The following is a 50,888-nucleotide window of genomic DNA, read 5'->3' on the forward strand; positions in this document are numbered from 1 at the left end:
ATTTTTTTCTTAGTAATCATTTTGAAAAGTTCATTTTACACGTTACAAACAATAGAAAAAGATCATCTAAACCATAAACCAAAGTCAAATTGATTTAGTCTAAACCAAATTCATATATTCATAATTTCCATTCCTTAAATAAGTGTAGAAAAAATATATAGTTTCAAAATTACATGATTTTAAGTTTGTGTGGGAAGTTTATATAAATTTCAATACCTTATTTGAGCCAAGGGTAAGTTCTTTACTTTAAATTTTGCTATCTTTTGTATAATGATTCAAATTTCAAACTTTACAATTTTATATTATACTCTCTACGTTTCGAGTTAATTGTCGTTGTAGAAGAAAAAATATTGTTTCAAAATAAATGTCGTTTAGAGTTTCAATGTAAAATTTATTAATAAGATTCTTCACTTTATTTTTTTATTGGTTGAAATATGGTTAGGTATATAAGTACTTATGTTTTTTTTTATTTTGGAAATATATAAAATCACATGTTTTCTTAATATGTATGCATACACCTAGAACGACGATAAAAACAAAACAGATGAAGTATTTATTTAAATATTTTATTCTGCACAAGGCTGAATAATATCCTTTAAGCCAGGCGCTGACAAACACATAGCTCTTTTAATATTTGAAAGATTACTCATTTCTGATAGCTAATATTTGGTTAAAAAACTATTCTTTTGATTTTCATTGTCAAAGTACTATTAGAAAAAAATTACTTAAACAGAAGCACCGTGACAATGCTATACAGAAACATTGTGAGAATGATCAAATCATAAACTGGAAATTTGTTCATGTGAGAATGATCAAAACAAACAATACAAACATTACAATTCCAAAACCTGAAGATTCGAAAACATTACAATACAACAAAGATTTTCACTTGCTTACACATGAAACTGAACCATAAAACCGGAAGATCACGGAACCAGACATCGGTCTTATTCCATCACAAAAACATGATATAACAATTTACCTGATTTTGGCAGGGCGGAATTCAATTCCTTGAACGATCAAACCACTTTTCCAGTGAGGAGTGTTGGTCTTAATAATACTAAACGAAATATCATCACAACATGAATCATTGTAGAACTCACCAAGCTCGGCTTCCATCCACCCATCTTCCCTCGCCTCTGGTCTCGTTACATCTCTCGTTTCTGTCTCTCTCCTTCGACCACGACCACGACCGCGACGAGGAGGCCCAATAAAGTATATCAACTTTTGAGAAGGTTCTTGTCCAACCAATCCAACTCCAACGTCCACCGGCGAATCTCCCAAATTAGGACATCCGTTCTTTGTCTTGAACACGATGTAAACCGAGTAATGAGTTCTAGGAGATAGGTAACGAGTATGCATCCCGTCACCAATATCAAACCAACATACATTGAGTAGCTCTGCTATTTTTTCAAACCTGCATTGCAACATTTTTTCCCCCATCTTCATTAGTCATTATCATCAGAAAAATGAGTACAATCGAATTGCAACAAGAATAAAAGGATTTGCGTACCTAGATTCAGGAATTGAAATCCATCGCCAATATTGGGGACTAGTTCCCCATGTGATCGACGATTCCTTCAAAGATAACATGATACATCTTTTCCCACTCGCTTTCTCTAACCAGAAGCTCTATCATTGTGGGACCAAATAAAAGAAACTTGAAACATTCAGAAACCACACCAAATTAATCAACTCAGGAGGTTTAATCACATCCTTGTTCACATAATTCTCTAACATACTGAGAATGATGACCGTAAACATTTGTTAATTTGTTCACGTCTACGTCTTATCTATGGAAAAAAAAGCAACGTGTAATAGTGTTTATTTTCGTTTATAATATTTTTTTAAATCATTGTATTGGTTGTAAATTGTCTATTGTTGACAACAATTGTAACTTTGGATTCAGTTTACATGTTAAAAAAAAAGTCAACGGTTTCGATACACATATTACTCTCGACTATATCTAAAATCTGACTGAATCACAGATCCTTATTCTCATACCATTCTAACATCTAATTTTGAGCCCAAGGCAGATCATTATTCTCAGTTAATACCTTTTTGCCGTCCTCGATGAGAACAGGATCATCGCAGAGAGCGAAATAGAGCTCCTTCTTGGACAAGAAAACTCGCGAGTACTGTGGAATCAGAGAGGAATATTCCGAAGGAAGAAACTTCTCCCACACGGTATCGGATTTAACAGCCGACTCGAACGTTTTCGAAACAGAAGCAGAGACGCAAGCGTCTCGTGGACTCGTGAAGGAGATAATGGTGGAGATGCAATCCACCGGCAATGAATCGAACGGTGACGGCATCGTTGCATGCATCAAATCGCCTGCGTCTGGAATCTTGAAAGACAGATAGCCCTTAAGACTTTTTTTGTAATAAATAAATATATATAGACTTCTTGAGATCGTTCTAAAGTCGCTTCTGTGATGAAGTGGTGAAAGAAAGAATGATTTATAATGAAAAACAAAAGACTCGTGGTATCCGTGTCTTACATGTTTACGAAGCTTCCCTTCTTGCCGTGTGCATCGCAACACTACGCGTTTTCAATTAATTCATTACTAACTGTGGTTGTAAGCCCATGATCTAATAAATATTTCCCCACATGGTCGAATCACAAAATTAATGTCTACGAAATTATATGTGTAGCTGATTCAAATAATACACTTTCACCCTATAGAAACTTACACACATCTCGACCAGTTGGCTTGGCTCATGGGCCTAAGAGATGGGATGTCTCACATGATAGAGGGTATCCAACGAGACACTTCATCTAGAACTATCTGGACTTAAAATCTGGAATACCTGAATTATTAAAATAAATACACTCTCTTATTGAACTGGGTACACGTGAGAGTTACAAAAACATCAAAAGATAGAAAAATCAAAAACATTAATTACAATCAAATTAACAACCATTAAAACAGACTCTGTTACAATATGTTTTTGGTTTGATACATAAACATATAACACCGGACTCACTAGCTCAAACACGCTCATCCATGGACTGGTTCTTACTTCACCATACCTTTTTCACAGGCCGGAACTCAATGCCCTGAATGATGAAGCCAGGCGTCCAATAACTGTACTTGATTTCACTAATACGAAACCAGATTTCATCGCGATCATCCATGAACCCTCCATCGTTTAAGAATTCTCCAAACTTTGCCTCCACCCACCCATCTTCCCTCTTCTCTAGCTTCGTTAGCTCCAGCCTTTCCCACTTTGCACCTTCGGGAGTTTCATGTACAATTACTCCAACTCCAAAGCTTTTTTGGACATCTTGAATTTGATCCTTTGCCTTGTAGACTACGTAAGCCGAGTACTGAGTATCAGGAGAGAGGAGTTTTGGTTTCAGCACACCGTAGATCTTGAATGGAATCCCAGTTACAAGTTGTGGGACTTTTTCAAACCTTTATAACACATTGCATTCAACATTATCAGAACGAGTTAAAGTTTTCATGAATTTTTAACTCAAGACTAATTGATATTGGATGCATCCTTGTCCCTTATACTCTTTCCATTTAATAAAAGGTGACATTTTAACACTTTTTCTTATTACACAAATTGTCATATTAAAATTATAATACAACATTAATACGGATTGTATAAAAAAACTTTGATCCTGTAAATATATTTAATTATCTCAGATATTATTAGGTAAATAAATGTAATTATTGGATAACAAATTAATTTTAACAAATTTTTTTAATTTGTGTAAAAAGTGTCAAAATACTGTTTAAAATAAATGCTTCTAATCATCGCCGTTTGACCACTGGAGTTTATCATTATGAGATGATATTATTCCTAACACAAATCTTTAGAATTCAAGCAAAAAGGAGCTACCTAGAATCAGGATCTGAGATCAATCGCCAAAAGGTAGAGAATGTGAGATCAAGTTCCTTCCCAGATAACATTATAGTCCTCGTCCCTCTCGCTTTGTCTAAACATAAACTCTATGTTTTCCAAAAATAGAAAGCTTCATTAACAAGAAATCTATAATAGTAGAATAAACTTACAAACTCAAAATAATCAAAACATAATCAGGTATACCATTTTTCTATCTTCGATTAGAACATAGTCATCGCATCGAGCAGGAAAACGTTTCTTCATGGATGAGAAGATTGAATATTCCTGAGGAAGAAACTTCTCCCTTACGCTACCGGAAGTGACAGCCGACGCTGATCCAAAGGTTGTAGAAACCAAAGGGGCGAAGCAGAAGGCAAAGAACAATACATTCCTCTGGAAATACATAAAAAAAGTGGACAACTTGGAAATGATTCAGCGCCGTGACTTTTCTCCAGTGTTTGCCTGTACCGATAGTCTGCGTCAAGATCTGGATCAAGCTTGAGAATTGTTGTTCTGAGTATGAAGCACGGGGACGGCAATTCACTGCCGTCTCACGTACCAGATGCCCTTCCGGGACGGGGATGTGGTGGGGACGGCTTGGGGACGTTTCCGAAACGTTTCAGATAGAGCGGGGATGGCAAAGGTTTTTGGGGACGTGTAGCTAGGTTGTGGAAACGTTTCTGATGTAAATCCAGTATCGATTTTTACATTTATTATGTCATATTTTTGGAAAACAATTGAAAAACAAGGAAACACATCCTTATATAAAGGATTATGGTTACAAAGTTTTAAACTATCTTCTTTTAATCTTAAGCAAACCCTTATTATCTTTTATCTTTTTCATCAATTGTCATTTCTCTACGTCTATGGAAAACACAGAGTATTACAAACTCTGTTTTGCGTTTGCCAATTCTTACGTAAGTGTGTTGTTTAGTTTATATATACTTTTCACGTTCCATGCTTCTGAAGTTATGTACGAATTATGTTACATGTCTTTTATTTTGAGTTTTATGTTTATACATATTTTGTTTTGTCTATATACAATTTTCTAACCTTTTATTTTATATGAGAATTATGATTTGATTATATATATATATATATTTTTTTTTTTAATTGACGTACCCATGCCGTACCCGTATCCATAAATTTTAAGTTTAGCCGTTACCCGTCCCCGCCCCCGTTCCCGTATCTGTCCCCGTATCCGTCCCGGTGCAACATTTCTGACTTTTGCGCACTTCTCAAGTCTTAACTTTCAAAGTCGTCTGACCTGTTTGCCAAATTACCCCTTCTTTGAATCAGCGAGAGGAGTCCTTTGAAAATGTCTATTTCCAAAGTCGTCCGGATATTTTAAAGCAAAATCACTGATCTACATTTTATGAATTAGTAAAGTAGCCTAAAAGTAAACCCTTAAACCTTGTAAAACTAAAGCCTAATATAAAAGTCTAATATAAATTTTTTTTTGCTGAAATACTTCCTTACCCACCTTGTCTAATATGACAAAATTTCCCGGTAAATTGAACACCATGCCTCAAATTGTTTGCTCAGATACTTCTTCTCCCAACTTGTGGCTTCAGAACTTCCATGCACAATCAATCCAACTTGAAAGTTGTGTAAGATATGAAAGGGATCTCTTGTCTTGTTCACTACGAACACGAGTAATGAGTTCTTGAAGATAAGGGGATTTATATTATTAAACCATGGATCTTTAATGGACATTCAACAAGATGCTGCGGCACTTTCGTCTAGCCTTCACAACACATTGCATGAACCATCATCGGAAGGAGCCACCGTTAATGGGACTTCCACGTCCCTTTTGTCCCCCATGGGTTTTACCCTCCTGACGGCTGGTGCATTATGTTTTGAAGGCTCGAGAGATTATTTCCTGATCCTACAATCTCTACGTGATGTTTTTTGTGCTTTGTCTTCACTCACACTTGTCAAAAATTACTTTCCACAGATCACCCATCCTGAGACTTTCCCACCTCGATCACATGTAACTTTTAAATTCTTTATGGACAAGTCATTAAAAAGATAAGTGTACTTTGTTATAATCAAATCAATTCTTAAAAGCTTCTACACATACGCGTTCTCCAAGTATAACCAAATCTTAATACATATAAACGACCAAAAAGAAAACTTATCTCATGACATAACAAAAGTTCTATTTCTATAGGTTGATGCCTTTCGCCTTGAAAAACAGACTCAGCTTATCACAGGCCAGTGAACATGATGTTTATTCAGTAGATTGGGTGAACCATGAAAGTCTATATTAACAAACATGCTCATAAAGTCTCTCGAAGCAGCTTGCCACATCGCTCACTTGTCACTTGGAGGAGGCATTCTCAATGCTAAAGTAGTACAACATGAACCTAATCCTTTCAAAGTCCGGCTATGGCAGTGGGGACATTTGTAAAACTATACTACAACAGTTAATGGGCCAATTCATTCATTAGTCATTACTAACTCTTCCTTTGGAAGTCCATGATCTAATAAATGATTTCTCATAAAACGTTTAGAGTCTACGAAAATTGTGTAGCTGATTCAAAGAGCACATTTTCTCTTATTGAATTGGTTCGTGTGAGAATGAAAAAAACATCGACAAAAATCACAAAAATTAATTACAATTAAATAACCACTAAAACTGTTCCAACTTATTTCGGTTGATACATAATAAACATATAACACCGGACTCACTAGCTCAATTGCTCAAACACGTACGGTTGTACATGGTGTGGTTTTTACTTCACCAGAGTTTTTCCACAGGCCGGAACTCAATTCCTTGAATGATCAATCCACGCTTCCAATAAGGAGACGTAATGTCTATAATACTCAGTTCAATTTTTTCACAACCAAATTCATTGAATAAATCACCAATCTCTGCTTCTATCCAGCCATCTTGTCTCTCCTTTGATTTCTTTAGCTCCCTCCTTCCCCACAATTTTATCCTATCCGTAGACTCATCAAAGCATATGAATCGTTTAGTAGATTTTTCTCCCACGAAACCTATTCCAACTTGTATAGGCAAATCGCGGAAGCCATGACATCCAGTTCTTGTCTTGTACACTACGTAAGCCGAGTAATGAGTTCGTGGAGATAGGACTCGAGTATTCATCCAACCACGGATCTCGAAAGCACATACATCTAGAAGCTCCGGTACTTTTTTAAACCTTTCAACATTATTTACCATCATCATAATGCTAATTGTAACCATGCATGCCTTGTGTAGCAATCCATCTTAAACAAGAAAAAGGAGTATACCTAGCTTCGGGAATTGAGATCCATTGCCAATACTGAGGAGAGTTTCCCCATGTGATTGCGAGTTGCCTCGCAGATAACATGATACATCTCTTCCCACTCGCTTTCTCTAACCAGAAGCTCTATGTTTTATCATAAATTAGGTATGTTAATCAAAAAGTATTTGAAGGCCGGACTAATTGTAAAACTCATTAAAAAAACTAGACATACCTTTTGTCCATCTTCGATTAGAACAGGGTCATTGCACAAAGCTAGATAGAGCTCTTTCTTCAACGTGAAAACTTGCGACCCAAGAATTAGAGAAGAGTACTCCGGTGGAAGAAACTTCTCCCACACGCTATTGAACTCGGACGTTGACTTGAAGGTTTTAGAAACCGAAGCTGCAATGCACGCGTCCCGTGGACTTGTTAGAGATATTATGTTAGCGATGCAATCATCCGGTAGGTTATCAAATGGTGAAGACACTGAAACCCTCTCTTGTCCGATTTTACCGCCAGAACCAAAATCGAGTTTTTGCCCCATCGACGAACCAAAACACCAACAGAAGCTGAGAGATCCTAGGACTTATTACACTTCTGACTATTCGTGAAGTCGTCCTCTTATGTATCCGAAAATGCCCTTATTCTCATCAGTGGCACGCACGTCTTTCCTCGCAGCTCCATGTTTTACTGTTGGTCTTTGTTTTTGAAATTATAAAGTATAAACTAATGAGTATATATGTGGGTGGTTGATTTTTAAATTCAACTCTAAATTTGTGTTAGGTAGACAATTCATTAAATACAAAAAGGTGTTATTCGGTCAAATCCAATGTAACCCGGATCCGACGATTCCCGGGTTTGTGGATTTTAATAAATATATTTAATAAAAAATATAGATTTTAACATGTTCTTGAAGTTTTTTACTTAAAAATCCCAAGACGCAAAATTTTGAGTCCTTGTTATTTTGGAAAATTCATATTTAAATCAGGTAATTTATGCGTCTTATTAATTATTTCTATATGTTTTAAAAAACTAAACAAGTTAGAAACCTATAAATCTTGACAAAAGCACAACCTGAAATCATCAAACAATTCGTCCACCGCAAGAAACAAGTATTATTACACTACCGGCTTGTTGTAGGTCTGAATTCAATTCCTTGAATAATCAAACCACATTTCCAATAAGGAGACTTAATCTCAATAACACTCAGCTCAATTTCATTACAACCTTCTTCATTAAAGAATTCTCCAAGCTCTGCTTCCATCCACCCATCTTCCCTCTTCTTTGGTTTCATTACATCTCTCATTTCTCCCCTTTCTTTTTTAGCATCCTTATCCATATACCCATCAAAGTAGATGAGTTGTTTAGGAATTTCTTGTCCCACCAGTCCAACTCCCACTTCTACTGGCAAATCCGCCAAGCCAGGACATTTATTCACCGTCTTGAACACAATGTAAGCTGAGTAACGAGTTCCAAGAAATATGAGACGAGTATTCATTTTGCCACGAATCTCAAACCACCATACACTGAGAAGCTCTGCTACCTTTTCAAACCTGCGTATAACTTTTTCTGCTTTAAAAGTTAGATGAATGAAAGTGTCTAAAAGGTGATAATTTCGAATCCCGTTAATAGATGTATGCTCTCCTAAGGAAAATATAACATGGTTTGAACCTTATCATAATATATGATGTATGACTCTTGAGACCCAAAACTTGCTAATCACTAAAAAAATGAATGCAGATCTAAAAATGAAATAAAAAGAAGTTACCTAGATTCAGGAATAGAAATCCATTGCCAGTGTTGAGGACTGTTTCCCCATGTGATCGCTAATTCCTTCGCAGATACCATTACACACTTCTTCCCACTCGCTTTATCTAACCAAAAGCTCTTTGATTTTCAAAAACAAAGAAAAAAAACTCAAAACAATCAGAAAAAAAAATCAATAGAACACACATTATTGTTCCCATAATTATCTAACAGAAATCAATGAATATATAAAGTATAAACGGATATGATCAAATATGAGCATGTGTCAGGACAGATCATAAATGTATACATTATATACATTTTTGCCATCTTCGATTAAAAAATGATCGCAAAGAGCGAAATAGAGCTCCTTCGTTGAGAAAGCTCGCGGTTGTGGGATCATAGATGCATACCCTAGCGGTAGAAACTTCTCCCATATGCTATCCGACTGGACCGCGGATCCAAAGGTTTTCGAAACGGAAGCAACAACACACGCATCCCGAGGACTTGTAAAAGAGATTATGTTAGAGATACATTCCACTGGCAAGTCATCAAAAGGAGATGGCCCGGTCACAATATCCCCTCTGCCTTCAACTCTATATTCAACGCTGTTTTTTTGCCCCATACCCTGCGTTTGTATCAATCGTGTCTGCGTCCTAATAATGCTTGAGAGAGCCAGAGACTTGGTAATGCACTTATGACTCGCCTAAAGTCGGCTATACCGTTAAAGAAATAAAAAAACGACTTCTCTAAAGTCATCCCCAACCCTTTGCTTGTGGCAAAAGAAAATACAAAGGGGAAGAATGTATCTAACGTGGAGGGTACATGGATTATTAAAAAGTATAAGACATCCCACTATACATTAAAAGAGAAGTCACTTTAGTGATTTCTGCTGAGGTGGCACTCATATAGAGCTTCTCGGGAAAAACGTTATAATTCTATTGGCTGGTTTTTTTGAATTTTTCTTTTTCATTTATTTTAATCAATCGCTTATGTAGACAAGCCCAAAACTATTGTCGATTTCGTTAAGCCCATATATAGCTAGGGGATAATAATTATCGATTTAGTTTAGCCTTGGGTACCCGTTCGGGTTCAGGTTGGGTATTTCGGGTTTTTGGATATTTTAGTATAGAGGTGTAGAACCCGTTCGGGTATTTCTGTACTTCGGGACGGGTTCGGGTATTTTTAGTTCGGGTTCGATTATTTCGGATCTGGTTCGGATATTTAGATTTAAAAAAAAAATTAAAATTTTCATTTCTCAAGTTTCTTATATTTAAAAATATAACTTTCAGTTAACTAATTTTTTATTTTTAATAGATTGAATAGTTAATAGATTTGGACATAACATTTTAAAACTAAAAAGGCATTAATTTAGTTTTTTTTTTTAATTTCGGATGTAACTTTCGTTAATTTTTTAAATAAAAAACTTGACATGCATTTTAAGTGAGTAGCAAATCATTTTTTCGTAATTGTATGTATATCATATGAACTTAAAGTATGTGTAGTATCAATATAAATATTTTATATAAAATGAGAGATGTAAACTAAAAATATAAGGTTAATTATACATATGTTCGGTTATCTTCGGATATCCATTCGGGTTCGGGTATTATCCATTCGGGTTCGGGTATCCAATCTCTCCTTATTCAATACCCGTTCGGGTATTTTGCTACTTCGATTCGGATTTCAGTTCGGGTTTTTCGGATCGGGTTCTGGTGCCACTTCGGATATCGGGTAAAGTGTCCTCTCCTACTAATTAGGTTGTTTGTTTTTAATAACTTACCTTTCTAATATGGATTACTTGCGCAAGTTGAAATCATTAAATATGCAAATAACTTATTGACAAAATTTGTTTTTAATAACTTACCTTTCAAATATAGATTACTTGCGCAAGTTGAAATCATTAAATATGCAAATCACTTATTCACAATATGGATTACTTGCACAAGTTGAAATCATTAAATTTTATCGATTTAGTTTACCCTTGGGCAAGATTTAGAATTAAGACAAACTAGGTTAAGACCCGCGCCTTGCGCGGAATGAACATTATATATATAAATTATTTTATATATTATATGTTTATAACATATTATGAAATAATAAATATATATTGAATAATTAAAAAGTCATTATCTACTACTTATATAATTAAATTGGTGCGAACATATAAATAAATTTTATAAATCGAAAAAATATTTTTTCTATTTGATGTGATATATAATTAAATTTAAATGATAGTAACATATATATGGTGTATTTTAATATTAATATTTATTAGATGATGTTTTTTGCTCATATTTATTTTTTTATCATTTGTATATGTTATAGCAAAAAGTCTAAATTAGTGATAACAAAATTTTTACTGTGGGATTAATGGTTTAAGTAATTTATAATATTTTAATAAATTAAGCTGTCAATATTTTTTCAAAATTTTTATCAAAAAAATGTTCAAAGTAATTTCAAAATTAAGATATTTATGTATTTTTATATGGCATATAATTTAATTTAAAATGATACATATATTTATATGTCTTTTATTTTTGATACTTATTAAATGAGACTTTCAACTTATATTATTTTTTAATTATTTGTATCATGCCATAACAAAAGTTTTAAATCATAGATTGCAAAATTTGAATGTAAAACTTTTAACAGTTTTAGTAATTTATACTTTTTAAAAAAAATTCAAAATATAATATGTAAATAATTTTTTAAAATTTTTATTATATGGTTACTATGATTGTTTAATTTATTTTAATAGCTTAAAATTAAACAAATATAATTATAATACACACTTATTTTTATCAAATATTTATTATTCAAAATCATTAATTGTCATATATACTTTAGCCACATTAGGCAATTTCGTAATCTTATTTAAGGAAATAATGAAGCACATTAATAATGTATTTATTGTAGTTTAATAAAAAGCTTATTATATATTTGGATGGACCAACCTATTTCTCTAAGGATTCTAAGACTCATTCTAGTGATGACACGTGGCTACAAAAAATGTTACAATGCTTCTCAAATAATATATAGGGGATATTAAAAACTTTCCTTATTATTCAAACGGTAAACTTGTGCATGTTGATATCATATTTATTATATTGCTTACAAAATATTTTAATGTTTCTAATTAGGTTGTTTGTTTTTAATAACTTACCTTTCTAATATGGATTACTTGCGCAAGTTAAAATCATATCATATGCAAATCATTTTTTGACAATACACATTTAATATCTTTCTTTAAACGATTTTATTATTTATTATGCAAAATATTAAAATCATTAATATGAGAATAAATCGACTGTATATATATAGGAAATACCCAATGTCTTAAAATACAAACATTCTCTTTTCATTCTTTAAAGTATTATTCACAATCTCTCCTCTCATACTATTAAGGTATTACGACAATGCTGCTTGTGTGCTACGAAAAATGTGTTTAGACGCAAAGGCTCCTCTTCTTTAGAACCCTGAACTCAACTCTTTGTGTCTTGTCTCCAAAAAGCATGTCTGGTCTATCTTTTCCATGTGTTGAATACTGGTAACGACAATATGGTCTTCTTTTTTTATATGTAGACCAGGTCGTGAGAGTGATAGTGATCCAGAAAACCTTGATTGAACATGCTGAGAAGCTTTGCCAAGTTAAAGCAGTTCTTGAAGAGGTTCTTTAGTACTTTCTCTCTCTTTGTTGAATATTATCCGGGAAAGAATTACATAGTATCATTTAGTAATACTATTTTATATCATTTTTTTTGTTGAATATACTATCTTATAAGTAAGCTAGCTTTATGCATTTTTTATTTAATTCATGAGGTCATTTTCTCACAGCAGAGAACCTTTTGGAATGGCGCAGGGAGGAAATTTCTCAGGGATATACAGAAAAGTTCAACTGAAGCCGCTGAAGTGGGATGGTGAAGGCAAAGAATAAAGACCTGTAGAGGCCCTTATGATTCTTAAATACGGCGGTGTTCTAACTCACGCTGGTATAAAACAGGTGTTTACATATTCTACCATTTAATTTGTCATTGTTATATATATATACATATATATATATATATATATATATATATATATATATATATATATATGTTTTCCAAATATGGAAGAATTGTTTAACTTATCGACGTTTAACATCACTTGCCATATAATCTAATGAATATTACAAATAACAATTTATGGAAACTATTTTCGAAATTATTGAAAGACTAATAATGTTTTATTTATTACTTTTAATATTTATAACCTATAAAATAAAATGAACGAAATTTTATATAAGATAGTTATAATAGTTTTATCATCTACTTGATGAACTGTGTTTGAATATAATTATATAATAACTATTTTAAATATTACAAAATCCAAAAATGTTTATTAATATTATTTTTAAATTATTTATCATTGTTTAAAGAATAAAGTTATCATAATTTTAAAATAATTTATAAAATGCATTCAGGCAAAGTTGCACTTTCAAGAGTTAAGTCGAGATCTGGATTAAAAATCCTAATAACTGGTAAAGAAGGGAAGCCGAAGACAAAAACATTGAATGTTGTCTACAAACAAATTTTTCAGAATATTCCGTAGTCACGGTACGTAATTTTAATCTACTTTTTTCAAATACAAATTTTAAAATATATAAACTGTTACAATTATTTATTTTTTGTATTTGCCAGATGAGTTGTGATGAGTTAGGAGATCGATGACGGTATGTCAATTTAATATTATTTCATGTTTAATAAAATTTAGAAATTTATAAATCTATCAAATAATGTTAACCCGTCAAATTGCTTACAAAATTTATTTATTTTTTTGCACGTTTCTAATTGAATTTGCTTTCTTTATCGAGAAATGTACTTCATAATTTATATTATTTATGGATAATATTTTGATTTTTATTATATTTTCTTTTAATATGTCTACATAAATGTTTGTTTATAATTTATGGAAAAATAATATTATTCACCTAAAATAAAGAATTACGAAACATATACAATACAATTCTAATTAATGATAATATAAAATCTGTTAATTCTACAACTATACACTATTTATTCCATTTTTTGAATGAAAGTATCTTCGTAAACCCACAAAATATTTTGTGACGTTGTAATTATACACACACACAATATCTGCATCTTCATACTGACGTTACTGTGTTCCCTCTCGTGAGGTACAGGCCGAGAGAGACCACAAGGTGCAAACCGATCATGTTCTTATGCCCGCACAGGGTGCGGACCGGTCACCTAGTATAACTTGTTTGCAAACACATCTGCATTTGTATAATAGATTAAAAGCATGTTCTAAGTTTACATTTAATAGATGAAAACACACACAAATTCACTTTATTGAATTGATTTCATACGAGAATGAAGAACATAAAAAAAAAATCACAAACCTCACAATCCACAAACTTTAAATCATGTCACAAGTCTTTTTCCAAAGAGATTACAACAGAACATCAAACCGGTTTTCCACCACACTAAACCGGTATCGATTTACCGACAATCCCTTGGCCGGAATTCAATTCCCTGAATGATCACACCGCACTTCCAATTCCCTGAAGTAATGTCAACAATACTCACTTCAATTTCATCACAACCTTCTTCATTAAAAAAATCTCCAATCTCTGCCTCTATCCACCCATCTTCCCGTTTCTCCGATTTCATTAGCTCCTTTCTTGGCCACTGTTTGTTTACATCGTTAGACAAATCAAAACATATGAAATTTTTAGGCATATCTTGTCCCTTGAACCCAACTCCAACTTGTATTGGCAGATCCCGGAAGCCATGACGTTGGTTCCTTATCTTGTATACAAAGTAAGCTGAGTAGTGAGTTCCCGGAGACAGGACTTGAGTATTCATAGTACCACCCATCTCAAAAGCACATACGTTGCGAAGCTCAGCTACTTCTTCAAACCTGCACCAAAGTGTATTTATGTAATCATTACATATCTTAGGTTAAGGGTTTTGTTTTATAGTTAACATATTATCTATAATATAATTGTATAGTGTAACTTAATTAGTAAAGGAAAAATGTTCACCTAGATTCAGGCATTGAGATCCATTGCCAATACTCAGGACTTGATCCCCATGTAATCCATAGTGCTCTTGCAGCTAACATCACACACTTCTTCCCACTCCCTTTCTCTAGCCAGAAGCTCTTTGATTTTCAAGAATAATAAATTAAAAATACCCTCAAAACAATGAGCAAATATTGAATAGTTGCATAAATCTGAACTTCACTTACTACCAAACTATTCTTAGATAATATCAGATAGAATCACATCCTTGTTCCCATAATTCTCTAACATAACAAAAGAATGATCAATCTAAAGACGGATCACTATGCGCAAAACATATAAACAAAGTGCAAAACCTATGGATGGGACAAACCTTTTTGCCATCATCGATTAGAAAATGATCGCAAAGAGCGAAATAAAGCTCTCTCTTTGATGAGAAAGCTCTCGATGCAGGAGCCAGAGAAGTATAATCCAACGGAAGAAACTTCTCCCATACACTATCTGACCGGACCGCAGATTCGAAGGTTTTGGAAACCGAACTAGAGACGCATGCGTCTCTAGGACTTGTAAAAGCGACTATGTTTGAAATGCAATCTTCCGGCAAGTCATCAAAAGGCGATGGCCCGGTAATGATCTCTCCAACGCTTTGGTTTTGTCCCATCAACGAACCTGATACTTCCTTATCTTTTGCCTTTAGAGTCAACGCCGTGCTTTGTCCCTGCCGACGAACCGAAAATTTCTTTGCCCTTGCCTTTAGAGTCAACACCGTGCCTTGGCTCTACCATCGAACCGGAAACCTCTTTGCCTTTGCCTTTAGAGTCAACGCCCTGTGTCTGGCCCATAGATGCGTCTGTCTTGTATTCTTTCTTCATCTGGAAGTTGAGACTATAAAAAATTTGTCCAAACTCGTCTAAGATGAGTCTCTGCCGTTGGGAAAACTAATTAAGAAAAATAAAGACTTGTTTAAAGTCGTCCACACATATGTACTACACTACCCTTCTTTGCAAGTTTATTCTCTTTCCTCAGGTCTCAGTGGCGAACCAGGATTATTCTCTTTCCTCAGGTCTGAGTAGTGCCGAACCTACAATACTCAAGGAGAGGGCAAGAGCCACTATAAAATTTTCATAATTAATTTGTTTGATATGCTTAAATTTTAGTTATTTTTTCTTAGTAAATATTATTTTCTAGCTATATTTTTAAACTTATATAAAATTTACTTCCATCCTACATCCGACGACGGGTAATGTTGGTTTTGGATTTTGGAAATATTGTAGAGTAACAAACCATATGATAAAGTCAAGTCATACAAACAAGCATATAAAGATGATCATGATATAAGATTGTTTCCCAATATATATAACAACGTTTTTAATTTACGTAGATATAAGACAAATACCAAAGCATAACCGGAATAATCGGACTGTTCTCCCATTGCAGAAAACCGGTTTACATATAATAACTAGCAAGGATCAACATTAAGATTTAAAAAAAAAAAATCAAATTCGAAAACATTACACAATCCACAAATGACATAACAGTTTTTTAAAAATTGGTTAGACATTTAGACTCAAACGAAAGCATAATCTGAAACATCAAACCGCTCTTTCACCCCAACAAACGCCCTGGTTACCCACATCCTCCACTGTAGTGAGCAAAGTTGGAGCTTAACATTCGGCAAACTTGTTGTTCTCACCACCTTAACTCTTACTCAACCAAATCATTATACGTTATAATAAACACAATTCAACACACTGTTTTTGTGTGTTAAAAAAAAAACAAACACACTCTTTTTATCTCTTCACTTAATCGCTTAATCAATTGTCAATATTGCCAAACATGATCCGGTTGTATTCAACCGACTGTTCTCGGCCTTTGGATTGTCGCAGGACGGATTTCAATTCCTTGAAGGATGAAACCACTCTTCCAATGGCGCAACTCGGTCGCAATAGCACTCATCTCAAATTCATCACTATTCATCAATCCTCCTTTATTGAAGAATCTCCCGAGCTCTATCTCCCTCCAACCATCTTCCCTCTCCTTTGGTTTCTCAAAGTACCACGTCCGCCTCCCCTTTTTTAAGAACTGCCCATCCGTGCTCACATCAAAGCAAAAGAATCTCTTAGAAGCTTGTTTTCCAACCACTCCAACTCTAGCTTCTATTGGCAGATCCGTAAAACCCTCTTTAAACACAATGTAAGATGAGTAATGAGTTCTTGGAGATAGTTCATGAGTATTGATCGTGCCACGAATCTCAAACCAACATACATCATTAACCTTTGCAACTCTTTCAAACCTGCATATCACAAACGGAGAAGGTTAGTTATAGGGATGTCAAATGGAAGATAGACTAAACATGGGCTGATTAAGTTCCGTTTCATTAAGAATAAAAAGCAGATTGGACCGTTGTGGCGGCAAATATTTTTTTTTGTTCAACGATAATTTAAAATTTTCTGTCAAATAGATTAGGAGAATAGTCTATTTCCTAATTCAATAAAAATTTACAAATATTTTACAAAAAGTAAACAAAAAAAAATCAAATCATCATAGAAATACAATACCTAGATCCAGGACTAGTAATCCAATCCCAACAATGAGTATCATTTATCCATTTGATATAGAGGCTCTCCGCAGATAACATGATACACCTCTTCCCGCTTGTGTTCTCTAACCAGACGCACTTTTGATTTTCATGAAAAGGCCAAATCATCAGAAAAATCCAATATTAACACGATGATTTAGAAAGATTTTAATGGGGAGCACAATATTTTTTTTTTTAGATGGGGAAGGGGGGGAGGACACTTTTTCACTAAAATATATTTAATCAAAATAACTGAGTTACTTAAAAAAATAAAAATAGTAGGGGGGTGGTGACCCCTACCATCATATACCTTTTTGCCATCTTCGATTAGAACAGGATCGTTGCATAAGTAAAAATAGATCTCCATCTTGGACGAGGAAGCTAGCGATGGAGGAATCATAGATGGATACTCTAGGGGCAGAAACTTCTCCCATATGATATCTGACTTAACCGCAGATTTAAAGGTTTTTGAAACCGAGGTGAAGACGCACGCATCACGTGGACTTGTGAAGGAGACTATGTTGGAGATGCAATCCTCCGTCAAGGTGTCGAAAGGCGACCAATCCGAAACATTAATCTCTCCTCCGCCTTCGCCGCTAGATTCAACGCTGTGAGTCTCCGACATCATCACTATATTTGGAAGATTGAGAGAGAGGTCAACGACTCAAAAGACATTACTTATCTGACTTGTTCATCGTTAAAAAAGGTCGTCGGCACGCACATATATATTACTATGAAAATGGTATTTTCAAAATATTCTTACTTCTTTGCATGTATGTAACGATGATATCAGTGAAACGACAACGTTTCTATATTGGGCAATCCATCTTTGGGCTAAGAGAAGCAAGAGCCCATTAATAATTTGTAAGACTCTTCAAATCGTTAAGCTCGTCTTTAGGCCCAGCTATTTTCAACGTTCATCAACGGGAGGCTTCTAAGTATCAATGCGCGCGTCTAATTCACGCTCCTCGTTTTTGGATTCTCTTCACAATAATATAATCTCAGGATTGGTTGGTTTTGGATTTGGTTTGGGGAAAAATCTAAACTAAAACAAACCAAAACTATAAAAGGTCAACTCATGTGGACAAAATAATATGTGTATAATATTTTAAGCATAGTCTGACTCGTTATTCCAGAGAAGTAAAAGAAATTAAAACAAAATAAATAAAAGTGGAAAAGCGAAAGGGATTTCTCAATATTTTTAATTTGAATTTCCGAAACATAATAATAATAATAAAAACACACGCCTTTAATGTTGGAAGCAAACGACACACAAAAAGGAACCTCAAAGCCCAGACGTTAATCCCCGCCGTAACAACCCCGCTTCCTCCGCCACGAAGCTTGACTAAGATTCCCGTAGCGTTTCTCTTTCTCTTCATCACAGGTTAAACCCTTGCAGCTCTCTCTACTTTCTTAATCTTTTGATTTGCTTTTCCGCAAGATTGAGAGATCTAAGTGATTTGATTACTGTTAGATTTGTTTGAATTATTTTTTTTTAAAATTAAGATGTTGAGAAATTTAATCTCCTCCTTTTACTTGATCGTTTCCGTGAAGATCATTAACTTGTGGTGCTTTTGAAATTACTTATAAGCTAAGCTTCTTTTTGTCGTCTCTTTGCTTATTATCTCTGCCTTTGTTCTTTTTCCAGATATCTCCCAGTTTCTATTTATTTTCATGTCCCTATAGTTTAACCTTTCTTCTAATTCTCCCCACTTGTTTTTTTTATTGACAATGTTGATTTTGTTCCTCTGATTTCAGTTTTTTTTGGCTGAACTCACAGATGTCAAATTCATTGGAAGAGCCAATAGAAGAAGATGATACCTCAGACTCTGTTCCTCACTTGAGGGAAGATAATGAATCTGTTCGGCTAGTTGTTGTAACCCATGAAGCTGCTTCTCAACCTGAAACCGTATCTCAATCAGAAGAGATGAACAGTAGAAACTTGTTGTGGTGGTGGTTTAAAGCTTTGTGTCTATGTGCACTTACTCTCTTGCTCACTCTTGTTTTCGCCAAATGGGGTGTTCCCTTTGTATTCCAAAAGGTGCTTCTGATTCTCAAGTTTCAAGAACGTTTGTTTCCATGTCTCTTGCTAAATAGTTGATTGTTAGGTTCTTATTCCGATCTTACAATGGGAAGCAACTGCATTCGGCCGTCCTATGCTCTTCATTGTCCTCCTTCTTTCCTTAGCCTTGTTCCCCGTCTTCTTGATCCCTTCCGGTCCATCCATGTGGTTAGCCGGTATGATTTTCGGTTACGGTCTCGGTTTTGTCATCATCATGGTTGGAACCACTGTTGGCATGGTTCTTCCTTACTTAATCGGCTTAATGTTTCGTGATCGTCTCCATGTAAGAACTCTTTTTTCTTTCAAGTTATTATGATGGGTTTTTTTTTCTTAGTTTATGATTTTTGTTGTTTATACAGCAATGGCTAAAAAGATGGCCTCGTCAAGCAGCTGTGCTTAGACTAGCTGCAGAAGGAAGCTGGTTCCATCAGTTCAGAGTCGTGGCTATCTTTAGGATCTCGCCGTTTCCTTACACCATCTTCAACTACGCTATCGTTGTGACTAGCATGAGGTTCTGGCCTTACTTGTTCGGTTCAGTAGCAGGGATGATACCTGAAGCTTTCATCTACATTTACAGGTCAGTTATTACTTACTCTCCTCGGAATAAAACAGTTTCGTTCATATAAAATTGGAAATATTCATATGCAGTGGTAGGTTGATCAGAACATTCGCTGATGTGCAATACGGACATCAACGTTTGACAACGGTAGAGATTGTGTACAACGTAATCTCCTTGATCATTGCGGTTGTGACCACTGTGGCTTTCACTGTGTACGCTAAAAGAGCTTTGAGGGAGCTGCAAAACGCAGATGCTAATGAAAGTGGAGAAGTTGAGGTAAGGAATGAGGCGAGGTTTGAGATGAAGAACGTTGTTCAACATGAAGATAGCCATCGGGGTTTGGGTTCTTCTCATGCATTGCCTTAACTGAAAACTCTCACTAATGATAGATTTGTATAAAGCTTAATGTTGATTTGTTATTCAGCAGGAGTAAGAAGTAAATAACAAAAAAAGGAATATCCGAATATTTCTGATGTAGTAAACCAGGAAGACTAGTCAAAGTTTGTATTGTAAACAATAGTGTTGCTAATTCCAGTTACTGAAATAAATAAGAAGCAACTATTTTTTTTTTTCTTGCCCAATTCGGTTTTTGGACTTCTCGGTATGTTCTTTTAGGAGTTTTTGTTTTTGTTTTTGTTTTGAACAGTTTGATTCAGGACACATTGGACTTAATTTGGTTTGATCTATTAGACCAAAATAGAATAATTCTATAACAAAATTAAGTTTTACTCCAATTGTATTTTTTTTGTCATCACTCCGATTGTATTTTAAAATAAAATATAGATTAATGAACAATAAATACATAAATTATTTTATTTATAGAGTAAACATATTTCTACTCTATTATATAGTATAAAATAAAAGAGTGTTGAAGTATTTTTAATCTAAATTTTATTTTATAGTGAAAAATAATACGGGTTGGAAACGCTTATAATATGTTTATGATTCAATTTGAATATTCTTTAGATTAGGTTTGGATGAAGTATTTAGTATCCAGAAATGTAACAACATTGGATTCATTTTGGTTCGTTTTTCTTTTTTTGTTCAGCTCGACTCTAGATTCAGTTCTTATATATAATTTGAAACCGATATATAAAATGACATGACATAGGCGATGATTGGTTGGTGTAGCGGTAGAAAATTCTCGGCTGAATTTATTTTGTAATATTTATTCATGTAATATAATTGTTAGCTTTAAAACCTAAATGAGAAGAACAAAAGATATTTTTACAGTAATATTTTTCTATAATTTTAAAATATTACTGTAGAAAATAAAATATAGCTAAAATTTTGGACGGATTCACTAAGAGCATGACTGGTTTTTCGGCTACCATCCACAAACGCAGTTTTTGCGGTTCGTAGCAGTTGACAGTGTTTCGAAACAATCATACAAACCACAACATATCGCTTCAAACCGTTTTGAACCTTTTAAAATCAAAATCTGGTTCCAGCTAGCGTTTGCGGTTGTGGACGGTTGCCGATAGATAAATAAATATAAAATATTTTTCAAATATATTTTAAAATTTTAAAATGGAAATATTATAAAAATATATATATACACATTTTATGTATTAATTTAAATTCACAAACAGTATCATAATTTTTTTATAAAAACTTTTAACTAACTATTCATTAGAATTTTAAAAATCAATATACATACATATAAAGATATACACACATATAAAATGAAATAAAATATTCTTTTAAAAGTTTTAATAAAAATCTTCAAAATCATTTATTAAAACTATAACTTTCAACTAATTTAAAAAATTAAAGAAATAAACATAATATTATTATTAATCATATTATTGATAATTATTATATTTTATTACAATAGTATGTTTTTATATTTTTATAATGTTATAATATGTTAATATTGATAATTTATTATTAAACCGTTACAATATCTTATAATTAACCAGTCACAAATATTCTACAAACGTAACAATTTTTAAACATTATGCCAGTCATGCAAAACGCTTGATAACACTTAAAATTTGCAACCAGCCGCATCCTCAAACTCACGCATCTGCAATTTCAACCGATGTGTTTGAACCAGTCGAGTCCTAAATTAATATAAAACATAAATGATAATTTTAAATAACGTAGATTAAGGCTTCGAATGGTATGTAGATCAAGTAGAACAAGTGCATATCATGCAGAACAAATGCAGATCTAACTATTTAAGTTAATTTATCGAATAAGTGTATTTAACCGAATGTTAAAAATAATTTTGTAAATTAAATATCTAAAACAAAAATACAAATTTTAATCAATTATTTTTTATTAATTTAATAAACACAAAGAAAGTTTAAACATTATAAAAAAAGGTAAACACAGTTACAACAAAAAACCGTAAAACAAAAAAATTATCATTCTAATAAATATATTGAAATTTGAAATTATATAAAATTCATTAAAATGATAAAGAGTATTCATTTTCCTTTTAATTATTTTATAGTCCAAATTAAAATCCAATTAAGATCCAAAGACCTTAATTAGGGCTGGACATAAAACCCTAACCTGAATTTCGAACCGAATCTGAACCGAAAAACTGACTCGTACCAAGTCCAAAATGTACAAAAATATATGAATGGGTTTTGTAGGGTGTTATAAAATATATCCGAACCGAAAGTGTTATTAACTGAACCCAAACGGGTGAAAAAACTGAAAAATATCTAAAAAAACTGATCTCAATGTCCAAATTTATATAAAAAAAATATAAATATTTAAAAAATAAATATATACTTAAAGTATTAAATTTCATATTTATTTTGATATGATATCTTCCAATAAATATTTAAAATTTAAATAAGTATCTTAAATACTTCATTCTAAGTATATAACTATATTTTTTATGTTTTTCTTTTAAACTTAAATTTTATTTTTGGTATATCCGAACTGAGATGATATAATCTGAATCCAAGCGATATATGGTTAATTTATATGGAAATATTATTTACTTTTTGTAAACATTATACATAATTTTACTGTTCATATTAAAAGGACCAAAACAACATATCCATTATACAAATTGCAACAATTTTTTTTAAAAACTATGAATATGCAAACTAAATATATCTAATTTTCTATTAGCATATTTATAGAAGATCATATAAATAAGAGTATCTATTTTATATATCATTGCTATAAATAAACTCAGCTAAAAAATAAATTGTTATATAAATGAGAAATAATAATATTAAATCATACATTTAAAGAGATTTTTGATTAATTTAAAAGTTAGTGAAATGAGTTAAATGAGCTTTTAATAAGTAAAAAATAAAAAGAAAAAACATGCTGGTAATCACATCCCACCTGCATCCGACCCTTGCCCATTTTCTTCTTGCCCATGCAGTTCAAAATTAACACATTAATGTATCTGCGTGCAGTTTTTTAATTATTTTAAATTATAATTTTATTTTGGTCTGCATTTTAAATGTTGAATGGGTAACAAATGCAGTACAAACTGCAAATTAAGCAATCTGCATGTATCTTGTATTTTGTTCTACATTTCATTCATAGCTTAAAATTAAAGTTAAAAACAGCAGAAGGGCAGAACCAATCACTCCATAATCATGTTCAAAAATTTTAACAGAATGAATCCGATCCAAAACGTGTCGTGGGTTTGGATGTCGAACCTATTTTCTGCCCACCACTATTTTTGTATAGGACTGGACAAAAAAAAACGAATTCGAAAAACTGAACCTGATACCGAAAATTAGTTCCGAATCCGAAACAAAATTAAATATCCAAACGGGTTCAAAATTGGTATTTAGAGAACCAAAACCGATTATTGATCCATACATGGGAGTTATTGAGACAAGTGGATTATTAGATTTGGAACAAACATGGTGTAGCACCTGCAACACCTCGACTCTTCCACCGGTGGGAATCTCAACGACACAACTCACCCCGTGGATCCTATGGCACCTTTGGCTTGCGAGAAACAACGTGTGTTTTAACAACAGACATGTAGCACCGCAGGACACTCTAACGAAGGCAATGGCGGCAGCACGCGAGTGGACCACTAACCAAGTAAAGGAGATAAAGACTAGCCGGAGCCTATTACGACAAGAACCAACAGCGGTGGGGACTTCTCTGTTACAAACAGATGCGGCGTGGAACTCAACTACTTTCATTGCAGGTTTAGGATGGGTGATAAAGAAGGGAGGAGAGACTACGACATCAACCTCCTTTTCAAAGTTTGTGGGATCCCCGCTGGTTGCAGAGAGCATGGCCATACGAGCAGCTTTACATAACTGCATAGATGCTGGAATTACGAGAGTAAGGTGTGAATCAGATTCCACCCAACTAATCAAGGCGATAACTTCTCCCTCGGGGAACATGGAGATCTATAGCATCGTGGCAGATATTTTGAAGCTCACTCTGTATTTTGATGTTTTTTCTTTCCACTGGATATCTAGGGAAAAGAATAGAGAGGCTGATTTTTTAGCCAAGCAATGTTTAGTTGTATCACAGGCAGTGGCCTTAAACTCTGGTACCTAACTTTTAAGAAGAATTAATGTTACTGTGTTTCAAAAAAAAAAAATGTATCTGCGTGAAGTTTTTTAATTATTTTAAATAATAATTTTATTTTGGTCTGCATTTTAAATGTTGAATGGGTAACAAATGCAGTACAAACTGCAAATTAAGCAATCTGCATGTATCTTGTATTTTGTTCTACATTTCAGTCATAGCTTAAAATTAAAGTTAAAAACAGCAGAAGGGCAGAACCAATCACTCCATAATCATGTTCAAAAATTTTAACAAAATGGATCCGATCCAAAACGTGTCGTGGGTTTGGATGTTGAACCTATTTTCTGCCCACCACTATTTTTGTATAGGACTGGACAAAAAAAAAACGAATTCGAAAAACTGAACCTGATACCGAAAAATTAGTTCCGAATCCGAAACAAAATTAAATATCCAAACGGGTTCAAAATTGGTATTTAGAGAACCAAAACCGAACCCGATCCAAACCGAAGTATTTTGGGTGCCCGAATGTATCTGAAATAGATTTATATATCTAAATATATTGATTATTTTTTGGTTTAATGCATATTAAAAACATCCAAAATATATAAAATACTTTTTAGTTATCCAAAATACTTGAAGATATCTACAAATAGTCATAAGCAAGTATCAAAAATAGCTAAAATATACTCAAAATATCAAAAATACTTGAATTATCTATTGGGTTTTTTATGACAAAAAAAATCTATTAATTTTATATCCAAATATTCAAACCAAACCAATATATATATTAAGTTTAGTTATTTTAGATATGTTATTCAAATTTATATGTAATATATTATTTGTTTATAGATTTTGAGAAACTTAATGTATATAATGAATTTTAAAATTTTAAAATAATTTAAATGAGTTATCCGAACCGGAACCGGTAAAGATCCGAACTGAGTAACCGAAATTTAGAAATATCTGAATGAGGCTGAAATTTTTGATCCAAAAATCTTAAACCCGAATGAATGAGTACCGAATTCGAATGGGTATCCGATCCTGTCGTCTGGGTGGGTTTGGATTTCGAATCCTGTTTTCTGCCCACTACTATTTTTGTAGATTAAAAATTTCCAGTATTGGCATAAACTTGTTGGCCTTCGCCGAATCGTTTTCAAGAAAATTATTTGTTGGATTTGCTTTGACACAAAAAGTCAAATATAATAAGCCTTTTAAATATCGACTAGCGCCCGCCATATCACCGATTCATTTCCAAGTAGCCACTTCCATTTTCAAGATCTGAATAACCAAAGTGTCAGAATCTGTGTAGAAATCTTTTTTCCTAAATGGTAAATCACTTCTTCTTCCTTTAGTTATCAATATTTCATCATCTTCATTCAGCTTATTCCATTTTTTCACATCGTTGACTTTTTATTTATTTTCAGGCGTATACCAGCGAAGAAATGAAGGAGAAGCTTAAGCTATACTCTTACTGGAGAAGCTCTTGTGGCCATCGTGTGCGTATAGCGCTCAGTTTAAAAGGTCTCGCCACATTGTTTCAAATATTTTTTGCATCTTGTAATTGTTTTTTCTTGGATCTATAGATGTTCTTTGACGTTCGATTTTTTCTCTTATAGGGATTGAATATGAATATATACCAGTGAACTTGCTCAAGGGGGAGCAGTTTGATCCAGGTTGGTAGATTCCATTTTCTATCGTTTGGTTTATTCTCAGACTCAAGGAAAAAAATAGCAGAACTGAAGAATTTATATTAGAAAAAAATGTACTATGTATTAGGCTAGACCGTACTTCGTGAATGTGAATGTGTGTAAATATGAAATGTATAGATTATGTTTTAAAGTGTCCTCCGATAACTTAGATATGTATTTTATTTTATTTTGAAAAAGGGCTTAACTTCGATTTAATTTTTTATTATTATACTATGGAAAAAGAAACCTTTAAAACATCTCAAAGCGTAAAATAATTATTTGATCCTCAAGATTTCATGAAGATCAATCCAATGGGTACTGTGCCTGCGCTTGTTGATGGAGAGGTAGTGATTACTGATTCTTTTGCCATTATTATGGTAAGTAAGCTAAAATCAGTCATTTATGTTCGTTTTGTAAATTATTCTATGGAAAGTTTTCATCAAACATTGGTTTTGTGGTTTTCTTGATTGACAGTATCTAGATGAGAAGTATCCTGAACCCCCGTTGTTACCTCGTGACCTCCATAAACGAGCTCTAAATTACCAGGTATCTTTTGGTTCAAGAAACACTACAAACTGTATGCATACAACGAAAGTATTGGTTCTTTTAAAAAAATTTTTTATATCAGGTTGCGAGTATTATCTCCTCTGGTATACAGCCACATCAGAATCTAGCTGTTATTGTAAGGACATGAAACTGATTATAACTTCAGACTCCTTAAACTCTTATCATTGTTTGCGTTAAAGATAAAACATGACAAGCTACGTTTTTGTTTCTTTGTTGTTGTACACATAGAGGTACATCGAGGAAAAGACAAATGGTGAAGAGAAAATTGCTTGGATTAATAACGCTATCAGAAAAGGATATACAGGTAACATAATCAAGAACCAAAAGACTTGTTGTTAAAAATGTTTTAGTTGAGATTTTGGTGATTATTTTTCTAATAATTAATAGTATTACACTTATATATATGTCTCTCAGCTTTGGAGAAGCTCTTGGTGAATTACGCTGGAATATATGCAACTGGTGATGAGATTTACTTGGTATATTGCTCTATCTCCTCTATGCTAACTCTCTTTTTTTCCAAGATTCGAAAAGCATAGTGATAGGTTTAAAAACTATGGGTTTTGACTTTTTTTGCAGGCTGATCTGTTTCTAGTAGCCCAAGTCCATGGTGCTATGATCAAATTCAAGATTGATGTGGTAATAATATAACTCTTTCTTCAATGTTTCTCATAACATCGCTTACTTGTAGCAGTTCTGTAAAAACATGTTTAATTTAGTTTTGTTTTAGCAAAACATATGGACTACAAAGCTTAACAGCCCAAATTTAGTTCTTCCAAAGCCCATATTTTTTGAAGGTATGATCAGACCTTTATTGGTTTTCGATGGTTGGGTTAGTTTGTCAGATATTTCCGGTGGGTACACCGAGAATTCTTCTTGTTGCATAATGCCATATCTCTCCTGTGGGATGATTTTACTGGTGGGTTCACCAGGCCTTGTTTCGATTTCACCATCCTTCTCTAGCGAGAAGTGTCCTTTATCACCATCCCTCCTCTCTGTGAAAGGAGATGTTTTCTTGGTTTCACTACCAAGTATCAGTTTCAGTTTCTTCACCGGTTTGCTATCTTGTGGAGCGGTCTGTACGGGGCCTGAAGATGCAATCAAGATTACTCATGTTTTTCTTGTAGGTGAAAGCTGGCTCTCAACGTCACTTGTGACTATTTCTCAGCTGTCCGACTTTGTCGTGAAAGCTTTATCGACGCAGTCAAGCTTTGTCCTGATTTCGCTGTCATCTTCTCTTGAAGAACTATCTATCTTAACTTATTTTGTTAGAGTTGTTTATGTTTTTATCCTAAGAGGATGGCTAATTCCCTCAGTTTCTTGTAACCAAACAAGTTAAGTATGAATGAAAGTAAGTTGTGTTTCAAAAAAAAAAAAAAAAAAAAAAAATTTAGTTTTTTTCTTACAAAAATAAAATTTAGTTTTGTATGATTTATTTGTCACAGGAACCGTACCCGACTCTTGCGAAGTGTTATGAGTCATACAAGGAACTGTCTGTGTTTGAAGATGCAGTCCCAGCCAAGCAGCCAGATGCTCCAGCTCCAATGATTTGATTATGCGAAACAGAAAAAACCTTGTAACATTCATGTTTAATTATTTTCAGTTTCCTTTCAAATGATCACAATATAATTATTACAAAGTTAGTTTCACAAAGCTGCCTAACAGAGCCCTAGTGACTGTATTGCACTATTAGCTATATATTTTAAGTGGAAAAACAATTTATTCTTCCTTCAGCTACTTTTATACCAATCAGGTGAAACATTTTTCCAACTTTTACTTTGGTCACTGTTTAGAAAAGAGTAAAACAACTTGTGCTTTTTCCCTCTTGATTTGTGAAAAAAAAATGTTGTGCTGAATTTGTTTTTTTTTTGTTTTATTATTGACTCTTACATTTTCCTCTCATTTCCTCCAACTTTAATCCTCTTCTTATTATTTGATGAGAAATTTTATAAATAAACCTTGGTTTCATGTGTGATTCACAAGTTTGTCATTATTTATGTGTTACATTCTACATCACATCCTTTTTTAATAGCCTTCTTTAGCTTAGACTAATTTACATGTCATGCTATTGGCACAAACATATAGTATATGTTTCATTTTATACATCTTTATTCTAAGCATCTTGCCTAATATCCTAACCGCATATCTTAGCCGAACGGGTGGTTAGCAAAAGAAACATAAGTCATTCACTTAAGAAATGTATCCCATGATAAATTAAACCAAACGCATGATTCCTTTATTGTATATTCTCGATTTGCCGACCATGTTCTTGATTATATTATCTATAGAATAAAAATTATAATCTCTTTTATTGCATATTTTCTATTTGTCGACCATAAAAACTATTAGTTATGTATAAATTTGAATATGGAAATAACATAATCAATAATATACATAATCTATATTCGGGTTGTCTATTCAAAAATGTATTTTGTATTTTTATAATGCATACATTTGACCATAAAGATAACATAATCAAAAATATAAGTACGTATATTCGATCATGTCAAAAATATAAGTATTTGACCATATAAATAACATAATCAAAAATATTATCTGAATTTACTAGGAATGGAGATAACATAATCAAAAATATGTTAATTTGTGTTATCATATAAATTTGGAAAGAAAACATAAATAACATTCGCCATGATTGATCGTTTTACTATATGAACATAGCCTAAGATCTTAAATCTTAATGGTCAAAGAGGAGATGCTATATTTGATCCCAATTTTCAAATAATTATGGATGTTGACCAATTAGGAATTTATTTTGACTTCATTTTAGGCATAAACTTTTTTATTAGATTAGTCAATTAGGGATTTATTTTAACTTCATTTTAAGCATAAAAATATTCATTTGATTATTCAATTTAATAGATGATTAAATTGAAATATTAATGATAATGACATTATTTCGTAAACAAGCTAAATATCAAAATATATATGTCTATACGCAGTAGACGGGATAAGTGGGATTGATATTTGATCATACAAATCTAGGAATACAATACGCTAAATAATTTGTGAGTATAATACGATTATAGCTACTTCTACTTTATCAAACGCAGGATATACAAAATTTATGTTGCTAAAGTTTATACATATTAAAAGCCTTATGCAGTATTCATTTTGTGTTAAATGATCATCTCATCCCGCGCAAGACGCGAGTTATTACCTAGTTATTCTAGCATTTGCCAATCACACTTCATATTCATTCATTGCAAAGAAAACATCATGGAACGGTTCTGATTGCCTTCAAGCTTTTAAATCTAGTGGTTCCAAATGAATTTTGACCAAAAAAATGGTTCCAAGTGAATGATACAGCTGCTTACTAAACCTTTGTCTAATAGAAACTTTAAAGGAAACAAAAAGGTTTTTCTCTATGTATCTTTTTTAAGAAAATTATTTAATTGAATTTTTAAACTCTTAACTAAAACTAATGATTCCAAATGAATGATACAGCTGCTGAATTGGGCAAAGTATTTGCTGCTGGACTTTTTTAGTAAAAGGCTTCAAAGCTTTCTAAAGGTTTCAACCCGATTGTGTTAAAAATTGGTTTGCGTTTCGAATTCTCTCTGTACTACACAATAGCTTTATGAATCTGTGAAGAAGAAGAATTCAATTTTTGTTGATCTTCCCGTGCCTTCACTCAGTTTAGCTTTGAGTGATTATAATTCTTTGAATATGCGGATCCAGGCACAGAGAAGAAAGAGAAGATGAAGCTCTAGTGTGCTCATAGTGTCCGTATTGCCCTTCCTTTAAAAGTCTTTCTCGCCCATGACTATTTCTTTCCCTTCTACTCATTTTGTGACCTGATAATGTTTTTTCTTTTCCATCTGAATTGGTACTTTAGTTTCCAGTCTTTGTTTTGATTCGGATCCAGTTCATGAATCAAGGCCATGCTGTAAATCTTTTAAAGTTGATAGTTTACTGCTATTACCACCTTGATACAATGTTTATATCGACCTCTCTAATTATATCGTCTCTTTTAGCTCTTGAGAAACTGTTGGTGAGTTCTGCTGGAAAATACGCAACTGGTGATGAAGTTTACTTGGTATTGGCTTTAAATCTCTCTGGATTTTACTCTCTTCCAAGATTGGATAAACACACAATGTTTCATTTAGAATACTAACTACCCTTTATGACAACCAGTAAGTAGACAGGCTGACGGATTCAAGATAAACATGGTATGTCATTCTTCTTCCGCCTACACAACATTTTCAGGCCTAGCTTTTTCCATACTCTACACTAAAATTCTTGGGAATCCTTGAGCAGTTCCATGGTAACATGAACATGTTAACTTTGGCTCACACTCACACAGATGCACAAATACTCCATATTGTAATAACATAGACGATATCCTCGGTTCTTAATTTCTTCCTTGTACCACTCGGTTGGTACTTGTACAATTTGGAACTCTCAAAGATATTTTATTCATTCAGAGGAAGCCTTTGTCTCTAATACTCTGGACCGTCTCCTTAACCGCATCTTCGACCGGAGTAAACACCATCCCCAGCTCAATCAATCTCTTAGCCGCATCTTTACACGGCGTAAGCCCAGGTTGCGTTTCTTTATCAAACTTGTGAACATCAAACTCAGGGAAGAGTTTGGACACAAGAGCAGCGAACTCACTGAACTGATAAATCCCATTACTGCACAGAAACCGACCAGAAGCTTCAGGTGTTTCGAAAAGCATCACGTGAGCTTTCGCCACATCTCTCACGTGCACCACACCAAGCCAGTGATGCTCTTGTGTCTCCGTCGAGCCTTGTAAGAGCTGTAGCAAAACGGCGCAGCTTGCGTTAAGGCTAGGTTGCAGAAGTGGTCCGAGGCATGTGGATGGATGGATGGTCACAACGTTGGTTCGATGCTTCTCCGAAAATTCCCAAGCCGCTTTCTCAGCTAGCGTCTTCGAAATTGGATACCATTTCTAAAATCCAAATTATAAACCAATCAATATATAATTAAAAGGTTCCATAAAAATAATGCTTAAAAACCATATTATCAAGGGAATCAATAAATATATAATTAAAAGAATCCATAAAATAATGCTTAATCCAGATTCTAAACCAATAATTATATAACTACAAGATTCCATACAAGACTTATGTTAAATTAAACCAATAAATATACAATTAAAAGGTTCCATAAAAAATTATGTTTCAAAACAAAATTATAAAACCCATAAATAAATAAATAATTACAAGATTCCATAAAAATATGTTTAAAATCAAATTATAAACCAACAAATATATAATTAAACAATTCCATAAAATGATGTTTAGATTTAATTTATAAATCAATTAATTACTCCACAAAAAGTATGTTTATAAACCAATAAATATTTCTAAATTCCATAAACAATATGTTTAGAATCCAAATTTTAAACCAATAAATGTATTATTAAAAAGATTCCATGTTAAAATCGAAATTACAAACCAATAAATATACAATTGAAAGATTCCATAAATAAATTAAGTTTTATTTCGAAATTAATGAACCTGCATCGACTTGCAATAATCAAGATCGGTCCACGACGACTCATCGACGGGTTTTCCTTCCGGCCAATTTGGGTTCGGAACCAAAGCCGATATAGAGGAAGTGATCACCACGCGCCTCACGTTGAACCTATTAGCTGCTAACAACACGTTGATCGTTCCCTTAACCGCCGGTTCGACCAGCTCCTTCTCGGGATCCTCCGGTGGATCCAACGTACAAGGCGACGCCACGTGGAACACTCCTGCGCATCCATCTACGGCTCTGGCGATGGCGTCGGGGTCTAGGAGATCTGCTTCGAAGATCTTGATCTCGGTGTTTGTGTCGTCGGGTCTTGGTAGTTTGAGGAGATGAGTCGGGTCGGATCCTGGGTAGATAGAGGCGTGGATTTTGGTGTATCCGTTGTCAAGTAATGTTCGGATAATCCAGGATCCGATGAAACCGTTGGCGCCAGTTACACACACTGTCTCCTTCGCCATTGGTGATAACGTATGAGCTCACAGATCTCTTCCTATAAAATGCTTGATTTTAAGTGGATGATGCTTCGGTATTTATTATTTTTATTTTCGGATTAAAATTGGATATTTTGGTATTTTTCTCAAGATGGGAAATAAACATTTCCCCAGTTAAAAAGGGATATTCATTTTTCATTACCAGAGACAGAGAGACTTATTTGTCGGCATTGTATTATGTTCTGAGCGCATTATGTTACAAATAAAAATGATTAAAAAATGTTATGAGCGAATTACAATTTGAAGTTCTTTAGATTGTAGTTGTTACATTTTGACATATTGTGAACTTACAGACTACTTTGAATTTTGGAGTTGTTTTCATTTTGACTAAAATATCTTTGATGAAATTGTGGATGTGCATAGGATATGCCGATGTGGTTTTAGACGTGGACGCAAATGTAGTTGTGGATGTGAATAGAATGCCGATATAAACGTGAATGGGGATGTAATTGTGGATGTGAATGCCGATGTAGTTGTGATGTCTCCGCTTTCCTTCTCGTACATCAGCGCCTAATCTTTGTGACAAAATAAATAAAAACCTTCACAGATTTCGTGCTAGATACTACAAGCTAAAGCTAAGAATGTTAAAATGGGTTCAACTTATCATAATTAATCCTAACAATGTATCAAAATCTTTTACCATTTTTGAGATATGTTTAAAACAAGGGTGAACATATTTGGAAAATCAAAATCACAAAAAATCTTGTTTTTCGCTACAATCCCAAGACGAAATCTTCTGTTAAAATTAAAAATCGAGTTTTTCTACCAAAATCGAAAATCATGTTTTTTCTACCAAAATCGAAAATCATGTTTTTCACCAAAATCGAAAAATCAAGTTTGCCTTCGAAAACCGCAAAATCAAAATTTTCCAAAAATACCACAAAATTATGTTTTCCGCCAAAACCAAAAAATGAGTTCTCCACCAAAACCGCAAAATCAATTTTTCCCGCCAAATCGCAAAATTAAGTTTTTCCATCAAAACACACAAAATCGATTTTTCTCGCCTAACCGAAAAATCAAGTTTTCCCACAAAAATTAAAAATCTAGTTTTTTCAGTCAAAACCAAAAATTGAGTTTTCTAGATAAAACCGCAAATTGAGTTTTTTCGTCAAAACGAATTTTTCTGTCAAAATTAGAAAATGAGTTTTCCGTCAAAATTACAAAATCAAGGTTTTTGTAAAACAAGTTTTTTTTCTGCCAAACAACAAAATTGAACTTTTCCCGCCTAACTGCAAAATTTAGTTTTTCCGCCAAAAAAGTTTTGTCGGCAAAACAATTTTTCCTATCAAAATTAGAAATCAAGTTTTTCGGCCAAAACATAAAATTGAGTTTTATCGCCAAAATGAGTTTTTCCATCGAAACCGTAAAATTACTGTATTTATCGAAATCACAAGTTAATATTATTTACTTGTGTTTTTAAAATATTATCAAATAGGTTAGCCCTCCCATTTATGTATAAACTACTAGGGTCGGCCCGCCCTACGGGCGGGATATTAGTTAATTTGATATTCACTAAATGTTCGAGTTGAAATTTGTTTTAAGATTCAAGAATTTGGTTATCTGTTATGTGTTACTTATTAGTATGCGGTGGTATAGTTGTTTTTCAATTATTGTTGCTTTGGTATTGTATCAAATTAACTAATTGTCCAACTCATAATTATAGATGTACAAATATAGATTTGTGATAAAGTTTGATGACAATACTGTTTTTTTTTTAAATTATTATTCATAGTGGAGTGTGCATGTGTCAGAAAGAGGCCTATAACAACTTTTATGTTTTTGCGTATGGATTTTAAATATATATTATTTTGTATAATGCATACTTGCTCTACAACATTTGCTTGTAGACAAAAAAACTGTTTTCTATATTTTTAAAAGAGAAAATTTTTAGTCTAGAATATAACATGGACATATGTATTGACTATATATAGAAGTTGGGTGTTATTTTAAAATGACATATGTATAGAGGTTTTTCAACCATTACTTCACTGGCACAAAACATTTATAACTATAAATACTTTCTTTTAAAAGCAAAACTAATAAAAACGTGTACAACAAATGTATTTTGATATATATTATATGCATCAAGTTATAAATGTTGAAAACATTGCAAAACTGTTTGGAGCAAAGTTTTTAACTTCACGATCTTCATCTTGGCGTCAGTTCAGTGTCGGCCCTGGCCATAAGTAGAAGAAGCATGGGCTTCCAGCTGATACGATAATAAGTATTTTCGCAGCCACATATTTATAAAAAGTGACTTTAGCCTAGTGGTTCTAAGAGAAATTACCAGTGTTAGAGGTGCTGGGTTCAATTCCCCTGACTGCATTCATTTTTTTTGGCCCTAAATATAAAATAGAACACGTGTCACTCCCAGAATGCACGAATTGATGACGTGGCTTCACGGGAGAGAGGCGAACATTTCTTTATATATATAGATTAGGACTAAAGTAGGATTGGAGATAGAATAGTGTTGGGTTTATAGCTTATTGGTCGGGTTGGGCTTAAAACTGCTGTATACATCATCCCTACTCCTAGCTGTATAGACTCTTTCAAATTCTTGCATCGATTTTATCCACTAGTGTTCAATTGTTAGGGTTTTTACTTGTACAATGTTCGATCCAAAGTGTACTGACATAATCGTCTATTATGTAAAAATGACATTCATTCTCTAAATTTTAAAACATCTCCTTCGAGAAGAAATATAGAAAATGTCATATATTTACAATGAATATATCTATTTCTAATTCCAAAAAAAAGGTTAGTAATTAATATAATCATCATTGGATCCGAGAAATCACATTGATGAATGTGTCTTCGGGGCAAGGAATGGTCAAGCAACCTGGGTGATCGAAACCAAACTCTTCCTCGGATTTACTAAGAAGAGCTTGAAACGGAGGCTGACTCAAGTATGAGATCGGCACCATAAATGATATATCTCATCTTCTGACTCTCTCCTACGTACACCGCAAGAAACCCTTTTTGCACCACCGTAGAAGCTGCTGGTATATAAAGGCCAATAATCTTCTTTGCACCAAGTAGACCTCTTCTCATCAACGCCATCTCTTTTAGTAAAGTTTGAAACTCTTTTGATGCTCCCTGAACCTGAATATGTATCAAAAGATTCAAGTTGTTGGATAACTTGCTTGTTTTTTGTTGATGATATAAATAAAGGGTTATGTGTATATATAGAGAAAGATCAATGATAAGTTTGAACCTTCTTTGAAAAATCCTTGAAACTTATGGTCTACAAGTGTGGGACAGGATATAACATGGTTCTGTCTTACCATTTCTAAAAGATGCATTAATGAAATTTGTCTACTTGGATAATCTCCATTTCTTTTTACTTCTAATTTTCATGTGTGATCTTATTTATAAAGAACAACTTAAACGGTGACATAGACGTGTTGTTCTGTTGGTGAGGAACTTCAGGTCCCCACTATTAGTTCTTATTAAATCCACTTAGACCACAGAAATTAGATAATCAATACAATACTAAAAAGGGAATATGAGCCTCAGTTAGGCCATCCACGTCAGCCATTAAAATCAGCCAATAAGAGATCATGTTACTGCCACGTCATCTTTGTCGAAACTGATATTTCATGTTGGGTTCTCTTTACATTTTAAAACAGCCCAATTGAGCCCAAGTAGCCTTCTAAAAACCATAGAATTGTTCTTCCCCGAGTATCCCACTTCATCGTCACCGATCGAAATCGCTGCGTCGTTTCGGTAACCTACGGTTCATCAATTTGTTATGCCATTAAAGTTCCTTAAATGGTTTCTCTTCTGTAACGTCGAACTCCACCAATCTTTCTCATTAGACCCTTTCTTTACAGTTACAGTTGTGACCCATGCAACCGTTCCGAGTCCCTGACTTTTACCTTATATAAATCCTTTCTTTGATACCCTGATCCTCGCAAAATCGGCCAATCTCTTCGTTGTCTTCTTAAATTTCCTTTCAGTCGTATATATTGACAAGAGACAGTTGAAATTATGAAGAATAAACGACAGACTAGATGAATTGGTCAGGGAAAAGAATCCGAAGGATGCTGGGATGCTGGCGTCTATGGTGTCGTATGCAATTGGGCCGGTTTTTCTTCCCTAGCTTGAGAGTGAATCACTGTGTCAGTCTGAGGACGACGAATAGGAAGAAGATGATGAAGCCGTTCTACCGTCATCTAACTTCTCCAATCAAATCCTAGGCAGTGAGACATGAGTGATCAAATGTCTCAAAGCAGCTATTCAAAGAAGTCTTTGAGGTAAACATTGTTTAATTTGGTAGAAGAAGAATCGTAAGAATGATGTGGCCTAATTTTAGAGTGTATTTGTTATGCTCTTTTACATCTCTTTTGGACTTGATTGTCTAATATTATGTGTACAGAAAATCTCACAAGTGAAGGTTGGAAGAGGACCTGGTGGTTCAGAGAATCAGAGCGCGTTAACCAAAAAAAGCTTTATTTTAACTGAACTGGAAGTAAGTAGAACTTAAGAATGTTTCTTTTATTAATTCTCTTTATTTTGCGATGTCTCTGAGACAGGATAAACTCAAAAATGTTTGGAAAGGTCAAACAATGGAATAGAAGACATGTGTAAAGACCAATGTAACTGGCCCAGCAACGGTATGGTTCTTCACCAAACACAATATAAGAGTAAAGCTAAATCCAACAAGTTCCATCGTTTTTCATGGTCTCTAAGATTCATAATCATTGTGGATATAAGCTTTGAAGCCAAAAAGACAGTACAAATGAGACTAACGCGACTGGTTTATTTCCAAAACTTATTATCATGATGTTAACTTAACATTTTCTTTTTGCCAATGCCAACCATACCAGAAGCTCAAGTGGGATTTGCCGTTCTAGCTTACCATCTCTTTTTCAGAGTGATTTACATGTCAAAGCAACACTCTGAGCTACACAAACATAAATAGAAGACTGAAGATTAGGAAATTTGGAGTTGCGATTAAAAGAAAATTAGAAATCAGGCTCCTATTTGGTATGTTCCATTACATTAACGGAGAAAGCTGCGCTGGTGTCAATTTCTCACGGAGATTCTTACAGCAAGGGCAAGAAATAAAGAAGGCGATCAGAAGTCTCGCAAGCTCTTTTGGTAAGTTTACTTTGCGGCTGTTGAATATTGAATCAAGGTATTTTTGTAACATAGATCTTCTTACTGATTAACAAATGCTCTTTTATTTTCTTTCCTAGGCTACTAATCATTTAACGAATATTGTCTGTGACAGCAAGCAAGGTAATCACGCTAATTGTATGCATCTGTGCTGTGCAATATCTGGTTATTAATGTGGAGTAAAAAGTCTTTATATTCCTTAGCTGGTGTCCTCAGGAGTTGAAAAACCAAAGTCTTATGCAACTCCAGCTGGTGTTTTTTTTTTGGAATTGGGCTTGAACAGCTTGAGCTAATGTGCAAAGTTTAGAACATTGCTTCTCTTTAGCTATATGGAGTATGGAGACGAGCAAGCAAGTGCTATCAAAGTAAAAACCTTCAACAAAGAAGGCAATTCATATCTCAGTAGAAAGATGAAGTCTGGTCAGATGAAAAAAGTGATGATGAGATAAGTATATGACCTTCCTATGATGTCCTCTAAGGTCTCGGCTGTATCTCTTCTGTCATAAGCATATCAACAAAAACCAATGGCCATCATCTAGCTCTCAGGAACAATGGAGGAGTTAGTTTCCACAGTTAGTTTCCTGCAATGTGGCGGTCACACATATCGTTTGGACTTGACATAGCTTAAGAGAGCAATAATAGAGTTTTCATGAATTATTCATATGTTTTTCCTATTTTTTGTTTTATGTTGCCTTAATATCTTAGTTAGTTAAAAATTTTAAATATAAAGGAAGTCTGTTAAGATAAAGGATATACTCCTTTTAGTATTAGTCCGCTTATAATGTTTGTTCCCTCTATATTTTTAAAATTATCTTTTCAAAAGAAAATTTTGGTTCATACACTATAATTCTTTGTATCTAATAAGAAAACTGTTTATCCATAATTGTATTTCTTTTGATAGAAGTCCTACACCAAATAAGATATAAAATTATTTATTGTAATGTTACCAAAATCATATTAGAACAAATTTACAAAAACATCTACACATTCTAAAAAAAAATCAAAGTACGAATAAATAATTTTTCTACATTTAAAATATTGGTCACTAATATATATATATATATATTTTTTTTATCAAGGTCACTAATATATAATAGGACGTTTAACACGCTTCCAATTAATATTATTTTAAAAAATAATATTTTCACTATTTAACAATGAACTATCAAACAAATCTTAAGTGGTTTCAGTTCTGAAAAAGTTATCAATAATTGATTTTAAAAATTAACATAAATCAATAATAATAAATTCAAGTGCATTATTGAACAAATATATTTGGAAAAATTTGGAAAATACATTTAGATGAGATTATATTTTGAAAACTACACTTTTTTTTTAACTACACTTACTAATAAGTGAAATAAAAAAAAGACTATATTGTCCAAATTTAATGTTTATATTATCTAATATCTAACTTGATATTTTAATGTAAAACAGGAAAACGTATTAAAAATTAAAACAAATTTACCAACAATCTTTATTTTTAATACTCTTGATATAAAATAGAAAATTAGCTCCACCAACTACTTGATGATCAACCAGAGCCTTATTCTTAGAACAGAAGTACATCAACTTTTAAAAGACAAAAAAATTCGAACACGTTACCCATTCACTTAATGAGCTTATTTTCTAACCTGGTGACTGTTTTATTGTTTTCATATACGACTTACATACATGAAACAATCCAAACAAATTGCTATTCTTTTATTCAACAAAAAACAATCCAGACAATATTTTTTGGAATCAAAGAGTGTGTATAATGTATTCTCCTCTCTTTTTTACAATTTTTTCCTTACTTGGAAAATTCTGCTAAAATAAATTTATGTGAGCTTTGTTGGCATGGAACACACATACGAACTCTTGCAAATATTTTTTATGTTTTTTACCATTCTTAAAATGTTTGAATTTATCTGGTTTATGATGTGAAAAAGATGAACTGCTAAAATGAAGATTCAACCAATTTTTTTTCTGACACAAAAACACCAAATGATAACAACTTCACCAAGAAATAACAACAAAGGTCACATAAAATCCTTTCAAAATAATAATCATGGAATATAATAACCAAAGTATTCTATTAATTATAAGAATTTGTAATTGCTAATAAAATTAGGACAAAAATGTCTTATTGCAAACAAGGAAGTGTAGTTTTCAAAAAAAAAGAAAAAATAGATTTATTTTTCAAAATTTAAATCATAAATAGGGTATTTTCAAATTATGATTTGTTGTGATATGAAATTTTGATCCCTAAAATGTTTCAAATCTTAAAAAAAGTAAAGTTTGCAAAACATATTAAAAGAAAAATTACTCAAACTACCTTCCTAATTTTACTGTGATTGTCATGTTACTCTTTTTCATTTCATATAATAGAAACTTATTTGACATTAATATAATTATGTGCAGCAGTAAATAAAATTTTTAAAACCTTTTTTTCGTCAACAAAATTTTAAAACCTTTTTTTCTTCAACAAAATTTTAAAACTTAATTTCCTCATTTATACCAAAATTAGTATCAAGGCAAAAATAATAATTTTTAAATGATAAATAAATATAATTATTCTAAAATTAAGATGATAATTTACATATGAAAAAATATGATAAAATAATAAATTTAAAAGTAAATTATCCGCGCGTAGCGTGGAAAACGATCTAGTAGGACTAATAACCAACCATAGAACGTGAAAGAGAAATCCTTGCTGGTCTTTGTTATTGACAATGGAATATGTATCATCTATAATTTTTGAGAATACAAGCCCTTGTGACTCATTTATCAAGACAAATTGCATTAATGCATCTTTTCCATAGTTAAGACAAAACCATGTGATTTTCTCTAGTCTGTCCCAAGATTCAAGACCACAAGTTTCAAAGTTTTTTGTTCTGAGAGATCTCAACTCATTCATTTATTTATCTATCTATATATATACACATGAGCCCTTCTTTCTATCATCAACCAAAAACAAGCAATCCAGTAACATTAACCCTTTCATACATTTTCAAAAGAATTCAAACTTTCAGAAAAATGGCTTTGGTGAGAAGTCTATTGGGAGCAAAGAAGATTCTTGGCCGCTCTGTAACAGCAACAGCTTCTACGAGCAAAAGAGTAGCCTCAGCGGCACCAAAAGGGTTTCTTGCGGTGTACGTAGGAGAGAACCAGAAGAAGAGATATGTGGTGCCAGTCTCATACTTGAATCAGCCTTCGTTTCAAGCTCTTCTCAGTAAATCTGAAGAAGAGTTTGGGTTTGATCATCCAATGGGTGGCTTAACCATCCCTTGTCCTGAGGACACTTTCATCAATGTGACTTCTCGGCTTCAATGATGATTATCCAACATATTGTTCGTCTAGTTAGAGATAGAATTGTTCCTTGTAAATAGAGAAGTTTTTTTCTCTTGTTCTTGAAAGAGTTGTTCTATAATTTTTTTGAAAGTGAATGCCATAGACACAATTCTCTCAATCCTTTTCAATGTGATCTTATTTGATCATTACTTCATTTGGCGTCCCTTTGCATTCAACTTACATCATTTTGTTTTTTCTCCCTTTCAATGACATGTGCTTTTATGTATGAAAGAACCTCACCAGATAATCATTACAAAGCATGAATAACAAAACCATGTATAGCTTGTCCTACAGTCAATCCAGATTAACACATCTGAAACACCCCAACTATGTGAAACTCTGTTCTTTGTACATCACAAGTTTCAATTCTTCTTGTCATCAAACAGAGTTAATCTTTGTAAATGGATAGACACCTTTTTTACTTTTACTGCTACAGAGTTTGTTGCAGAGTGTATGAAATTTAATGTTAAATCGGTATTTGATCATACAAAACACTAAGAAATATTTTTCACAGAATCAGAAGATTTCGTTTGTCAATCGGGTTGTAGTGTGATGTGATAACTGAATGATTATTCTGTCTTACTTCTAGAATTTGTCACTCATGTGCTCAAGTGAATCCGGAACACTGTACCGATTGCGCCGTACCAAAGCTGTAAACATCTGTCTTAAACTGAGGTATCCTCTGCAAATAAGTGATATTTGGGGTAATTTGATTGTGTGCAGTGAGATCACTGAGATGGTAATCATCAGATAAAAAAACTAATTTGTCTTAAGACAAAAATCTAAATGAAGATAGAACATCCTCCTACCCATACATTGGTTTGTGTCTATCGAAAACAAAAGCATATATGGGTGGGTCTCACAACTTTCTCGTGCTACTAGTATGGATACATAGACAATAGACAAGTAAGTATGCATGCAAGAATGATGAACATTATATTAGAAAACGTGATGCAGTTTGTATAACTAAAACCATTGTCCTCATACAGAAACATGGGATACACTTTTGAGATTTGTAACCTCTTGAATAACTCTCTTCAAGAAAGAAAAAGGAAAAAAATTTAACATATTTACATTGAATACTTCTATCTCTAACTATAATGTCAGTTTTTTTCTTCTTCTGGAACATCATTACTGAAACCGGGATGTCACATTGATGAAGGTATCTTCACGACAAGGAATCGTTAAACCACCCATTGGATGATCAAATCCAAACTCTTCTTCGGATTTGCCGAGTAGAGCTTGAAAAGAAGGCTGGCTTAGATATGAGATTGGCACCAAATATCTCTTCTTCTGGACCTGGTCTTCACCAACGTACACCGCAAGAAACCACTTTGGCGCTGAAACTGTCTTTTTGCTTGTAGCTGCTACAGAAAGGGCAATAATCCTCTTTGCACCCAAGAGACCTCTGAGCAAAGCCATTTCTTGTGTCTGGAAAATTGAAATTTGAAGATTTTGAAAAAAGGTTAGATACTCAGATTCAAGATTTGAATTGCTTTTGCTACTTGGTGATTTGAAAAGTTTGTTCTAACTCTGGATGTATAAATAAATTGATGGACTAATAACAACCACCCTGGAACCACTAAAAGTATGGGACATGCACAAAGAGAGTTTCACATGGTTTTGTCTTCTAGAGATGATAGATGACGAGCATTATCCGTTTGTTTTCTCATGTATGTATAATAAATGACGAGAAACATGAAGGTACTCAACTTTTTTACGTATAACTGTCCTGTGTGATCCTAGTTGTTGATATAAACAAAGAACATCGTAGCCTGTGACAGAGTGTTGTTGTTCTGTTGTTGAGAAACTTTGGATCCCCACTTTGAGTTCTTATTAATTAAGTCTATATAGACCACATAGATGAGGGAGTATGATCACCTCAGAGAAGACAAGCCCTTGTGAACTGCATTCATATTAAGTGTATTTTCTCACATTCAATTAATATTCTCATCAAATCATTTAAACTAAAACAGAGCCATGTGAAACTTTGCTCTAGTCTGTCCTACACTTTAAGACCATTAGTTTCAAGGACTTTTCAGAGAGGTTTTAGTTCATTCATTGATCTTTATATCATCAACCAACAAACAAGCAATATATCCAAGAACTTGAATCTTTTCATAACATCTTTCAGAAGCTTCAAAAGCATTCAAACTTTCAGACAAAAAATATATAGAATGGCTTTCGTAGGAAATCTGTTGGGAGCAAACAAGATTCTTGGACGCTACGTAACAGCAGCAGCCGATACAAGCAAAAGGGCAACCTCGGCTGCACCAAAGGGGTTTCTTGCTGTGTACATAGGAGAGAGCCAGAAGAAGAGATATGTGGTGCCGATCTCATACTTGAGCCAGCCTTCGTTTCAAGCTCTTCTCAATAAGTGCGAGGAAGAGTTTGGTTATGATCATCCAATGGGTGGCTAACCATCCCTTGTCCTGTAGATGCCTTTATCAGTGTGACGTCTCGGTTTCAATGATAACGTTCCAAAAGAAGAAGAAAACGGAAGTTAGTTAGAGATATAATCATCCAATGTAAATCTGTTAACGTTTTACAATGTGAATAGTTTCACAATTTTTTTATCTCCCAAGTTAAATGAATGTGCAACCAAACAAAATACAAACAGTGAAAAGCTTCTTTACATTTTTACCAAAAAAAAAAACAATGAAAAGCTAACGAGTCTTCAATTTTTTTCTCTCTTTAGATTCGTTATATCTAAAGGTAGTTTAAATTGCTCAAGTTCTCTACCACAATTGTTACTCCACTCCCTTCTCAATCGATTTTCCAAACAGGGATTACATGAACAAATGCTAGAAACAGATTTATCTCTGGTTTTTAGGGTTTCATTCTCTTACGTAGAGTACAATCCACCATGATTATGCTTTCTTCAAACCCTAGTCGTTTTGTTACGTATGCTACTATGGTTTCTTTATTGATTTTTTTTTCTTTCATATTGATGAAAAAATCCGAACTTTTTTTTAAAAATCTATACCGAAATTAACCGAAAATCATCAAAATCGGTTATATTCAGAAATTTAGGTGAAAACCGAAAATAACCAAAAACCGAACCGAAATTTAATTCGGTCACTTTCGGAAATGGTTTTTAAAATTTCGGTTAACCAAAAACCGACGGTTCGGTTCGGTTTCGGAAAACCGAAGTCGCAGGGCTACTTTATACCATGCAGACCAATGTTTTCGCTCGTGTTAGTGTTTGGCGGGAGGACCAGAAACGATCCAGACCGGAACAAATATTTTTGGTTATGATAAATTTAGTCAAACCAGATTATACTCATAGTGGAACACTGCCTAAAAAATTCCGGATAAATGTTCGGGAGTTTGAACCCGACGTGAATCGAACACGCAACCTTCTGAACTGGAGTCAGACGCGCTACCATTGCGCCACGGATCCGGACGATTATCATCTTCACATACGTGTATCTGCTCATGATTTGTTATAATATAAAGTTCTTTTAAATACTTGGTCCTTAGATGAAAACAGCCGAAGCACCGCCGCAGCATAGTGGTGGCTCCTCCTCCACCAGCTACTTTTACTGGTCTTAATCCGCTAGCTGTAGTGTTCTCGTGGTGAAGATGGGATGAAAAAGCAAGACCCAATCAATCTCCCGCACATTTATGTAAAAAGGTTTCGTCTATTTGCAAGAAAGTGGCTAAATACGTTAAAGTTCATAAACTTTAATAGAATCCTGAAATTCTTAGTTATTTGGTTCCTCTTAGATCTTTGAGCATTTTGCAGCGATTGATTTAATCTTTCTTATGACCATTAAGTTCATTCCATAGACCATATATAGTTTATGATCTATTTGATTCCTTTTTTAGATCTTTATTATTAGAGATATGGATATGATGAGTGTACATTGAGAATTTTGCAACCACTGATCTGCTTTTTCTGTAGCAGAATTCAGGGCCAGAACCACCAAGAATCAAATCGACTGTGAAGCGTAACTTGCATGCAGCTTCTCAAGTTAGGGAAGGCATGTACTAGTGTGATCCACTTACTATATATGTAACTAACTTGTGTGTCATTGAATATGTCTCGAAGCCTTGGAATGTTAAGTTAAATATGTAACAGTTTTAGAACAGAGGATCTGGCTAAGCCATCAAATAGTTACTGTTCAAGTTACGCTTCACAGTCGATTTGATGAGTTACCGCTCTACCGTGTATGGAAAAGCTAAAACAACTATGTGAATGTTTGATTTGAAATTATTGGTGTAGAGGTTAAGGTAGTGATTGTGTTTGATGCTTGTCTCCCTGCTCACACGGAAGACTTTGTGGGGTAAAGTCATTTGCCAATGTTCTTAGGTCCTAATAAGATTTCTGATATTGTCAGGGAGAGATGGTTGCATTGAGAGATTCCCAACCCGCGAGGTTTGGGTTGTAACATCTGAATTTGTCATCAACAAGCAAGCAGCAACACATGGAGCGGTATTGCGCATCATATCGATGTTATAAGTTTGTTATGCTCATATATTGTCCTTGATTTTGGTGACTGATTCATGACAGTGAGCTTATGTTTGGAGTAGCAAGGTATTGGTTTCTGAAGTAAGACTCATAAAGGAATTGCGTTTTCCATGTTTTTGTTCGTTCTTTCGGCTTTTCATGTAATCTTGTGAAACATTGTTTTGTATATCAAATCAATGTATAAGGGATGTGGAGAGAATGATGCAGGAAACAAGGGTACATTGGTTTTTTGGCGTTTGAAGCTAGCAACAAAAACTAGTTACTCTTTGTTACACACGTCAACCTCTTTCAAGGGAAATTGCTGAAACACAATCTTGATTCTGAAGTCGCCGATTCTCTTAAGTCTTAGTAATCTAAGAGACAAATTATCAGAACCGAAACAAAGAGATGACAGAGACCAATCGGGATTATAACTCGGCCCAGTAGAGATGACAGATACAAAGAGCTAATCTTACCTGTGAAGCTGAGGCTGGCAGAAAAAGCGAGAGCTCAAAGACTGTGCTGTTGTGTCTTGCATCTGAGTTTGGTTGAGCTACACTGTAGATTCGTTTTCTTTGGTCCAAACATTGGTTATGAAGTGCACAGATACTATGTGAAATCAAATTTCTGAAATTTATATCAAACATAACCTTTTTCACAGACAAAAGACAACATATTTGTTCTTCCAGAAAGCTTCCTTCTTCAATTGGTAGCTTGAGGTCTCTAAAAGATCGGATCTCTTGTTTGTGAACAAACTTGTTGTAAGACTATTCAAAGCCGTCGCATGTCTTACTTCGTCATGGAACTACTACTAGTAGTTATAAGTTACTTGTATAACACGATGGTTTGCAGCAAAAGGCCCACTAACATTTGTTGGTCTGGACAAGCTGTTTCTTGACGATCACAACATATTCAATGGCATATGTAAATATTATAAAAAATAAATTCATATAACTACTACACAAATCTGGTTTTAAATCCCATATAAATTCCATAGTATACGAACAAGAGATTCAGTTAATTTTTTAATAATTTTTCTGGAACTTTCAATTTAAAAAGTTACTATTTTCTCTTTACTTTGTTATGAGATTAAATGAATTTCACATTAGATTTATAAATCAAAAAATTTGTTAATTCGATAATATAAATATTTCATGTGCCCATATAAAATCTCTCTTGGTTACTAAAATATGTATGATTATTTCGAAAAGTACAATTAAAATTTAAAATTTACAATTTACCATTAATTAGATAAAATTTTCAAATATTCAGTTTTTAGAAAAAGACTTAGTTTACAATATTTATCATTTAGGAACCTATAGTGTACTCACTAAGTCACTCTCTATGAGTGGAAACCCTTTTAATCCAGTTATTTGATTAAGGATTTCTAAAAACTTTTACAACTATGAGAAAAAATAAATTATGCGATTAATAAAAAATACTTACAAAAGATTTTCAACATGAGAAATAATATCAACCAATTGTGAATCTTATCTGATATATGATAGTGCAGCAATATAAGAATATCATAAGACATATAAAATTAACGGCTTTCAGATAGTCAATAATATTTTTCATAGTTTATATAACATAATTATCAAATATTAAAAATAACTTACACAACAAACGTTGATTTAGAAGTTTATACATTTTTATAGCAAAACATTTATTGTGGTAAAAAACCACTCTCTATGACTTAGGTTATACGTTCACTAATCCTTTTTACATTTATAATCCTTTAAGATATTAGAAGAAAAAAATCAAAATAATTTTCCTATGTTGATTATTCAGTTTTAATTTGTTTCCACTATTTCCAACACTCGTTGACCTACAGAAGAAGATAAAAAACGATCCGTGATAGATTTCAACACTACACAAAAATACATAATCCATGTAAATAGCTATACATACACAGAGTAACACAAACAAAACTGCAATTGTCGTTTAGAACTCGTTGACTTTCTATACATAAACTTCCATAAAACACGTGTATAGACAAAGTTTCACACACGAATATAAATATGACAGAACAGAAGATGGGTGTACTAGAGAAGTGACGATGATTAACAGAGAATAATAGATCAAAAAAGAACACGAAAATATTACATAAGTATTTTAATTTTCAAACATACAAACATAAAGACTAAGATAATAAATTAAGTCAACGGAAGAAACAGACGAAGATATTCACGAGATATCGTCTTTCTTATTTAATTTTTTTGTCCTACGAAGAGACATTTCTTCAACTCCAGTACATTGCATTACTGCATTGCCCGACTTCTCCAACTAATATGTCCTAATAGTCTAATACTAATTTTATTTATTTTCCTTTAGTGTTCTAACAAACCCTAATGCTCCGTTCAACTTTCTATAAAATTGAGCAAGTTTACAATTAATGCAAGCAAATAATTTGAATCAGTTTCAAAACTAGATTGAGAAATGAACTAGATTATTCTTGTATTGTTGGATAACAGTTGAACCGATCGGACCGTAGTCCGTAGACCAATTGCTAAATAGTTTTGGATTTCTCTTAATGTAATTGTGAATTAGAAAATACTTATTTAAACATATTTACCAATGTTATATACAATTCACAATGATTGTAAATGGTTATTCCTAAAAAGAAATAAGTTAAATGAAAATAGTTGTTTTTGTAACAGAAAAAATGATAAATGAAATGAAATAAAAACTGAAACTGGTGATAGAATAATGAATTTCATTCATTCTATTCATTTTTATAATTTTAAACAAAACAAATTAAATTTTACAAATGATTTATAAATGGTTTCATTCTGAAAACTGGAAGTGTAGAATTTTTTTTTTTTTAATTCATTGTAACTGGTACATCTATCTATATATATATAATTGGGGGTTTTCATTCTTCTGACAAGTGGCATGGGGTTTTTGCGATACATGTCATCCATGTATTTTTTATATTTTAAGTCCTTCTTCTTTTAAATTATTGTAATTTGGCCAAGTACTTTCTAATCATGATTTATCTAATCATTTTCACACTAACTATTATTGTATGAAGTTTGATAATCTATTTTATTGTTCACTAAAATTCAAGATGAATAAATAAATAAATAAAATAATAGAACTATATTTTAAATATTTAATTTATTCACAACTAAAAGTAACATAAATTTTTTTTTGTTTTATTATTTTTACCATTTTCTATTATTTAATTTAAAAATTATATATTTATTTAACTATTAAAAATATAAAATGACCAACCTATCTCATCTTACCATAGAATATCTTGGTTAGAACAAGCAGATGTCAGAAAAAAGTAAAAAGATAAAATATTAAACACAAAAGATCGCGATCAAGCACCAGCGCAAAAAAAAAAAAACGGATCAGAGAAAGAATAATCATCGGAAGAACAAAGTCACCACCGAAACAAAAAGACGCATGTCTAAAGCACCGGAAGCACAACCACCATCTAAGAGATAAGAAGCACCTCACAAACTAAACAAGCACATACAAGGCACTTATGTCAGCGAAGAACCACAAAACTCTGAATAGAAGAAACCAAAGCTCCAAAAGACTAACTCTGCACACCTTTACACCAATGGATGCATGAGAAAAAGATAAACAACCTGAGTGAAATGAAAGCCAACCACCGAGAAACTAAAACTTAAGCTTGAGACCATAAACAACTTTCCAAGCGCACAAAGTATACACAAAACACTATCTAAACCAGGAGTAGCAAATATGGTGAAATGGAGAACCACAAGAGACGTGATCAGCGATAAAATGGGTAATGAGATGAGAGAACAACGTGATAAAAAGAGACAAAATGAAATCAACAAACCGTGGAGCCATCCTCGAGCTATGAAAAAGAGCATAGAAGTCAGATCACCAAAAATCAGATCTTGAAAACTAAGACGAGCAAAGACTATTGACGGCAAACTAGCGACGAGGAAAACAACATCAATGACAACTAAACTCTGACTCAAACCCAACAAGATGTAGTTTCTAACCTTAGCTAAAACCTAAGAAAAAAGAGGACTAATATTGACCGAAATAACATACAACGCCGTAAGAAACAACCATACAACATGGAACTAATATGCCTAATCTATAACAAATACCAGATAATCTCACAGGAAAATAAGATGAGAAAAAACAAGAGGACATAGGTGAGTCTTTTCCTAGTGATAGTGAGAAGCACTGCACACCGGAGAGGTAAACGAAATACATGAATGGTGATGACTCAAGGTCAAAAGATGGAGAAGAGTGCAAAAAACACCTAAAAAGAGTAATGTTCAAAAGTGAAAAATTAAAATACAATTTTGACGCTGTTAATCTTAGAATCAACAAATGCCTAAAGACAAAATTATTGAAATTCAATATATTTTACATCAGAAACTCGCTTCACCACTAACAAGTAGTATTGTACGTACAACGACACATTATTAAAAAAAACAAACACATAATATATTAACTTATTACCTACTATACTACATAACATAATAAAACATCAAATAATGTTCTTTACAAATAAATACTAATCACATTATCAGAAAATCATATTTAAGAATAATAAAATAATATTCTACGTGAAGCGCAGACAACCTCTAGTATCTTGTAAGATTTTATGGATTGTTGCATTCCAAACAAATTTATCCAACAAAATAAATTTAGTTGCAGCCAATGTTATCTTTGTCGCACAAAACTCTGACATCTTCTTTGTGAAAACATTTTATTGATTTTTTTGAATACCATTAGAGATCACAAGTACTCATGGCCGGTTCTGAACATATACTAGTCAAGCAGTGATTTATATCCTCCAAATTTTTCTAAGAAAACTACATAGAAAAACTCTTAAATTTATTTTTAAAAAAGTTTATTGAAATTTTTATTAAATTATTTACAGTTGTAAAATTTCAGAGCCGGTCTCACAGCTATTGCATGATTATTCGAGAATGAGAATATGTAGATCTAGTTAATAATATCAAAAATATATATACTCAATGAGGAGTTGGGTTGTTGTTATTAAAGTAAGAAGGAAACAAAAGGTCCAGAACATCATGGTCCAATGGTAAGGGCGGGCTCCTTCCTGCACCCAGGTTGCGAGTTCGAACCCTGTCGGAGGGAACTACCTCATGATGTCTCTAGACATCCTACACGGATGTGGATCCATGCTTTAGGGTTCATTTCCATATCCGGAGAGAA

At 33.1% G+C, this 50,888-nt stretch overlaps 9 protein-coding genes, 1 non-coding gene and 1 pseudogene across 12 annotated transcripts; 4 read left to right on the forward strand and 7 right to left on the reverse strand.

The window, feature by feature from the left end:
- Positions 1-762: 762 nt before the first annotated feature.
- Positions 763-2,897, reverse strand: LOC103854109 (F-box protein At2g02240). Its single transcript, XM_033285128.1, has 3 exons — positions 2,058-2,897; positions 1,514-1,632; positions 763-1,417 (listed from the first exon to the last, which is right to left on the reverse strand). Exons 1-3 carry the CDS (start codon positions 2,325-2,327, stop codon positions 979-981), a joined length of 828 nt encoding a protein of 275 aa, XP_033141019.1. The 5' UTR covers positions 2,328-2,897; the 3' UTR covers positions 763-978.
- A 5,314-nt stretch (positions 2,898-8,211) lies between these two features.
- Positions 8,212-9,459, reverse strand: LOC108870795 (F-box protein At2g02240-like). Its single transcript, XM_018656477.1, has 3 exons — positions 9,154-9,459; positions 8,857-8,975; positions 8,212-8,641 (listed from the first exon to the last, which is right to left on the reverse strand). The coding sequence occupies exons 1-3, from the start codon at positions 9,457-9,459 to the stop codon at positions 8,212-8,214; spliced, it is 855 nt and encodes a 284-aa protein (XP_018511993.1).
- A 4,701-nt stretch (positions 9,460-14,160) lies between these two features.
- LOC103854007 (putative F-box protein PP2-B6) lies at positions 14,161-16,291 on the reverse strand. Its single transcript, XM_033285591.1, has 4 exons — positions 15,586-16,291; positions 15,233-15,503; positions 14,881-14,999; positions 14,161-14,756 (listed from the first exon to the last, which is right to left on the reverse strand). Exons 1-4 carry the CDS (start codon positions 15,729-15,731, stop codon positions 14,336-14,338), a joined length of 957 nt encoding a protein of 318 aa, XP_033141482.1. The 5' UTR covers positions 15,732-16,291; the 3' UTR covers positions 14,161-14,335.
- Positions 16,292-16,563: 272 nt separating this feature from the next.
- LOC103854006 (F-box protein PP2-B10-like) lies at positions 16,564-18,329 on the reverse strand. Its single transcript, XM_009130905.3, has 3 exons — positions 17,748-18,329; positions 17,418-17,536; positions 16,564-17,152 (listed from the first exon to the last, which is right to left on the reverse strand). The coding sequence occupies exons 1-3, from the start codon at positions 18,063-18,065 to the stop codon at positions 16,711-16,713; spliced, it is 879 nt and encodes a 292-aa protein (XP_009129153.1). The 5' UTR covers positions 18,066-18,329; the 3' UTR covers positions 16,564-16,710.
- A 245-nt stretch (positions 18,330-18,574) lies between these two features.
- LOC103854005 lies at positions 18,575-20,630 on the forward strand. 3 transcript variants are annotated; one of them, XM_033285590.1, is made up of 5 exons: positions 18,575-18,821; positions 19,218-19,478; positions 19,546-19,782; positions 19,859-20,076; positions 20,163-20,630. In XM_033285590.1, exons 2-5 carry the CDS (start codon positions 19,218-19,220, stop codon positions 20,422-20,424), a joined length of 978 nt encoding a protein of 325 aa, XP_033141481.1. In that variant the 5' UTR covers positions 18,575-18,821; the 3' UTR covers positions 20,425-20,630. The 3 variants fall into 3 exon arrangements, with proteins under 3 accessions (XP_033141481.1, XP_009129151.1, XP_009129152.1); XM_009130903.3 differs by having other exon boundaries at positions 18,578-18,821; positions 20,148-20,630; XM_009130904.3 differs by having other exon boundaries at positions 18,654-18,821; positions 19,196-19,478; positions 20,148-20,630.
- Positions 20,631-21,731: 1,101 nt separating this feature from the next.
- On the forward strand, positions 21,732-30,675 carry LOC103854004 (glutathione S-transferase Z1). The gene is made up of 10 exons (XM_009130902.3): positions 21,732-25,865; positions 25,962-26,058; positions 26,154-26,210; positions 26,517-26,602; positions 26,700-26,771; positions 26,854-26,907; positions 27,021-27,096; positions 27,207-27,268; positions 27,369-27,428; positions 28,235-30,675. Exons 1-10 carry the CDS (start codon positions 25,863-25,865, stop codon positions 28,340-28,342), a joined length of 675 nt encoding a protein of 224 aa, XP_009129150.1. The 5' UTR covers positions 21,732-25,862; the 3' UTR covers positions 28,343-30,675.
- A 289-nt stretch (positions 30,676-30,964) lies between these two features.
- LOC103854003 (cinnamoyl-CoA reductase 1) lies at positions 30,965-33,377 on the reverse strand. Its single transcript, XM_009130901.3, has 2 exons — positions 32,294-33,377; positions 30,965-31,722 (listed from the first exon to the last, which is right to left on the reverse strand). The coding sequence occupies exons 1-2, from the start codon at positions 32,765-32,767 to the stop codon at positions 31,231-31,233; spliced, it is 966 nt and encodes a 321-aa protein (XP_009129149.2). The 5' UTR covers positions 32,768-33,377; the 3' UTR covers positions 30,965-31,230.
- A 2,047-nt stretch (positions 33,378-35,424) lies between these two features.
- Positions 35,425-42,736, reverse strand: LOC103854000 (auxin-responsive protein SAUR21-like). Its single transcript, XM_033285571.1, has one exon. It carries the CDS (start codon positions 42,674-42,676, stop codon positions 42,386-42,388), a length of 291 nt encoding a protein of 96 aa, XP_033141462.1. The 5' UTR covers positions 42,677-42,736; the 3' UTR covers positions 35,425-42,385.
- On the forward strand, positions 36,427-41,418 carry LOC103854001 (auxin-responsive protein SAUR21-like). Its single transcript, XM_009130899.3, has one exon. It carries the CDS (start codon positions 40,847-40,849, stop codon positions 41,234-41,236), a length of 390 nt encoding a protein of 129 aa, XP_009129147.1. The 5' UTR covers positions 36,427-40,846; the 3' UTR covers positions 41,237-41,418.
- Positions 42,737-43,371: 635 nt separating the features above from the next.
- LOC103853997 lies at positions 43,372-49,062 on the forward strand (annotated as a pseudogene).
- Positions 44,586-44,657, reverse strand: TRNAW-CCA. The gene has a single exon. It is a non-coding gene; the product is annotated as a tRNA-Trp (tRNA).
- Positions 49,063-50,888: the final 1,826 nt, after the last annotated feature.

The sequence above is a fragment of the Brassica rapa genome, chromosome A02 (assembly GCF_000309985.2).
Source record: "Brassica rapa cultivar Chiifu-401-42 chromosome A02, CAAS_Brap_v3.01, whole genome shotgun sequence".
NCBI lineage: Eukaryota > Viridiplantae > Streptophyta > Magnoliopsida > Brassicales > Brassicaceae > Brassica > Brassica rapa.

Excerpts from the sequence above, each read along its gene's own strand:
- LOC103854109 (XM_033285128.1), bottom strand. The coding sequence starts at position 2,327 with ATGCATGCAACGATGCCGTCACCGTTCGATTCATTGCCGGTGGATTGC. Across the intron at positions 1,633-2,057 it reads TCATCGAGGACGGCAAAAAG|AGCTTCTGGTTAGAGAAAGC; the intron begins GTATTAACTGAG and ends CCACAATGATAG. Across the intron at positions 1,418-1,513 it reads ATTTCAATTCCTGAATCTAG|GTTTGAAAAAATAGCAGAGC; the intron begins GTACGCAAATCC and ends GTTGCAATGCAG.
- LOC108870795 (XM_018656477.1), bottom strand. The coding sequence starts at position 9,459 with ATGGGGCAAAAAAACAGCGTTGAATATAGAGTTGAAGGCAGAGGGGAT. Across the intron at positions 8,976-9,153 it reads TAATCGAAGATGGCAAAAAT|AGCTTTTGGTTAGATAAAGC; the intron begins GTATATAATGTA and ends TGAAAATCAAAG. Across the intron at positions 8,642-8,856 it reads ATTTCTATTCCTGAATCTAG|GTTTGAAAAGGTAGCAGAGC; the intron begins GTAACTTCTTTT and ends AGTTATACGCAG.
- LOC103854007 (XM_033285591.1), bottom strand. The coding sequence starts at position 15,731 with ATGAAGAAAGAATACAAGACAGACGCATCTATGGGCCAGACACAGGGC. Across the intron at positions 15,504-15,585 it reads GGCAAAGAAATTTTCGGTTC|CGTTGGAGAGATCATTACCG; the intron begins GTCGGCAGGGAC and ends ACAAAACCAAAG. Across the intron at positions 14,757-14,880 it reads ATCTCAATGCCTGAATCTAG|GTTTGAAGAAGTAGCTGAGC; the intron begins GTGAACATTTTT and ends ACTTTGGTGCAG.
- LOC103854006 (XM_009130905.3), bottom strand. The coding sequence starts at position 18,065 with ATGATGTCGGAGACTCACAGCGTTGAATCTAGCGGCGAAGGCGGAGGA. Across the intron at positions 17,537-17,747 it reads TAATCGAAGATGGCAAAAAG|TGCGTCTGGTTAGAGAACAC; the intron begins GTATATGATGGT and ends GAAAATCAAAAG. Across the intron at positions 17,153-17,417 it reads ATTACTAGTCCTGGATCTAG|GTTTGAAAGAGTTGCAAAGG; the intron begins GTATTGTATTTC and ends TGTGATATGCAG.
- LOC103854005 (XM_009130903.3), top strand. The coding sequence starts at position 19,218 with ATGTCAAATTCATTGGAAGAGCCAATAGAAGAAGATGATACCTCAGAC. Across the intron at positions 19,479-19,545 it reads TTCCCTTTGTATTCCAAAAG|GTTCTTATTCCGATCTTACA; the intron begins GTGCTTCTGATT and ends GTTGATTGTTAG. Across the intron at positions 19,783-19,858 it reads TGTTTCGTGATCGTCTCCAT|CAATGGCTAAAAAGATGGCC; the intron begins GTAAGAACTCTT and ends TTGTTTATACAG.
- LOC103854004 (XM_009130902.3), top strand. Across the intron at positions 26,603-26,699 it reads ATTCTTTTGCCATTATTATG|TATCTAGATGAGAAGTATCC; the intron begins GTAAGTAAGCTA and ends CTTGATTGACAG. Across the intron at positions 27,429-28,234 it reads TCAAATTCAAGATTGATGTG|GAACCGTACCCGACTCTTGC; the intron begins GTAATAATATAA and ends TATTTGTCACAG.
- LOC103854003 (XM_009130901.3), bottom strand. The coding sequence starts at position 32,767 with ATGGCGAAGGAGACAGTGTGTGTAACTGGCGCCAACGGTTTCATCGGA. Across the intron at positions 31,723-32,293 it reads ATTATTGCAAGTCGATGCAG|AAATGGTATCCAATTTCGAA; the intron begins GTTCATTAATTT and ends TTTGGATTTTAG.
- LOC103854001 (XM_009130899.3), top strand. The coding sequence starts at position 40,847 with ATGAGCCCTTCTTTCTATCATCAACCAAAAACAAGCAATCCAGTAACA.
- LOC103854000 (XM_033285571.1), bottom strand. The coding sequence starts at position 42,676 with ATGGCTTTGCTCAGAGGTCTCTTGGGTGCAAAGAGGATTATTGCCCTT.